Source organism: Neovison vison, chromosome 6 (assembly GCF_020171115.1).
Source record: "Neovison vison isolate M4711 chromosome 6, ASM_NN_V1, whole genome shotgun sequence".
Classification (NCBI taxonomy): Eukaryota; Metazoa; Chordata; class Mammalia; order Carnivora; family Mustelidae; genus Neogale; species Neogale vison.
This window is the reverse complement of record NC_058096.1, coordinates 86,521,210-86,593,298: the sequence shown is the minus strand read 5'-3', so window position 1 is coordinate 86,593,298 and position 72,089 is coordinate 86,521,210. Positions and strand designations below refer to the sequence as shown.

Genomic DNA, 72,089 nt, shown 5'->3' with positions numbered 1-72,089 from the left:
ACCAGCATCCCTGTCCCTTACTGACCAGATGCCAGCAGCATATCTCACAAAAATACCACGGAATACCACTAAAAGTCCCCTGCCAGGCAAATCACCCTCACCGAGATCCATGGAAATCAATGACATGTAGGCAGTCAGAGGGAAAAGGCCACTAGGTAAAATGCATGTAGTTTTTGCAAAAGCAGCCTCTTTCAGTTCTTCGCCAGTGCTGACCCTTAGCCAACCTTGGCCTTCCTTTAGAGATGACAGGGGAGGAAACAGCGGTAGAAGCCATCACGCCAACACCTCGGATGAAAACATTACAACTTGGCCAGCTGCAGCCTGGCCTCCCTCCAGGGAGCTCTGCCATCCAAGAACCACCCCCTCCATTTGCTGCAGAGCTGGCAAGATCTGAGAATATTCCTAACATTTAGAAGAAGTAAAATCCTTTGGACCTATTTTTAGGGTTTAGATAAATGTTAAAGTAGTAGAAATGTTCACTATCCCAGACACATTAAAAGTGTAATTTTAATATCATCTACACAATGCATCTCAGAGAGTCATTCCTTCTTTGCATTTAAGGAAGCAAATGGCAAATATTTTCTAGACTGTTGGAGAAACATAGGAGAAGTTAGCACAGTCTTTCAGGTGAATTTTAGTTTTCCCTCCTGTGAAAACGCCAATAAAATAAATAACCTCTCTCATCATTTCAATGTGGTCATTTTCTTCTCCACTTAACTCCCAAATCGCTCAAATTCTACTTCAAAGTCTTTTCCTTTACCTTCTTTATTTATTCTGTGTTGTTCAATTATATTGAATACATTCAATGGAATATTTATTGGGCTCTACTAAATTATAAAATGTGTGGATGGCAAAAAAAAAAATAAGACAGTGTTTCTAAACTCAGAGTTAACTAGCAACTTAGTCAAGGTAGCACTAACACAAAGAAACAGACTACAAATACAAACAATTCTAAGACTCCCTGCCTCCCAGCACACAGGAGACTCCCAACTAATCTTTGTGGAGGGAGTGAATGAACCACTAATATTTCAGTTTCCAAAAATGTCATCAAAGTTGACAGACGAATTATATTGGTCAGAGAAGGCTTCATGGTGAGAACTGCAGAACTCGGCACTAAAAAGAGACCAAACTCTAGCATGGCTTTTAGCAGTGTAAGGCTGTGTCCCTAGGATGACCGCAGCCCTTCCCACCCCATATAAAAACACCTACCTGAGAGAGCTCACCTGCCAGAAAAGTCGGCTGCTTTTCTAGCCACCACCTGAGGACAAGCCCAACCTCCCTTTCTTAGAACATCTGCTAAGAAGAACGTCAGCTGTGAATCCTCTCCTTCTGTCCCTTTGAGGAGTATATGTATCCCCTACAGCTCTGGAGTGTCCTTCTCAAGGACCTGAGGGCCTTGGAAATGTAACCACCTGAAGTACAGAGCCTCTGCCTCCCGGCGGGTGCGAGAGGCTAGAACCCTCACTTCAGTCACCACCAGCGAGCACACGCGGCTGCCCTCAATGCAGCTATTCTGACCAGCTCTTTGTCCTTCTCCACCTGAGCCCCATTCTCTTCCTCCACACTTCCTCCTGCTAAAACGCCCAGTCACCCCCACCCAAATCAGGATGTCGCTCAGCTCTCTGCCCGACAGTCCTTAGTAACTGAATACAATCTGTTTTCACTGCTTTAACTCTTGTCCCCCTTTGTTTGTCTTTGAAACTGGTGAAGCTGGGACTAGGAGGAGGGGCAGAATTCCCTCACCGTCAGCCTCTTCTGGGGCCTTCTTCCAGCCCACTTCATAGACACTGACTGTGCCCCCACAAGCCCACCTCCCTTCACCACTGTTGCCGCCCACCGCCAGCTCCCATTTACCTGTTCCGTCTTTCCGCAACCAGTGACAGCATCTGGGGAGTGTGGTCCTGGGGCAGATGGACTGTATACCTCTGGAGGGGGGTCTAGTCGCTGAAGTAGCCTCCACAGCCTGTAACGCCACAAAGTCCTCTGAAACCGTGGCCCACACCAGGAGCTCCTCCTGGCACATTAACTGAAACTCCTGCTCCTCCTACGTGTGTGGTGGGGGGACTGTCCCAGGTGGGCAGAAATGAAAACTGCTCCTCACACTGCCTCCTTTCCCTTTTATCCTGCATGTCTAGATAGGCTCAGAAATGTTCAAATTCTACAGAGCTCCTTTACTACAATCTCCTCATGTAATAATAGAAAACCCAGGCACCACTATTTGACTTTTGCATGCATACTCTGGAGCAGGAATTGTGTTGAAATCTTCACAAATTGCACCCTTCTCCCCACTTTGGAAGAGGAAGACAGTGAGACTTGAGAAAATGAAGTCTTAACCTGATTTTCTGCAGCTAACAAAAGGGACAGGGCGAGATTTCAAACCCTCTTTAAAAAAAAAAAATGTTTCACAAATATGAAACTTAAAAGTTAGCCACTCTCTTATCCTCCAGATTTAGTAAAATAGTAAGACCACCACCCCATTTTGTTAGATGCATTTTTAAAAAAGAGATGTGTATGAAACAATCAGCCCTCAGGGTACAGGTGAAGGGGGCTGTGACATATGGTTACAAATTGGTACAAAGTCTTCTGTACTTATCCCAATCACATTTTCCTTAAATTGGGCAAAGTTTCAGTAGCAATTGATTTAAATATGAAAATGATAAGATAACATGTTATCCTGTGAGAAGTTCATGCTTACCAATGTTTTATTTGTCTCAGTTTAATAAAAGACTAGTCAGTAAAGAATTTTGCAAATATTGAAAGTTCCATTAGGGGGCAACACGCGCACATGCACACACACGCACAATCTTGATTCCTCTCTTTAACCTCAAACATTTCCAGAGCCCAAGCTTACTCCAAAAATAATATTCTAGGAACTGATTTTAAGAATTACTGCCAGGAATTCAAAGCTCCGTGACACCTTCTCAATGGCAATGAGAATTAAATATCAAAATTTAGGAGTTTAAGAACTGACGTTAGACCTTGGGTGAGTTCCTTGCCCACTCTGTATCTCCAAGTTCACCTTTGTTAAGCAGGGCTAAAATCGCCTCCATTGCCTCCTGCAGAGGGCAGATGCTAATTTGCAGGGAAACACTATGCTTACATAGGTAAGATTTGATTAAAAACACGGTTAATTCAAATACATGGCTTTGTTACCTGCCAGGATCCCGAAGACAACATATGCCCGGAAGCATAAAGCTGGAGAAAACCTCTTGCCACCCAAATCCCTAAAACCCTGATGTAGAAGGAAATCAAGGCCTCGGGTAAAATTCCTTCCTTGACTGCAGCCTTTCACCAGCAACAATTAGGCACCACATGGAGATGTCACTCAAAACCAGTTGGGGCCTGGGTGGGCAAGCTCCATCAGGGATGGGAAAGTTTCCAGTGGGTCTCAAGAAACTGGTAGTCTGGTGCCATACCTGTGGTCCATGACTGTAGATATATCAGTTAAATATCAGCCTTTTTAAATGTTTCTGCCATAATTAACTTCTGCAAAAATGATTGTACGGGCTTTTATGAAAATAATGTGCCAAGAGGTTGCCTCATGACTTCTTTGATCTTTCCTTTAAAGAAACTTTAGGTATTTTTAAATCATTGCCCTCCCTGATGATACCGATTAAAGTTAATAATTCAACTATGTGTACCTAGTTCTGCTTTGTTCACATTTAGGAACAACTATATATATATACCGCCTTACAGTTTAACTATTTACAGTTCAGGATTTTATGCATGTGTTTATCTCCAGAACTAATCCTGAACATTTAGAAATTCTATCACTCAAGGTTTTTTGTTTATAAGCAGGTAGATTTTTCACCAGTCTCAAAATGAGAATACTAAAAATCAAAGGAATAGAACAACTCTGCAATGCCCATCCAATTCCCTAGTGACCTGATATCAGTCACAAGCAGGGGTCAATAAAGAAGTGGCAGGGAAGACCAGATATTCAGCCTAAACCATAAAATGAATTTTCAGCGGGAGACCCTGGAGGGTAAAAATACATTTAGCGTGTTCCATAGATGTTGTATAGTCTGGGTGGAAAACGATCCTGTTGTAGAAAATTCATCAATTGGGGAGGAAAAACATAATCCCTAGTCATAGTCATAATGGGCCCACCCCTTGAGAGAAAAAAATAGAACATGTCCAACCATGGGCTCCTCCATCTATGGAGTCAATAGTTGCACATTCAAAACTTGTAGGTATCAAATATACCTATTTGTTTGGAAAAGAAATTTTGGAGCCAGAGAATAATCTACCCTTAGTGACTTCTGTGCTACCATACATGAGCATGTCTCAAGAGAAACTTCAATTCTTACGACCTTAAGGGTTCTTCAATTGTGCCGAAAAACCCATAGCTAGAGACAAAAGTACTGTCTCTGGGTTCCACACTCCTCCACAAAGTTCCAGTGCAGACTGGATTCCGAAGCCTGAGCCTCTTGCAAAGTGCAAAAATGTCTGTAAGAAGCAATGGAAGAAGGTGAAGCGGAAGAGGGAAAATAAGGGAAGGCAGTGGGAAAATGTTTTATTTGTATTCAAAGAGAATTCCATGACCGTGGCATTGAGATAGAAAAGAGCTGTGTTTGGACACCAGAAGTAAAGGCATAGAGTATGATAAATATGCTGCTATTTAAGAAGTTAACAGAATGTGTGAAACCAGAGCTGTCCCAGACCCAGGTTCTGTAAGGAGTTAACAGACCTTTCACAAGCTTCTTTGGTATAGAGCTCCAGGAAAATCTCATGTCATCCACAGTCTTCTTGCTTTGCCAACACACACACACACACACCCTGGCCAACTTACTGCAAACACTCAAGCATCTGAACTTCATACATATCAAAATTTTCAGACCAGATTTGACACATAGACAAGGCTTAGCTGTCTGCAATCCCCACTAAGCCTATCCTTGCCCTACAGAAACATACTTGTCCCCAATCTGGGAAAGCTGGTCACCAGCCTGCTTCATACCTCCCAGTTCCCAACCTAGAGACCCGTGTGCTAGTTTCCACAGGGGTTTCTACCCACCGGATCCCTCTCCCTTACATTAATGTGAGTCCTTTTCTGTGTATTTCTTTCTCATCCCACGCCAAGACCGCCCCTTCCCCATACCAGTGAACATCAGGATTGCCCACAATGATCCAACACTTCCAGGAAGTTTAAGAAGATAAACCACGCCTCCAGCACTGGCTCTCCCATCTTACCCACCACTTTCGGTCCTTCAACTCACTCTTTAATGTGCCCTCACCTGTGCCCCCGCATCAGGGACAGCCCTCCGTGTGCCAGGCCCGCACGCTGCACCGCTCCTGTCATAGGACTCCATGGAGAAGCGGAATCTGTGGTCTCTTAGGGGCGCTGCCACAGGGGACTGCTGTGTTAGAAGGTGAAATCAAAGATTTACATAACCCCATCCTCAGACTGATTACCATCAAGGGTCAGAGGTCACCTCACAATTCAGCTGAATGTTCTCAGGCCTGAGGAAATGTTGTAAACCTTTGTAAAATAATTAGGTGGTCAAGAATGTAGGTTTTATGTCAGTAGCTTTGTAGATAAGTCCCAAAAGTTAGGTTAGGTGAGAGCAGAAAGGTTTTCAAAGCCCAAGAAAGAAGTTCCACTGGATTTGATGCGTTATAGGCCCTTGATAAAGGTTTGGGGGCAGGGGTAAACACAGAGGATGCATGAGTTGTAATACTCCCCTGCGGACAGCCTACCAGGATATCTGGAGGGCAAGTGTCTAAAAGCAGAAAACCCAGCTGGAAACCTACTAAAATTCTTCAGCAGGGAAAACATCAGGGCCTGAGCCAGGGAAGGGCAGAGGACATCAAGAAATATGGACGACCTTGAAAAGGAAGAAGCCCCAGGAACCTAGCACAGAACAGTCAAATGCAGTAAAGACAAGACTTCCACTCCTGGTTCCAGGAGTGGAAAGGAGTGGTACCAGGAGCAGAAATCTTCTTTGAGTTAATATAAATCTCTTCCTAAGGCGCTGAGACCCTCTGGAATGAGAAATCACTGTGGCCAGAGATGTGAACCTACTTTCTTCAGTTGTTCATTCAACAAGCCTAGATTTAGTACTTTTGTGCTAGGCATTATAAAGTCAGAAATCATTAAATGAGGTACAAAACCCCAAGGAATTCACCAACCAGTTCTTTGACTTACAGGTAATGATTTTTGTTTCCTCATCTCTCAAATAGAGAATGGCCACTGCATTTTTCCACTCAAGATTTCCCCCATAACCAATTATTAAATCACAGTGATCATCATTTAAATGCACATTCCCTTGGAGGTGCCCCGAGCCACTGCAAAAGTGTGAATAATTTATTATGCTCCCCTTTCCAGTTGCATTATCAAGGAGAACACAGAGCTTAAAGAACAGCAATCCAAATGGAATTGCAAACATCACAGAGGACCAGAGACAATGGTCCTTCACAGATTTTAGTAAAAAGCCTCCTTCTCTGTTATTTCCCTGACGGAATTTTGTGCTCCACTAGGAATATGGGCAGTACCTAGGCTGTACTCGGAGCCAAGGCTAGCAGTTAGTTGCTAACTAACTAGCTAACATTACTTTGGAGCACTGACTTTACTAGAAAATTTGGGGTAATTTTATGGATTTGAAGTAGCTTATATCAGAACACACCAAAACATGATGCAGTTCAATATAAGTTTGGTATAGATTTTTCATTTTTTTACATTTTTTAAAGGTTTTATTTATTTATTTATTTATTTCAGAGAGAGAGAGAGAGAAAGCAGAAGACAGAGAGAGAGTGCTGAGCAAGGCGCAGACCTGGGCCCGGATCCCAGGACCCTAGGATCATGACCTGAGCTGAAGGCAGATGCTTATCCAGCTTAACCACCCTGGCATCCCCAGATTTTTCATTTTAAATAGATTTAAAATAAGTTCAATTCTGGGCCCTTAGTGGCATGTAAAGGAGACCTAGGGGAAGGGAGAAGAAAGTAAATAAATCGACTTTTGGATGCACTTCAGGGTAAAGTTTGGGAACCCTGGCTCATATGCCGTGGGATGAAAAAAAGCAATCCAGGACCACTCAGTGAGACCCAAAACTCAGTACATTACTAAAATATCCTTCCTTTTTTCCCTAGATTTACTTTCAGTGGGAAGTAAATATATATATATATGTATATATATAAATTATTAGTAATATATATTACTAGTATATACTTACTAATAGACTATTACTAATATACTATACTTACTAATGTACTATAATATACTATCACTTATTAGTAAGTATATATATTACTTACATGTTCTTTATAATTCTGAGCCTCCTGGCTGTAAGTTAAAAACTCAGTAACTGAAATGAGAGAGCAAGCTGTGAAGAGAAAGACCTTTGGCGCTGACACTGGCATGTCTGAGGTGAAGCAATTGTGAAGGTGGACACCATTATCTGCAGAACATACCAGCTCCCTCACAAACCAGTGACAGTTCACTGCACGTCTCAACCAAAATGTCAAGTTCAAGGTTTGTACACACACGGCCTGCTTTGGTCTCCCCCACCTCACAAGGCCTTTAAAGAACTCAGGAGCCCAAATTCTTTGCCCATCTAGGCTGTCTGTATAAATCTTGACACAAAGACAGCCATCTCCATGGTAACCATAGATAAATCTAGACAAGAGAGTGGCTTTGTATCACTTAAACAGAAACGAGAGAATCGGGTTCAACCTGTCTGACTTTTGATGCTAACGATGATGGATTCAAAAGAGAAAGTTATTTTAAATCTGTCCTCCATGGCATTTAAATCAAGTGGACATATGATTTTCCCAGAGTTGAGTAGCTCTTGCGACTGATTGTGGGGACTTTCTGCTGCTGGTGGTGCTTGGGTACAACAGGAGGGGTGTGTTCAGCAGGCAACAGCTAAAACCCCACAGCTTAGGAAGGCCTCCTAGTGAGGTCCAGAGCAGAGTAAGCCTCAGTGCCCCATTTAGAAATATTTGCAGGGTAGAGAAGGGAGCAGAGCATTGGCAAAAGTAAGGGTCTAGGCCGACTTGTTTTCCCAGACAACTGTGCTCCCTCCCACCCCTCTGCTAGAAGGCCAAATTTTCAGAGCTGTTTTAACTGCCTGGAAATCACAAGTTAGAGATGCAAGGAGAAAAGCAGGTCAAGCCCAGCCCTTGGCTCCCTGGGGAGCTCAATCTAGGTAGCCCTGGTGCAGGAGGCACCCATAGTTCCAGCCTCGGCCAGGAGGCTCAGGCCCTTCCCTGACTCCACCCTGCCTTCCCTGACAGATCCTGGCAGCCATTCGGACAAGGCTGGTCTTTAGGAGTGCAAAGCTCCTTCTGCTCCAGAAAAAGAGGGACCGTGAGCGGGAATGGCAGGCTGACTGTGGACGTAGCTTAGTTTTTCACTTTAAAATATTGAGATATATGATGCACGGCCTGCTTTCATACTGCTAAACCTGATCCAGTGTCAATAATCAATTTCTGAGAAACACCAAGTCAGCAAAACATGTTCACCAAAGTCCAGTGACTTTGAAATTTTTGCAAGCAGCAAAAATTCAGAATACAGAAACTCTACGGGACAAACAAAAAATAAATTACCGGGGTTGGGGGGCGGGGGGAAGGCAGTACAAACAATAGATTAAAAGAGGCTTGAGAACCTCTTCAACCAACCATGGGTTTCAGCCCTTGCTTGGAATGGAGTGAGCTGACTAGGACAGTCAGTCACTCATGAGACATTCGGGTGATTTTAATACTGATTGGATATTTGGCAGATCTAAGGAATTATTGTTAATTTCTTTAAATACATGGTAGCGATATTAAGGTTACATTTTAAAAATTATCTTTTAGAAATATATACTGAAATATGAATGTATGACATGATATGACGTGTGGGGTTTGCTTCAAATCCTCTGGTGGCAGGGAGAGGAGGGGGTGGGGGGAAGGAGACGAACTAAGAATGGCCGGAATTGACCCCTGTTGTAGCTGGAACGTGAGATATGAGGGCTCCTGATACCACTCTCTCCAGTCTTACATAGACTTCCCTTCTTCCCTCCTTCCTTCCTGCCTTTCCTCCCTCCATACACTAGACCAAAAGAAAAACAGGAGTAAGTTCCTGCAAATAAATGCAATGTGTTCAGATATTTGAGGAACTTAATCTTTTGGGTCAGATGCTTTCCCCATGTTAAATAGAGGTATTACCTATTTCAAAACATTTACTATATCAAGACAGTGTCTGAGAGAAAGCAACTCTGAATCCAGAATGTGCTTTAATTTAAATCTCACCTTACCAGCTGGGCGACCTTGAGCAAATCATTAAACCTTGTAGCACTTCCCTGGCAGTTTTCTCACTTGTCAACCTGTAATAAAACCACTTGGTGTGCTTTATTGTGAAGATCAGCAAGAATGTTTAAATGTGATAGGCTCTTAGCACACAGAATTTACAATTGGTTAGGCACTGTTATTCCAATTATTTTGGCAAAGATTTAAATTCTTTGCCACAGAAGACCTAATTCTTGATTTTCAAACTTTCACGTTTCACCATTTTATTAAAGGTTTTGTTGCATTTATTTTGAGGGTTAACTCTTCCTTTTAGTCTGAGGTAGCGGCTACAGAAAATAGTAAACAGTTTAAAATTCAATGTTAAATGTTGGTTCGATAATGAAATCACCTTTGACTCTTAAATTTTACGTTATTCTTATGCCAACCTGTGACTGAATATTTCCTTCATATACATTTGTCCATAAGAGTAAACTTACATCCGTTGCCATAAGAAAAATCAGTCAGCTCCGGGAGTTTAAAGAATGTAAAGGAGAAATCTTTATCATCAACACCCCACACCCTGCCTGCCCTGCAGGAAAGTGGGAGAAGTGTCTCTGCTCTGTGGAAGCCCCACCCCTCTATTGGCGCTCGGCTTCCCTCTCTTGACCTCCTCAAGAACACCACTCAGCCATTCTCCCAGGCCTCTTCAACACCTTCATTCCCTTGAGTATAAAATACAAATACTATTTCCTACTTGAAAAACCCAGCTCTTCCGTGACCCCATGACTCCGTTCAGCCCCTGCCTCATTCCTCAGCATTCTTTGCACCAAAACTCGAAAGTCTTCCCTTTCTCCTCTCTCACTCACCCCTCTAATCATCTTTCATCCCCACCACACCCGAGAACCAAGTCTTGTCAAGGATCTTCAGCCACACCAATCTCCCAAAAGCCAGTTAATGGTCTCCATCCAACTGACCTCTCAGTGCATTTTGACCTGGCTATCCACACACATCTTCCCAATTTTTTCTCTTCTTTCCCACTGTTTTCTCTTCGCATCTGAGGCTCCTCACTCCTTGTTTTCTTATTTCAACTCCCTTTTCCTTCTTCTGAACCCAGTTGCCAACCATGGAAGCCCAGGGCTAGGTCTTCAGCCCTCTCTTCTTCCAGTCCTTCTGTTCCCACCTGTCCCCACACCCACCATAGATCTCTTCTAGGCCCATGAATTAAAATGCTACCATTCCCTCATGACAACCTTATTTTTAACTCCAGCCTTGCCTTCTCCTCCAAGCTCTAGTCGCATAAATACATTTTTTTAAAATTCAAGTATAATTGACAGTGTTATATTAGTTTCAGGTGTATAATATAATGATTTAACAAGTCTACACGTTTCTCAGTGCTCTTCACAATCAGTACTCTTAATCCCCTTCACCTGTTTCATGCATTCCACACCCCCCCACCACCACCTCCCCTCAGGCAACCACCACTTGTCTGTATTTAAGAGTTTAGGTTTTTTAAGTCAGGAAACTACAGGTTGGCAAGGATGTGGAGAAAGGGGAACCATCCTACAGTGTTGGTGGGAATGCAAGCTGGTGCAGCTACTCTGGAAAACAGTATGGTGGCTCCTCAAAAAATTGAAAATAGAGCTACCCTATGACCCAGCAGTTGCACTACTGGGTATTTATCCCAAAGATACAAATGTAGTGATCCAAACGAGCACCAATGTTTATAGCAGCAATGTCCACAATAGCCAAGCTATGGAAAAAACCTAGATGTCCATCAACAGATGAATTCATGAAGATGTGGGGGGTGTGTGTGTGTGTATATATATATATATATATATATATATATATATCACACAATGGAATAATATGCAGCCATCAAAAAACCTGAAATTTGCCATTTGCAATGACGTGGATGGAACCAGAGGGTATTATGCTAAATGAAATAAGTCAATCAGAGAAAGATAATTATCACATGATTTCACTGACATGAAGAATTTGAGAAACAAGACAGAGGATCATAGGGGAAGGGAGGGAAAAATGAAACAAGACAAAATCAGAGAGGGAAACTCTTAATCTCAGGAAACAATTTGAGGGTTGCTGGAATGGAGGAGCAGGGGAGGGATGGGGTGGCTGGGTGCTGGACACTGGGGAGGGTATGTGCTATGGTGAGAGCTGTGATTGTGTAGACTGATGATTCATAGACCTGTACCCCTGAAACAAATAATACATGCTTAAAAAAAAAAAAGAGTCTAGGTTTTTTTTCCTCTTTTTTCCTTTGTTTGTTCATAAATACAATTATTTAATTAACATCCACATTTGGGTATTCAACTGGCATCTCAAAGCTAACATTTCCAAGAGATTCCACATTTTTCCTCAATAAGCCCCACTTCTTGATTATGTGCATGAAGGGGAAAAGGATCTAAGGACACCAATAGTTTTGCAAAAATCACTTTAAAATATTTGGGTTCTGTAAATCATTCAACAAACAGTATGATACAGATGCTGAGTTAAGTGCGGAAGATCCACAAGAGATGAGACAGGACCACCACTGTCAAAAAACTCAGTATAGTATATAGCCATTACTACTTACAGTTGTCCAAACTTGGCATCTTGTTGCTTTGTGTTTCCTCATTTGAAACATAATAAAAATAATTATGTTTTTCTCATACGATCATTATGTGAATCAAAGTACTATATATAAAACTATTCCAGTGCCTGGCACATAGAACCCACTGAATTACTTTTAATTTTTTTTAAGATTTTATTTATTCATTTGTCAGAGAGAGAGAGAGCACGCACAGAACAGGGGGAGTAGCAGACTGAGGGAGAAGCAGGCTCCCTGCCAAGCAAGATGCCTTATGGGGGACTCAATTCCAGGACCCTGGGATCATGACCTGAGCTGAAGGCAGACGCTTAACCGACTGAGCCACCCAGGCATCCCAATAAGTGGCTAAAATCGTATGTCCTGTTGTCTCCCGAAATTCCAAGTGTCATTTTCTTTATGCCTCAAAGGGAGACAGGAATATAAATAAATATGGAAATTATGCAAGACACTTGAGAGTCATACATAAATTAGTGTAAGTTCTGAAAGAAAATGTTCTCCAACAAAAAGCCCAAACCAAACAATTGCTACATAAACATCCGCTGCAGAGGACATCTTTTTCTCCAGTCTATGCTTCTTGCCTTTATCTTATTCATCTTTGTCTCCTGGTCCTCTCTTCCCTCTCAAGTATCCTTCATTAAAAAAGGCACTCCACGTCAAGAGGCATCCTCATTCTTTCTTCCTCCTACACACAAAGGATCTGCTACCTTAAAAAGCTGAGCCAGCAGAGTGATGGTGTCTAAATGCCAATTATGGAAAGTCATAAAGGAAGCCTATCATTTTGCCAAATACTTGACAGGCACTCTGATTTCCAGACAATAGGATTGTTTTGCCTCCCCGGCCACAAGCGTGGAGTCCTTACAAGTCTGTCCTTCCCCTGGGAAGGCTGAGCGACCCCGGAAAGGAAATTGCCTTGAAGCAGAGCTGTTCTGCAGGGTTTCAGGTACCTGTGGAGCTCAGCTATTTTCAATCGTGGTTCAGAAAAGCTCAGTCATGTCATGAGTTGTTTGAAAATTCCCTTAGAAGCTCTTACTGACCAAGCTAATCTCCACCTGTAGTTTCTTCTAAGACTCATCCCCCTTTTTGCTAATTTTAATGTATCCTACTATGAAGTCATCCACATAGCAATCTTATAGATTGTTTAAGGGTTTTTGGAAGCACACTGAACCTTATGTTACAGAGTACCGACATAAGTACTTTTTTTTTTTTACCAAAATCTTTGCATGCCTGTAAATTATTAGAAAACTGAACTCAAATTTCACATCAAATCCCAAAGTATGTGACCAAGAGTGCTATTCTTCTTTTACAGGTAGAAAAACTGAAACCTGGAGACATTACTAAATCCGTAACATGGCAGGAATGGGGTGATGGAAGCCTGATATGAAATGCTTTCTCCTTTTGTTTTTCCTGTGGGCCTTTTTTAAGCATGAGGTCTCATCAGCATCCTGAACAAGGGGCATCCTCTTGAAGAGGTTTGCATTTTTCCTGACAAGGGAGGACAAGAGTATCTTCAAAGGACACATTTAGCTTCATGCCTTCTCCCAGCCCTCTTAAAGCAAGTGAGTCCCTTTGTGTCCCTCCTCTGATTTATTTTTGTGAGGCCCTCACTGACAAGTAAACTTTCTTGCCTCTGTTCAGAGTCTATAAATAATGAATTACTGTCTCTCAAGATAAAAGGGAGGATTAGCTCTTCCACACAGTGCAAATCCCACAGAAGGTCAACAGCACATTGTAATGCTCCCTTCAGCCCACCCAGAGCGCACAAAGGGCAGGTCTTGTGTCAGGAACTTCTTCATCAGGACCCAAGAGAAAAACCTTAAACTGACTCCTTACAGACGGAAACAGACTCAGGGAGACAGAGTTGCGTGAGCTCTCACAGCAAGTGCCCGGCAGAGCTGGAAGAAAACAGAGGTCTGTTCCATTCTGTGTCCATCCTACTTCCCTTTTGTACCATGGAAGACAAGGCTGCTCAAGCATCTCCAGGACGTCTGAAGATCTGTAATCTAATCCATCTAGACCCCCTGCTCTGGTTCAACCCTTGGGCCAGCTTCAGAAATCCATTTACCGCCCCTGAGAAACTATGGCTTTGCCAACGGCTACCCCAGACTGGGCTGAATTCCTGAATTAGGATGTGTGAGTCTTTCTCCACCAAATATGAGTCAGGGGCAAATCAAGGCTGACTGGTCTTAGAAAATGGAAGGGAAGTAGAGGCCCTGGGACCAGACCAGGTTGTCTGCCTGGAATCATCACTTGCTGGCAGTGAAAGTGAAAAGACATTGCCCTACTTCTCTGAGCCCCAGCTTCCTAACCCAGAAAATGGAGACAGTAGAAACGTCTGCTGATCCAACCGCATTAGGACAGGAATCAAAACAAGTAATGGAAATAGCCCAGGTGTCCCTCACCAAGATATCAGGTAAACAAACTGTGGGTACCCACACAATAGAGTATTACTCATTAACAAAAGGGAACAAATCACTGATACAGGCAACAACACAGATGACTCTCAAAGGCATTACATGAAGGGAAAAGAGACACAAAAGACTGCAAAGATCCAATTTACATGAAGTTTCCTAGCAAGAAAAGCTAAGCATTGATGATAGATATCAGGAGAGAGGTTGCATGGGGTTGGGGTGGGAGGAATTGACTGAGAAGGGTAATGAGGAGACTTCCTGGGGTGATAGAAATGTTCTGTGCCTTGATAGAAGTGCATGCATTTGTTAAGACTGATAGAACACACATTTAAGACCTATGCATTTCAGGGGCGCTTGGGTGGCTCAGTGGGTTAAATCTTCTGCCTTTGGCTCAGGTCATGATCCCAGGGTCGTGAGATTGAGCCCCGCATCAGACTCTCTGCTAAGCGGGGAGCCTGCTTCCTCCGCTTTCTCTCTCTGCCTTCCTCTCTGCCTACTTGTGATCTCTGTCTGTCAAATAAATTAATAAGATATTTATTTTTAAAAAAAGACCTATGCATTTCACCATAAGTACACTGTGCCTCCATAAAAAGGGCGCTAACATTTAAAACCTTTGTAAATAGAAGAGCTGTGTACAAATGTAAAAGGCCACGGTCCTCCTTCCATCACTTCTTGGTCAGACAACCTCATACAAGTGTCTTCAGGAGGCTCCCACCAAAAATCCACTTAACCGAAGTTGCCTTCTTTTAATAGCCAACGTTTATGATTGGATCCGAACATAGGGAGTTCTGAGAAAAGCAAATAGCAGACAAGTAGAGGAACACTAAGTTTAGAGATAATGATTCATATTCTAATAGCAAAGTGGCATATGGGCCATTCCACAGCGTCTGCGCATTTCCTCTAAATCAGACTCCTAGATTTCCATAAGAAAGGGAAGTTGCCTTTTAAGATGTAGCCAAGATAGCAAGCAGCAATAAAAAGAATAATAGCCACTTGTATTGAATATACCAGCCTCTTTCAAAATGTTTCTGCTCACAACAGCCCTGCAAAGCAAACAGCATTATCTCCATTTCACAACTAAGAAAACAGAGGCTCAGGAGTGGCTAAGTTACTTGACCTATGATACGAAACAAGAAGTCAAACTTAGCGTGTCTAACTCCATTGCTTCTTCACTCTACCCTGGTAGATACGGAGGGATCCGGTCTCACCTTCTAATTAGTTATCTTCACAGTTGTAGGTAATTTTATATCATTACAGAACACCATAACAGTGATAGCTAATATTTACTGTACATTTATTATGTGTCGGGAATTCACCATGTATTAATTCACTAAATGCTTAAAATTCAGAAGAGGTAGATATTATTAGTAGCTTGATTTTACAAATGAAAAAACTGGCCATGAGAAATAAAAGAACTTTTCCAAGGTCACATATGTAGCAAGCAGGAGAGCCAGGATTTGTGCCCAGGCTGGCAGGGCAGAAGCCACACGAGCATTTCAGTCCTTGCATTATCTCTTATCAATGTCGGGTAAGGGGTGGCTCACCTCCGAGAAACCCAAAGTGCGAGGCATAACAGAGTAGGTTAAATCTCTCATTTTGGAAAAGAGCAGAAAACTTTTCAAGTTTCCTAGGAACAATCTGCAACCAGAAGTTAGTCCAAGATTGCAGAACAATTGCATATCTCCTCCTATTTCTGTCCAACTCATAAGACTAGTGGGGCGATCAGTACTTCTGCAGCAGACGCAACAACAACAGAATTTAACAAATCTTCACTAACAAGTATCCTAAAAAGCTCATCAAAACTGACCATCTCGTAGAATTTCATTTACCTACCTAATGGATCATCACAACACCTCCAAAGGATGTGTTCAGACTCTCAGAGGAATGGCTCACTGTGCCATAAGGGAGAAGGAAGCGTGTTAGAAAAGGAAGCAAGAAAAGAAACCCAGGTGTTTCTGATACTCTCCTTCTTCTTCCTCCTCCTAGAGAATTACTGAGCTCAGGTTTCTACTCCTTTCACAGGGCTCCCAGATGTTAGTGGGCATCACAACCACCCGGAGCAAGGGCAAGTTCTAACAAGTCCCCAGGTGAGGTGAGTGCTGCTGGCCTGAAGACCACACATGGAGAACCACTGCCCTATAATATTTATTGCTAAGAAGCCTCTGTTTAAATATCTGCAACCACAGGGGGCAAGGAAGTGAAATTAACTACCCACTCAGGGCACCTTAGTGGCTCAGTTGGTTGGGCGGCTGCCTAGGCTCAGATCATGATCCTGGAGTCTCGGGATAGAGTCCCTCATCCATCTCCTTGCTTGGCAGGGAGTCTGCTTCTCCCTCTGACCCTCCCCCTTCTCATGCTCTCTCTCTCTCTCTCTCTCTCAAATAAATAAATAAAATCTTAAAAAACAAACAAACAAAAAAACACTACCCACTCTTGCAAAGCAAGAAGTTACAATTTCACTTACCAGCAATAAGAAGGCACACTTTAATTCTGTTCAGAGACAGCAAAAAAAGCCCAGCTCCAAACTGTCTAGGACAATGTTTGCACCTGGTCAGAAAAACAAAACAAAACAAAACACCCTGCAGACCCAACAGCTGATGTGCAGGTTCTGCATAAACATGGGCGGCCCGAGTCTCAGCTGAGCTCATTTAGCTTAACAAGTCTCTAGCTCCAGTTCACAGTCAGCAGCAGAGATCAATAAAGCTCCATAATGCTTTTCTGTTCATCTCTGGACTTTCTTTGCACAAAATAGTAAAAGATGAGCAAGGGTCAAGAGTGCAATAGACATAACCCACACCTGCCGGCTCATTAGCTCTCCCTACGGTTATATAGAGTCAAGCAGCATTTTTTTAAGAAAGTTTCTGCGTTTTTCTGTGTCATTTTGAAGAGACCCCCTCATGCACACACACCTCAGTTTGTTACAATTCATCACATCCTAGATATGAAAGGGGCCTTAGAAATCTTTTGGCTTCTCTTCCCATCGTTAGGGTACGGAGTAGACCACCCCTCAATTAGACAGAGAACACTCTCGATAATGCAAGTCACACAGTGAGGTTTATTTGACAAGCTTAAGCTTGGGCTCAAGTATACCTGACAAGCAGAGTAGGGACTTGGACCCGGAGGCTGGTTAAGACAGGGGTTTTTATGGGTCATTACAAGAGGCTTGGTGCGAGGGGAGGAGAAGTTTCAGACTTTTCTGCCATAGGCTGATTAGCTGTTGCCGGGCTGGTTACAGGGTTAGGTACTTTCTTGGAAGTGTTTACAGGGTTAGGTTTTCCTGTTACTAAAGCAAGGTGGGGGTCTCTAAAACTAAAGCAGGGTGGGGTCCCTGGAATTATAGTAAAGTAGGGGAAAGTTCAGCCCTTGGGCTGAATAGCTGCCCAAGCTAAGATGGCTGTACTTAGGCTAACCCACTCTTACACCATCAGTCTATGGTGCAAGAAACTTTCCTACAATATTTTTAGGAGATGTAAATATGACAGTCTTCAAAAAGGTGAAGGCAGACCTACCAGAGTAAGTTGCAGAGTAACTTTACCTGGATCCCTGACCTATTCACATGATACGATTGCTTTTTATAAAAATAAATCCTTCAGGGGTGCCTGGGTGGCTCAGTCCGTTAAGTATCTGTCTTTGGCTCAGGTCATGATCCTGTGGTCCTGGCATCAAGTTCTGCATTGGGCTCCCTGCTGGCAGGGAGTTTGCTTCTCCCTCGCCCTCTCCCTCTGCTTCTCCCACTTCCTCTGCCCTTCCCCCTACTCATGCTCTCGCTCTCTCTCTCTCTCAAATAAATAAATAAAATCTTTTAAAAAATCTTTCATAAACTTCACTATTAAGGAAGTAAGACAACTAATAACCACTGAGTATCTGCTCTGTGCAAGGCAATGAGAAACTCCTTTTACAACATCATCTTACTCATCCCATCAATAGGCAGCTAACTTTCAGCCCAAGGAATCTGCATATCCAAATGCACAGCTTCAAGCCAGTCAGGCAACTTTTGTGTCAAATTTAAATGATCCAACAGCTAAGTTGAAAAGTAAATTTCTAACACCTTCCATGTGTTAAATGACTAGCCTTGGCGAAAAGAAACATTAGCTTAGTAATTAAGAGTAGGAAAGCTCTTTCCCAGTCAAGTCAGGAATGCTATTTGGAATCATGGAGAGGACAGGCATTTCAAAGGACATTGGTTATTTCCTCTTGAACAACAACAAAAAGTCAACCAAAAGGGCGGCAAGTGATACCTTTAAAAGGATACAGGGAGGGATACAGGGAGGATAGTGATCCTGTCCTTTGCAAGAGGCACAGAAGGTCAAAAACCTCCCCTAAGTAAAGGAGGGCTCAAAGACAAGGGTATTTTTATTTAATTTAATTAATTTATTTATTTGACAGAGATAGATCACAAGTAGGCAGAGAGGCAGACAGAGAGAGGGAAGCAGGCTGAGCAGAAAGCCCGATGCGGGGCTCAATCCCAGGAACCTGAGCTCATGACCTGAGCCGAAGGCAGCGGCTTAACCCACTGAGCCACCCAGGCACCCCACAAGGGTATTATTTATTAGGATGGTAAAAAAGCCCTGTCTCCAGAGTGCATCTATCACTACACCCTTCCTCCCATCTCTCATTCTCTGTCAATCTCCCTAGCTGAGCCACCCTTCATTCTCTTTTCATTCTAGGGGAGAACTGTCTGTGTGCAACCCCCCACCTTTCCAACACCCCATGGTCATTGTCCTCTCTCCCTCTCCCCGCCTACTAGTGGCCATAGTGTAGAATTGAAGTCTTCAATTTCATAGTCCTTGATTAGAAATTTTTATAGTTCTCCCTTAAGAATGTCTCAGCTTTTTTTTTTTTAAATGAGCTCCAGTCTTATTTAAAACTTCAAGGTTTATAATTACTAAAATTGTCTTGAAATCTGCTAAATCCAGAAAACCATGTTCTACGCCTCCGTGAAAGATAATTTTAAGATGAAATCGGGAAAAGCATGATTTCTGCAGATCTGGAGGAGTACACACCGCAGGAGGGTATGCGTCTAGGAATGCCTGACCTCTTGCAAAGCCAATCACTGAATTAAAAACAAAAAATAAAAGTCTTGATAAAAGAAAAATTCCAGTAGAGAAGACTTGGGGCAAATAAAATGTACCATCTCTGAGACACAGTGACTCAAACTATTACATTGTTTCGATGTAAAGAATGAAAACCTGAAACAAAAAAAAAATTTTTTTAAGAGAAAAACAGTTTGTCTTAATATTTTTCAAAAGTACAGGGAAATTCCTAGTGCTCATTTTGTTTCAAGTATTGATCTACCTCTTAATTGCTTCTTTCTTTGCTATTATTGATTTCAAAATCAGAAGGAAGGCTTTAGCATTTATTCATTTATTTATTCCTCAAATGCCTGGGGGGAGAAAAGGCTTCTGGCAGAAAGGATAGTATCTTCTTGCCCCTGCAGCTTCTAAACTTAAGAAACAGTCTCTGAGCCAAATGCCTCAAAAGGGAGGACACAAATGTTGATATATTGCTGACTGAAATAACTTGTCCAGCTTATGAACATCAAGTACCAGAAATCTGTGCTCCAAGATTCCTTGCAGCTTCCGAGCTACTGCTGGGTTCTACCCTGGGTCCAAACTCACAGTTCCTTAAAATCAGATCTTTGGTTGCTAAGACCAATGAGCCTGAGTCTGGCTCTCTTCTCCTGGGACTTGAAATATCCTTAGTTCTTAGAAGGACTTAAGTTTGAGTTCATAGTTTCCAAAGACCTGTCAAAGAGACTTCTGAGTAAACCCTCCACAAAATTGTGCCCCATCCAAACAGCGACTGCAGTAGAAATAACTTGACCCTTATAACCTGGAATTGATCGTCTATTATTCACACAATAGTTGGAGGAGAATTCCTAGGGACTTGATTTCTCATAACCAATTATCCTATTACTCAAAAATCTATTACTCGGCTTTCCTGAGAAACAACACTAATATGATTCGTTTCTTTTTAAGAAGCCATAAGCCTCCTTGAAACTAAGATGAAAAAATAAACTCTTCTAGTTTTTCTTTAATATTCTCCTCAATTAAACTTGGATATTAGTGTGGAAGTGCAGCTTTATGACAAAAGCTTCGCCTTCCTACGATTTGCTATATCTAAGAAATGTCTAAATAGAAATGTGGAACTGCTTGATTTCCTCAAGAAAACCCCTCTATTATTTAGGTAATAAAATATCGGGGTAACGTGAAATAAAATTCAGGGAATGCAGGTATTTTACCATAAATATTCATGTTACCTCCTACTGGGTTTTTACCAGAGCTGATGGCAAGTTAAAAGTGAAAACAAAATAAAACAAAACAACTTTTTAAAGATTACCTCTTACTTGCTAGCTAGGTCACTTCCTCTCTAAGGCACTTGCTCTCTCATTCTAACCTCAAATTCAGAGTTCAAGCCTATGGCTCAGCAAAAGCATGAATTTTATGGACCTCTAAAATAATTTGAATTTAGTGGCATTAAAAATGTTACACCCACATAGGCCCAGGTTCTAGTTCAAGGTATTCATTAAAATATTTCCCTTTCCTTTATTTCATTGGTTAGATTCTCAAACAAGTGATAAGATAATAACAATGTGGCCAAGAGCAGTTCAACTCCCATCTTCATCTGCAAGTTCTTTTGTGTTTCACTCCCATCTCAGAAGCCCCCTATCCCTCTACCTACATTTTCCTGCAAAGAAGAAATCACAGATTTTAACCTGGCTTCCTTGAGGAATACTTCCTCATTTCTTTTTTAACCATTTACAATGGAAAAATTCTTCATCTTGGGTCCAGGCTCCCATCGTCATTCCTCAAGCTCAGACCTGAAAGGTATCAGTCAATCGTGGTGATTCCTCCTAGGCCACCTTGTCTCATACCCTTGTTGACAGGCATTGCTCTTATTTATTTACTTACTTACTCACTACATATTTATTTTATGTAGGCTCTACCCCCAGCACAGAACCCAACGCTGGGCTCAAACTATGACCATGAGATCAAAACTTGAGCCAAGATCAAGAGTTGGACATCTAACAAACTGAGCCACCCAGGTGCCCCTGACAGGCATTTCTCTTAATGCATCTCCTGTTTCCTCCATCAAAACTCTCAGTAGGCCTCCTTTCCCCTCTCTTTCTTTCTTTTTTAAATTTATTTGAGAGAGACAGAGACAGAAAAACAGAGAGAACATGAGTGGGGAAAGTGGCAGAGGGAGCGGAAAAGTGGGCTCCCCACTGAGCAGGGAGCCCCCCCCATGGGGCTTCATCCCAGGATCCTGAGATCATGACCTCCACCAAGGCAGATGCTTAGCACCCCACTTTCTGATGAGAGTTGTGTGATCAATAATATCTAACCAGGTCTAGCTCTCTCCTCTTGGTTCATTTGGTTGCCTCACCTTGAAAATGTCTTCCTGGTTTTTAAGTGTTCTCTGTGAATGCTAGATAATCTGCTCTCCTTTCAGTTGCAGTAATTTATTTTTTTATTATTAATTTTAATTTTTTGTTCCAAGTTTTTGTTGGAATCCCAGTTAGTTAACACATAGTTTAGTTTCAAGAGTAGAATTTAGTGATTCAATACTTACCTGTAACATTCAGTGCTTATCACAAGTGTCCTCCTTAATATCCATCACCCATTTAGTTGCAGTAACTTAATACCTGTTTTATCTCATCATGCCCTCCTCTATTAGCTGCTCAACTGAATGCTTAATTGGGTGTACAGGTCTAAAGCATGGGTTGACACAACTTTCTAGGAGGGGTCAACTTGTAAAAGAGAGACCGGTATACCTCTGAAACACAAATAGAAAAGAGAGTCTAGAAGGTTTGCTGTATGTTTAACTCCATCTCTGGTAGTCAGACTTTAACTTCTATTAAGTCAAGAGTCTTGTATTTTCACATCAATGAGTCACTGAAATGTGACATGGAGATAACTATAAGCCTTTTCTCACTTTTCTAATTTAGAAGCATAAAAAAGAAATACATCATCTGAGTGAAACCCTGCTTTTAGCCCTAAAGAAGCTAGATGATATGACAATATGCATTTTTAATGTAATTCAATAAAAATCATATAGTGCCACCCTCCTTTTCCCCCCAATCTTCTCCATGTGCTTCTGGGATTAAAAGCTTTCAGAATTAATACCATACTAGTGGGAAATGTTGAATTGTGGTCTCATTTTATGTTTGACATGGACTGAGTATCTTCAGCCATGCCAATTAACTTTCTTGACCTCCATATATTACCTGTTAGTTAACTTTCTTATAGTAAGTCAGACAGGAGGAGTTACCTCTTATTTAGCATTTTTGTTCTCTTTGGGTCTTTAACTTACTAGATGAGGCCCACCCACTTTGGGGGGAAAATCTGCTTTACTCAGTCGACAGATTGTAATATTAATCTCAAGTAGAAACACTCTCAAGGACACATTCAGAATACTGTTGGGACACATTTCTGGGGAACCTTTGGCCCAATCAAGTTGACACATAACGCTTAACCATCCGAGTGGCCAAAATTTTCGAATGATCCAACCATTTTACTTTGGATTTTGACATGTAACCAAATCTTTGCCCAGAACAAACTTATTTTGCCTTTCTTTTCTAAGGCATTCACTGACTTTTTTTTTTTTTTTAAGGCTTTTGATTTAGCAACAGTCTTCTCTGACTTATTTTCTTATCCTTAATTAGTTGGAGTAAGACTCCTCAGCTATAATTAATAGCTGTGTAATGAGAAAAGGAGAACTCCAGCCCCATCATTGCCCATTCCCCACTAAGTGAATTGTCACCCATCTTCAACAAAACATCTTCCTCTCTCTTTTACGTACTATGAAAATTCATAGCTGCTCTAGCATTGTGGCATTTTTCTGTGGAGAATTTGACATTTGTTGTAAAGGTGTTATTTTAATTACAATCAAATGTAAATTTTGGGTCAGGTGGCTTTTAAGGATAAAAAGAACAAACAAACCCAGAGTAAAAATAAGAAATGAGAAAATAAAGCAACAAGAAAAACCAGATGTCAAGAGTAAAAAACAACAGGCAAAGAACCTCATGGAAACACAATGGCAAATGGAAAGTAGCCAGGGTCCTTCTTTGGGCAGTCTGTCTCAGTCTTTAACATTTGATCTAATGACCTAGTGACCTGTATGTTAAATTTATATGATAGCTTAATGGGAGGCATCAGGGGAAATTGGTGAAGCATCTCACTAAAACCACAGAGTAATCACCTAAGAAATTCTTCCCAGCAAGACTAGACTTCTTAAAATCAGGCAGGTCACAACATGCCTGTATAAATGAAAACAGAGTCTCACCACAAATAGCAACCAAAACTGATATTGATCTCCAACATTTTATTTTTTAAATGGCTGTCATATGCTTTTACCTATCATTTTTTAAAAGCAGCATTATGGAGATAAAGTTCACATACCATATAACTTGCTCGTTTATAAAATACAGTTCAGTGATTTTTAGTATGTTCATAGACTTGTGCAACCATCATTATTATCTAATTTCAGAATATTTTTATGGCCCCAAAAAGAAATTCTATATTCATTAGCAGTTACTTTCTATTCTCTCACTTCCACCATTGCCCTAACCTTGGACTCGAATAGAAAAAGGAGCTCTTTTTTTAAAATAAATAGGCTCCACACCCAACAGGGGGGGCTTGAACTCATGATCCTGAGGTCAAGAATCCCACACTCTACCAACTGAGCCAGCCAGGTGCCCCCAAAATCAACTCTTTTTGAGTGTGGGGTCTGTCATCTTTTGGACTGGAATTTACATCATTGGCTCTCCTGGGTCTCCAGCTTGACAACTACAGATCTTGAGACTTGTCAACCTCCTTATAAAGTGAGCTAATTCTTTACAAATTGTTCCCCTCCCTCCTGCTGCACTTCCCCTTTCTCTTTTGCTCTCACTTTCTCTCCATAATTGGATCTATTTCTCTGGAGAACCCTAATACAGCCACTTTAGATGAATCTGTATTTCAGACATTGAGAGTTCTGTCATTATTTTTTTTAAGATTTTATTTATTTATTTGAGAGTGAGAGAACACAAGTAGGGGGCGGGGGCAGTAGCAGAGGGAGAGGGAGAAGCAGGTCCTCACTGAGCAAGGAACCCAATTCAGGGCTTGATCCCAGGACCCTGGGATTATGACCTGAACCAAAGGGAGATGTTTAACCAACTGAGCCACCCAGGCACCCTGAGAGTTCTGTCATTGTTATCCTTAACTGATGAATTGTTATCCTTAACTGATGAATCAATCAATTTCTCATAAAATTGGAAGCCATTATGTTTAAGCTAATTTCAACTTTTAAAACCGGAGTTATTTTATCTTATTTTTTCTCAACTGTTGTTTCAGTAAAAGTCTTTTAAACAGATGAGGATGTGAAGAGTTCTATATCTGAATATGTGATATAGAATTAAAGTATAAATGTTTAATGTTGGTCTGAAATATTAGGCTAAACAATGGGTTTCCCTGAAAAGGTGGTTCATAGAAAACACTGTTGAGTAAGTCATAGTTGGTACAAAATGGGAGGAAGGGGAGAAGATAGGGAGGGAAAAGGGGGGCTGGGGGAAGGAAGAGGAAGTTGTCACCAATTATTTTCCTAAAAGACTAGGTTAAAGCTATATATGATATAAAAGATTTTAATAAGCAAAAGAGATGTATTAGGCATTTTCTAAGGGTCAGATACTTAGCTAACTGCTTTATATGCACTATAATCTCATTGAACTGTCAAAACAATAGTAAAGAACACTTATGAGACATTTCCTCAGTGCCCGGCACACTTCTGAGTGCTTTTTTGTATATTAATTAAGTAACTTAATATGTTAATTATCCTTTGTGGCAGATGAGGAAATTGAGATTTTGGAGAAGTTTAAGTAAGTTGTCCTCATTCACAAGTTAAGTGGTCATGGATTTAAATATGGGAAGTCTGGTTCCTGTATCTGTTCTCTTAACCAGGACAACACAGCCACCTTCTTTGAGAAAAGTGATGTATGAAAAGTCATGGAAAGATTGTTTACAGTGAGCCAACAGAGTATTGGGCAAATGACAGGTTTTGACATCCAGCTCTTAAAGTTGTGTCACTTTAGAAGAATTACAACCTCTCTGACTCTTGGTTTCCTATCTATAAAAATGAGATAAAAGCTCCCACCCTGCCTACTAGTGACAAGACAAAGAGATAATGTATGGAAACCTTGGTAGTAATAGTTGAATAAATTATAGTTATATCAACATTATTATTATCTTTATCCATGTTATTATTATTCTTTTGAAGTTTGACATAGTGCTCAAAGACCCAAGCCATACAACTTTCCTAGCTAGACCTTGTTTTCAACCTTACAGTTCTAGTTCATAAAGAAAACAAAATTTTATGTTGATAGAGGTAAACTGAAATGCAACAACTGATAGTAATGGAGAGTATCAGGTGCCTCTTTATAACAACATAACTGGTAGAGGGGGATGTTTTCTATTTAACAGAAAAACAGAATTACCGCTTATTTGGAGAAAACAATGGTAAATAAAAAATTACTAATGAGGTTCCTTATACTAACCAGAAGGACACTGAGATGGGTTCTTTTAGTTAATTAATATATTCCAGTAATTTATGCAAGTACATGTACCATGGTGTGGTTCTGGAGATGTTAGCTGGCTTAGCCAAAGGTGCAGAGTTGCTGCAAAGCTAGTGGGTGACTCAGTAAAGACTAGCACACATCAGCTTAATATACCTTTAGAATTCTCAGTTTTACAAAGAGTTCTACTCTGGGGACCAAGAGTATTTTATGTCATCATAAAAATAAGTAGTGCTAATCTAATAATGTTTTTTAAAAATAAGGGTTAAGGTGTGGACTCAGTTCGTGAGGAGATTTTGCCTTCTGCTGTGCTGTGGAACAAAGCTTGTTCCTCTCCCATGCAGGTTGAATTGACCAGAGCCATGGTTATGGAGAAGCCTAGTCCCCGCTGGTCAGGCAGGAATTTGTGAGACAGTATTACACGCTGCTGAACCAGGCCCCAGTCATGCCATACAGATTTTATGGGACGAACTCTTCTTGTGTCCATGGGGAATCGGATCCAAGTGGAAAGCCAGTAGATGCAGTCTATGGACAGAAAGCGATCCATAGGAAAGTGATGTCACAAACTTTACCAGTTGCTGCACTAAGATTCGCCATGTTGAACTCATGCCACCTGACTGATGGTGTAGTGGTCCAGGTGATGCGGTTGCTCTCTAAGAACAACCAGACTTTGAGGAGATTCATGCAGATGTTTGTCCTTGCTCCTGAGGGCTCTGTCGCAAATAAGTTCTACGTTCACAATGATATCTTCAGATACCAAAATGAGGTCATTGATGATTTTGTCAATGAGCCTCAGGAGGAATCTGAGGAAAAGGTAGAGGAATCTGAAGAAAGGCAGCAGACACCTGAGGTGGTACCTGATGATTCTGGAACTTTCTATGATCAGACTGTCAACAATGACTTAGAAGAACAGTTAGAGAAACCTGTGGCTGAACCAGAGCCAGATTCTGAACCTGAACCAGAACAGGAACCAGAGCAAGAACCTGTGTCTGAAATCCAAGAAGAAAAGTCTGAGCTAGCACTAGAAAAAATTGTTCCCAAGGATGCTCAGAAGAGTTCTTCCCAGCACCTACAGACATACCTCAGACAGTACAGGAAAACTTGAGGACATTTTCTTGGGGATCTGTAACCAGGAAGAACATTTCACCCAGTGGAGCTGTTCCAATTACTGGGGTATCATCTCATGGTGTTAAACTACCAGCTTCACAGCCTCGTCTGGAGTCTAAGCCTGAATCCCGGATTCCACCACAGAGGCGTCAGAGGGATCAAAGAGTGGGAGAATGATGAATAAAAATTCCTCCCTAGAGGAGATCTATACCAATCCATGAGGCTGGTGAGCAAGGTGATGTTGAACCCCAAAGAATTGTGAGACACCCTGATGGTCACCAACTTTTCATTGGCAATCTGCCAGATGAAGTAGACAAATTGGAGCTTAAAGATTTTTTTCAACTTTATGGGAACATGGTGGAGCTACACATTAACCGTGGCGGGAAATTACCCAGTTTGGGTTTTGTTGTGTTTGATGATTCTGAGCCTATTCGGAAGGTCCTTGGCAACAGGCCCTTCATGTTCAGAGGTGAGGTCCGTCTGAATGTGGAAGAGAAGAAGACCCAAGCTGCCCGGGAAGGGGCAGTGGAGATAACCACCGGTGGCCCTCGAGGTGGGCTGGGTGGTGGAATGAGCAGCCCTCCCTGGTGCAGAAGCCAGGATCTGGAGTGGGAAGGAGAATTGCTGCAAGGCAGTGAATTGCTCTTCATTGATCTTCAAGCAGCGCTACAAATCTAGCTCCTGCAGAATTGTGAATTTCTTTTTTTTTTTTTTTTTTTTTTATTTGACAGAGAGAGGTCACAAGTAGGCAGAGAGGCAGGCAGAGAGAGAGAGGGAAGCAGGCTCCCTGCTGAGCAGAGAGCCCGATGCAGGACTCGATCCCAGGACCCTGAGATCATGACCTGAGCCGAAGGCAGCGGCTTAACCCACTGAGCCACCCAGGTGCCCCAGAATGGTGAATTTCTTACACCAGCATGTGCTATCCTGGAGTTTGACCCCAGTCTGTGAAAAATTGCTTAAGTTTATACAATTGTACTTTTGGTGTAAATGATGTGTGCTCCCTCTCCCGCTCTTCCCTCTCCTGACCTTTTAGTCCTTCACTTCCAGTTTTGGGGAATGATATTTTAGGAAAAGATTTCGATTTTTAAAGAAGAGAAAAAGACTGAATTTCCTTGCTTTACTTTTGCATATACAGACTGAATTCTTTTTTTTTTTTTTTTAAGCCGTTTCCCCAAAGGAATGTGTCTTGCTTATTTCTGACATTTGGTATGTTTCATTCATTGGAATAGTTCTTATTTTCTATGTGTTTCAAAAGCCTGTGAGAAACACGAGATTGGATAAACATTTTGAAGGCAGGAAAAATCCAAATCGTTTTTTCTTTGAGAGTCATGACTACCTTCTGGTGTGTAGAAATGGTCATTGGAAAAATTGGCAGTTTTGATTCTTGCTGGTATGGTTAAAAACTGAGTAAAAGGTATTAGAATTTTTTTCTTTTGATAGGTGATCACAGAACAATTATAAGCGTACTGTTTTTACCATTTAAATTGTGGGATAGGTTTTAAATGTCCAGTATGCAACTAATTTAGATATCTTTTGAAATAGTGTTGTTTCATGTTTAATTTGTATTCGTAAGAAAAAAATACCCAAAAAACAAAAGAGAAACCCCAAAACCCAAATAACACAAACCACAGCAAAACTGTTGTGTCTTCTATTTATCTCTGATTCCAGCCTTGGCAGTTGTTTAAAGAAAAAAAAAATTTTAAGGCTAAAAAATTAAATAAATAAAATTTAAAAAATAAATGAAAACAAGGTTTAAGGGGGTGCCTAAATGGCTCAGTCAGTGAAACATCTGACTTTGGCTCCTGTCATGATCTCAGGGTCCTAGGATTAAACCCCGCCTGGAGCCCTGCCTCAGGCTCCAGTCCCCAGTCAAGCTCCACACTCAGCAGGGCGTCTGTTTATCCCTCTCTCTCTGTCCCTCCTCCCCTTTTCCCTCTCCCTCTGCTCCCCACCCCACGCCTACCCCCACAAACCACCCCCCTCAAGCTGGCTTATTCTCTCTGTCTCAAATAAATAAGTAAATCTTTGAAAAAAATTTTTTTTTAATTTTAAAAATAAGAGTTAGTCTGCACATTATGAAAGTAAACCAGAAAGAAGTCAATAAAACTTATCTCAAATTTCTGGTTTTGCTATTAAATACTCCTCTTACTGGGTTTCTTACATTCTCTCCTCCTGAAAATAAAAATATACATAAGAGAATAAGTGTTGATAAAGAGAGAGATTGCTAATAGAGTTAGTTGGGGCTTTATTCTTTTCTCTTGATTTCATTGGCTTTCCATTGTCTTCTTTGCCTTGTCCAAATAGCTATAGATACACACTGGATAGTGTGTGCAAAGACAGTGTTTGAGGTTGCTTTAGAATAATAGAGGCTCCTGAGAGTCTTTTGTTAAACTAGTCTTACAGCAGCTCTGGGGATTTCTGTATTGTTCTTTGGGGGCTCTTTATTGCTAAGAAGTATCCTTTCAAAGGCAAGAATTGTGCATATTACGCTACATCTCATGTTTGTTAACAGTTAGTTAACATTAGTTCCTTAATGAAATATTACTGCTTTTCCAATTTCTAGAACTACTGACTCTGGTTATTAGTATGATCTTTATCTTAATATTCAAACAGAGACTGTTTAAGGGTTAGGTCCTCTCATGAGAGACTTCAGCCTAAGCATCTGCACATCTGTGAAACTGGAATCAGTGACTTGGAGCAACATCACTCATGCTACTAGAGCACAGCCCCATAAGAACTTCAGAAATGTATTAAAAATGAAGGAAAGAAGGGAAGGGGGGAAGGAAAGACAGAAGGGCAGGTGGGCAATCCTGCTTTTGCCATGCACTTTATAAGAGAGGGGCTGAGTTAATTTTCAATTCAGGAGGGTCTTTCTAAAGTATTCCAAAGGTGCTCAGTCATGATGCTTGGATTTCTGAATGCTAAAGAGTCATGGAGAAGGTGGCTGAGTCACTGAAAGAAAGGGGAGGAACATAGAGCTCCACTAACAAAATAGAAGAAATGTCAAAATACAGAAGAGAAGTTCCTGAATGATGTGTGTTTAGAGAAGGCAGACCAGAGGAAGGAAGGGAAAAGGAGATGCAAAAGGGGAGGGAGATGAAGAACTATAGGAGTACTTTGTAAACGGTGGTTCATTTGATCCTTCAGAAGAACCTAATGAAGTCAGTATTATTCCCACTTCACAGATGAGAAAATTAAGGTATAGAGATACAAGAGAATTTGTCTTAGACTATAGTTTGTTGGTAGAAAAGCTGGGATTTAAACCCAGGTGTATTTTGTCCCAAAGTCCATAACTTTTACTATCGTGCCATTCTGGTTAAGTTTGGAAGCTTGAGAAAACTCACATTTCACACTGTTCATTTTGCTCCCGTAGGAGTAAGACGGTTCTCAGCAGACGCATACCAGATCTGGTAACTGACAGCTGGCTATTCCGAGTGGATTCTCACAACTTTTCTCCTTTCTGGTATGCTGAACTCCAGATACATTCCACACAACCTCGTACTTTACAAAGTGATCCCATTCCCTTCCAGTATTTGTCCCCAAACCTTCCAGGTTACCTAAGGAAATATACTCTTTTATTACTTTTAACTTTTACTACCTCTAAAAGATTTCTACTCTGGCAAGCATGTGTTCTTTAGGCATTCAACAGCTGCTTTATGATAATGACAACAAAAGGCCCTGTTCAAAATGTTCAGTTGATACAATTATCATTACTTCAAATTCTCATACTACTGTATTCTAAACAATTTTGCCTGGCTCTCCAAAACTTATTCCCCTTTCTACAAGCTGTGGTGTGTCTTAACTATTTCATATCTCACCATTTGTAGTTAGCAGAAAGGGAGAATCCTCTTCATGGAGAAAGAACATCATTTGCGACTTGAAAAAAAAAATCCCCCTTTTTTGTGGTTATATACCATCTTTCCTTCCCAATGTTACTTGTGTCTTTGTTCCTTGATTTTTTTTCAGTGAATAAGTTTGTTTGTTTGGTTTTATAGATCAATTCTCCTGGATTTTTACTTTTCTATTTCATTAATTTCTGCTTTAGTCTTTACACTAGTTAATATAATTCTTTTGCAATTTTTTCTAACTTTCTTGGTTTGTATGTTATTTTGCAACAAATACATTTAAGGTTTATGATTTCTGCTTTTCTATATTCTCATATTGTTATGTAGGATTTTTTTTCTTGTTTCTAAAGATTTTGTAATTTCTCATTTGTTCTTCTCTTTAATCTAGATTTAAAGCATTTTTAAATTTCCAGTTGTAGATCAATGAGAAGGAATTTTTCTTTTTAATTGTTTTGATTAATTTTATCCTCATTGTGCTTCAATAGATGATGTGGTCCATCTGATCACTATCTTTTAAAAATGTGATCTTTATTTTATGATCTAGTTAAGTTTCTTCTTTGTTTAGATAGAAAAAAAAACAACTATTTTCCACTGGGAATGAAAAAACCCACGTATCTTTTATCTGTGTGTGGTTATATTACACATAAATCATTCAAGATCTTTTTTAATAGTCTGGATGCTTCTGCCAAATGTACCAGTTTCTCCCCACCTCCAGTTGAAGTAATTGCAAGGTCTCCTACCCGTTTCACAAAACTTGGGCAGGGAGAAGTAAGGCCTGTTTCTGTACTTGCACAAATGTACAATCACCTGGCGATTGTCAAGATCTAGTAAGGAAACTAGATAATGAGGAAGGAGACCTAAAACAGGAGTGCAATGGTACTGGCCCTGCCACACAACGGGCTTGGCGACCCTGGGCGAGTCGCTTTTCAGGTTTTCTATTTCCTCATCTATTTCCACACCTCAATGGTGTGGTCCTACTTGCTCTGCCGAAATTACAAGGTTTGTCAGGAGAAGCAGCGAGATAAGGATGTGAAACAACACAAAGTGATAATGAAATAAAAAATACTAGCAGTGGATGCCAGTATTTAGATACAGTCCCAGGGAAGGAAAACATAAGGATGTAAAATCTGGCCACTACCGGCTTCAGTTCCCGGCGGGTCCCTTCCCTGACACCCAACCACCGCCAGCTTCCTTTGGGGACACAGTCCCTCCTGCGTGCAGAACATCCCTCGCAATAACGGAAGTCTTCCTCTTCGTGGCACCCGCGGCTTGGAACCTGCTGGAAGAGTGTTGGGCAAATGAGCCGAAACCTGCCCGCAGCTCAAATTCGCGCTTCCGCACGACCAGCCCTGGCCGAGCCTGTGCAGTGCCTCCTCCCTCGGCGGTGGGGGTTGACAGGCAGTTGTGGCCCAAACGCTCGTTAATCGGAAGAGGCTCTGGGCCCCCGACGCCCCCGGGGCTGGGGCCGAGGCTCGGTGGCGGAGATGCCGGGCCTCTGCGCTCGCAGCCCGCAGCCGCCGCGTTAAACCTAAGCACCCTGCCCTCGGGAGGGAAGGGATTGCTGGGGTTCTGGATGCGGGCTTCCAGGGAAGATGCTCTTCGCGGTCCCGCGCCTCCTCGGGAAGATCGCTGAGAGCGGAGCGCGAGCGCTGGGCACGCCGGCCCCGGATCGGCGGGAGCCTGCGCCGCGCGTGTCTGCGCCGCCGAGCCGCCTCCCAGCTCGGGTTCCCCGGTTTGCGTTCCTGCCGCAGTCCGGGCCCGAATTAACTCTCTTCACTTGTGAGTGAGCACACACAAGTTCCCCGGGCACGATCCTTCCATCTGCTTCCCCGGGGGGAGCCCAGTTTTTCAACGATTAACCTCCCAGCCAAGGGGCGGAGGGAAGGTGGCAGGATGGAGGGAGCGGGGCGGGGAGAGGCGTTCTTGCGCGTTCAAAGGCAGCAGAATTAGCTGCCGGCGCTCAATGGGTTTACTTTCTTCGATTTTTGACAAACAAATGCAGGTGGATGCCTGCTCGGCCGACTGCCGCCCCGGCCCGGAGCCCTGGGCTCACTTCGCAGCCTGCTGCCGAGTTTCGCACCGCAGTCCTGCTCAGCATCCGCCGAGCTTCGCCCCCTTGCCCGAGTCTGCAGATGGATGGATGCGGGGCGCAGGCTTCTCCTGGTCGGGTTAACGCTGGCTCCGGCTAAAGCCCCGAAGCGCCCACCTCGCGCCTCCCGTTCATCTGCTCGCCCCCACCACCACTACCAAAGGACGTGCCCCTCTGGTAGTGTCGGGGCTCCCAGCCCAAGAGAGGGGGAGGACACCTCCCTCTCCCCTCCTCCCCATCCCCGCCGCGGCTCGGGGTTTTACTGCAGCAGCCGGAGGTGACAGCGACGCCTTAGCCTCCTCCGTTGCTCTCAGAGCCCTGACTTCCCCTGCATCCGGAAAGCGCCCCCTCTTGAGAGGCTGGTCCGTGGAGAAGTGCTAACGAGCTGCAGAAAACCAAATTTAAAAATGTAGAAGTCGCTGGGCTGCATTCCTCCGAGGACGAGCCCGATCGCCCAGGACAGAGAGTGGCAGCGTGTGGGAAGTTGGGACCGTAGAGCAAGGGGGGGAGGGGAGTGGTGCAGCAGGCATTCTCTTCTGGAAGGAATCGCTGGGAGCAGTGCGGTTGGACACAAGTTTGCGTGGGAGTGTTTTCCTTTTGTCAATAATTAATCACCGGAATCGGTCTGGCAGAATTGGAGTTTTAGCAATAGTGCAGAGGGCGGGGCCGAACACCTAACTCCAGGAGGCTCTGAGGCGCCCGGCGCAGTGGGAAGCTCGCAGCAGCTGGGGAGGAGCCAAAGCTTGGGCGCTCACCTAAGCCGCAGGGAGATACACCCAACCCAACCGGGAGGTAAGCATCTTCCAAAATATATGCTTGAACGCTGAAGTAGCTTTAGTAGGATAGAATTCCTATCTCTACCGGGGAGAAATTAATTCTAGCTTTAATGCAATTTATCCGTTTATTATTTAACTGCATTAAAATTTTAAGAATTGAATGGGTTTTTCCATTTGTCTTAGTAACATAGTTGCCTTTCTAACGTAGTTAGAAACTAAGAGGTTTCACTCAACAGAAGCCAAACTTTATTACCGAAACTTTCCCAGCCAAAGAAGAGAAAATTACTTTGTGAATTACTTTCGTATTTATCTTTGTGTAGTTCAGTAACTATTCAGGAAAATATCTTTGGGAGGTGCTCGGTTTCATTCTTAAATATTCTAGTGTTGTGTTCTTATATAATACTTTTTGCCCCTAAAGCTACTTTAGGCGATAATACACACAAGACAACTACCCAAAAAGTGAAGAACTTCCAATTTTAACATTTTCTTGCTATTATTAAGCAGTGTGTATATTCTCAAAGATGCTTACGTGATCATTCAGAAGTAACCAGACTTCTAAACCCCAGGAGAAAGGAATAGTTAACTTTGCCATGGGAGTGGGGTTGTGAGGAATGGAAAGAAGAGGGTTTTAGATATGAGCAGAAGTTCTATGTCTGTGTCAACTAAAGTGACATTCAACTGGTTGGCAATTAATATAGATGAGTTCAGCCCCTGATTCAATAAAGAATTTGAAGAATTGTTAAATGTAAATCTTAACCCTAAAACTACAAATAAATTCATCAGGGAAATTGGGAAAGTTGTTTTTCTAAAAGACATAGTAGTGTGATCATTCTTTTGAATTAATTAAGAAATATATGGTCATTTTTGCCTGTGAACTTTTTAGATCAATACATAAAACTAATGAGGTTTTAGTAACTTAGTATGCATATTTTAATTATTCCTATGCTTTCAAAAACAGGCATCATTTTGATAACTTCCAATGGCTTTGATGGCTTTGTACATAGATTACTAGAGCAATAATAAGCTCTCATACGAAATGCACTGTCACCCTCAATATTCATATATTTCTATTCAGCCACTTAATAACAACAAATTAAGAATAGTTTGTCAAACTAAATGCATGAGCATTCTAGAATTTGACTGGATATAAAGTGAAAAGTTAACCAGGCCTCAACTACAATCAGTTTTCCTAATCCACTGTTTGTAAATTTACAAAATTTACTTTTGTAAAAACTGTCCTTCGTAATTCTCTATTTACTATGTCAGCATAAGCTATTTTACCAAGTATATAAGTATATATATCAAGTATATAAGAAGCAACATTTGCATTACAAATTATCCAAATGGAACTCAACTTCCAGAATGATTGTGTAAGGAGCTCCATGAACCCACTTTCGTAGCAAAACAACCACTGGCAAAAATTATAGATAAACTAGCTAGTCTCTGGAAATTGTTCTGAGGAAATACAACAAATGAAGAAAACCTTATTTAAGACAAACTACTGCAATTCAGTAAGAACAATAAGAGTGTGAGGCATTCCAACCACAACCCACTTCCCTGCCGCCCTCCAGCTAGCAGATGGTGCTCCATCCCAGGTGGCTGCCCTCAAGAACACAGGGCTCCCTCTCAACTTAGATCCCAGTCTAAGGTTATGGTAGAACCCTGGGAAAAGCAGGCTACTGGCATCTTATCACCCACTTTGTGTTGTAGAAGCTTTCTTCTAGGCATGAGCAGGCAAGAGGTCTCAGGCTCTTCTTCCAATACCCCCATTCTTAAGGCATATGAAGAAAAATTCAACATCCAAAAGACAAATAAGCCATACAAAAATGGGCAAGGGAATGAAAGAGACAGTGCTCCAAAGAAGATGTACAAATGGCCAATCAACACATGAAAAAGTACTTACTATTATTAGTCATTAAGGAAATGAAGATCAAAAGCATAAGGTACCATTTCACACCAACCAAAATGGCCATAAAAAAAAAAAAAAGACAGATAATTAACACTTGTTGGAAAGGAGGTAGAGTAATTGGGACCATCATACATTGGCTGTAGGAATATAAATTGGTGAGTTACTGGGGCAGGGGCACCTTGGTAGCTTAGTCAGTTAAGCATCCAACTCGATTTCAGCTCAGGTCACGATCTCAGGAGCCCATCAGTCTCCAAGCTCAGCAAGGAGTCTCCTTGAGACTCTCTCCTTCGACCTCTGCCCCTTTGTCTGCTCACACAAACTCTCTCTTTCTCCCTCTCTCTCTCTCTCAAATAAATAGATACATCTTTGAAAAACAAATTTTAACACAGAGTTAGCACATAACCCAGCCATCCCACGTCTAGCTATATATCCAAGAGAATGAGAATGTACGTCCATGTACACGAATGTAGGAATGGTACACCAAGGTTCAGAGCAGCACTACTCATCATAGCCAAAAAGTGAAAACAATCAAAATGGTCACTTACTGATAAATGGTCACTTACTGATAAAATGTGATACAGAATGGAAAAATGGAATGGTATTTAGCAACAAAAAGGAATGAATACTGATACTTGCTACAGCATGGATGAACCTTGAGCAGATTATGCTAAATGGGAGAGGGCCATATACTATGTGATTCCATGTATACAACAGATCTATAACAGGCAAACCTATAGAGACAGAAAGAGCGGAGTTGGGGAGGAATGGGGAGTGATTGCTAAAGGATACACGGGTCTTATTGGGGTGATGAAAATGGTCTAAAATTGGTGATGTTTATATCACTGTGAGTATACTAAAGACCATTGAACTGTGTACTTTAAATGGCTAAATTATATCTCAATAAAGCTGGTTTTTCAAAATAAATTGGCGAAGATACTCAAAACACAGATGGATTTAGAACTTGGGAGTTCATGAATTCCCATATACCACTAAACCAATGGCTTACATGAGGCTTTTTTTTTTCTAAAATTTTATTTATTGATTTGTCAGAGAGAAAGAGAGAGAGAGAGAGCACAAGCAGGACAAACAGCAGGCAGAGGGAGAAGCAGGCTCTCTGCCGAGCAAGGAGCCTGACACAGGACTTAATCCCAGAACCGTGGGACCATGATCTGACCCAAAGGCATATGCCTAACTGACTGAACCATCCAGGTGTCCCTACATGAAGCTTTTTCCCAAGGACCACACTGAAATATATGAAATAATCAAGAGTGGCTCAGGTGTTACACAGCTCTGTGATGTGCACATGTTTACACACTCACCCAAGTCTTCCTCTGTTTAGAAATAAGTCAAATGTAGCGGCACCTATGTGGCTCAGTCAGTGAAAGATCCCAACTCTTGATTTCGGCTCAGGTCATGATTTCAGGGTCATGATCTCAGGGTCGTGAGATCAAGCCCTGAGTTGGGCTTGTGCTGGGCATGGAGTCTGCTTAACATTCTCTCTCTTCCTCTGACCCCCTCAATACCACCCCTCCTGCCCCCGGCATGAACTCTCTCTCTCTCTCAAAAAAAGAAAAATATATATATATACATATATATAAATAAAAATAGGAAAGTAGTCAAATGTCACTAGTGTAGTCTTACAGAGAATTGGCTTATAAATGTCCAACCTTTTTGGACTAACCAATTTGCTATATTAATTTAAGCCCAATGAGGTGGGTTTTTCCTCCCATTACTAGATAACTCTAGTTCCTTATCAGTTCTTCAGGCCAGTTGTTGAAAGAGGTCACACTGAGGGAGAGAAGGAGGTTACTTAAATCCCAGAGCGAACTTTGCCACACAGATTAGCCCAGTTTCACTCCCCCAGATTGGCCCCCAAAGTAGGAGTCTTGGGGGGACAGGAAGAGCTGGAGCAGCCACTCTGGTTTCAGAATACACTGACATGTCACTGCTGGAGAGCATTTCCTGTGATGTGACATCTCAAATACAAGAGAAGCTCTCAAATAATTTATATATTCTTCTAGTCACCTTTATGTTCTGAGTTCTCATAAACTGCCTGATCTTATACCAAGAACCAGGGAACTGGATGATAGTGCTTTGTCCAAAAATAAGGATATAAAGTTAGTGAGTCTCTGAGTTCCATGGGGCTGGTAAGCAGCAGCTAAACTTGTTGCTAGAAATAGTTAACGAGTACACTGAGCCAAACCATACCCTTAGCCTTAGGGATTCAAGTAAGTCTGCCTGCATCGGGAAAACTCAAGATTTTCTATTCTCATCAGCACAGCCTTATCATTCCATGTATATGTTTAGAAGAGTATGCCATGGTGATGAAGATGGGTTCCATGTGGCTTTTGACCATCAGAGCTTTCGTACAGGTCCTATTGTCATATTTCATCCAATTAGAAGATTTACACAAAAAAATATCAAAGATCCAACCAGTTGTCTATAGATTAAATACATGTAAAAAAACTTGATCACAGTTATTACTTATTAATATTGCTTTGATCAGGATTAATAATTCATTTATCCAACAGATATTTCTTGTGCACCTATCTTGTGCCAGAACAACTCTAGGCCCCGAATGAGTAAAAAAATAAGCTCCTTCCAGGAGCTTCAATTCTAGAGGGGACATCAGCCATTTAAAAAATGATTAAAAAGTAATTATGATTATAGTAAGTGATTTACAGTGTATGATAAGAGATAAGGGCTCTGGAGAAAGAATTAAGCAGAGAAGGGAATGAGGTACAGTTTTAAACTGTGGCATCATGCAAGGAAGTAAAATTGCGTAATTAGATAATGTAAAGATGACGTAGAAACCTGGCTACATGTCTCTGAGTTGGACCATGAAGATTACCAGCTCCAAGTGAACTCTTCCCCTTGGGAGTCTTGGTTTCCCCTTCCCATTAGCATTATTTTGTTACCTTGGCTTTGCTGCTCCTTCATTAAGGAAAATACTAGTCTTAACACAGGCACAAGGAAGACATAGCTTAATACCTGCTCCAGAGAACTATAATCCAAATAAAACACCACCTTATGATAACAAAAATTCTTGTTGAGGGAAATCATTAGCCTGGGGTTTCGGTTTTCTTTTCCCTTTTCTCTTTCTTTGCCCTGGATTCTTGTAGTCTGCCAGAGGACAGTGTGGTAAATAATTAAGAACTGCTTTCCCGAAGTTAACATCTTTTTGAAGAGTTGGGGTTGGGGGGAGGATGAGGGGAAGAAAAATTTCCAGGTCATTTTGGAAAGGTGAAGGGAGAACAGAGCTTTCAGAACTAGAGAACAGAGCATGGACTCCCACAGATCATTTGAAAAACGTGGGGAGAGGGGAAGCAACCAGAGTCTCCACTTTCCTGGACTGTCCCAGAATCTCTACTCAAGGCTCCCGTTTTAAAAGACACCTGAGGACAAAACGTTCGAGGAAAAGACAATGGGTGTGGCAGCTCGCCTGGAATAGAGCTTTTAGAAAATGGCTTAAAAGGGAGCAGGGACTTGATGTTTTAAAGTCAAAAAAAGAGCATTTATTTCAGGCTTAGAGGAGAAGCATTTAAGCATGGTCAGAGTCCAGTTAGAAATAAGTCAAAAGACTCCCTGTTATAATGGGGGTTATTTTGGTATATTAGAATTCTAATTTATTTATTCTACAGATATTAATTGAGCAGTACCCTGGGTGCTGGGGGAATAACAGAGAGGAAGACCTTGTTTCAAAGATCTTTTTTTGGGATGCCTGAGTGGCTCAGTCAGTTAAGTGTCTGCCTTCAGCTCAGGTCATGATCCCAGGCTCCTGGGAGCAAGTCCCACATCTGGCTCCTTGCTCAGCAGGGAACCTGCTTCTCTCTCTGCCTCTGCCTGCCACTCTGCCTACTTGTGCTCTCTCTCTCTGACAAAAAAAATAAAAATCTTTAAAAAAAAAAAAAAAAAACAAAACCCAAAGACCTTTCTTTGTAGAAGTTACATTATATGCCTTTTGCAACAAAATAGCTGAAGCACAGAGTGATGAGGATAAGAACTTTTTGACCTGCCTGTCCTGACACCTCCTTCCAGACTGGGTTAGCACCTCCTTCCATATGCTTTCCTGTCATAGTACTTATCACACTGTGTGGGGATGCTAGCCTAACTGTCCTTTCTCCTCTCTGGAAAGTGCTAGAAGAGAGTGACCTGTCAGTCTTAGTCATCATTTACATCTCTAGAACATTTTCTTTTTTTTTTTTTTTTTTTCATTTTCTTTTTTTTAATTAAGGACTTATTTATTTATTTCAGAGAGAGCAAGAGCAAAGAGCCTGGGGTGGGGTCAGAGGGAAAGGGAGGGAGAGAATCTCAAGCAGATCCCCCCCAACCTGTGTGATGAATATTTGATTGGATGGATGGGTGGGTACATTAATGATTTGCCAAGTTAAGACCAAAGCTCTTTGCATAGATAGGCAGTCCCCCAGAGTTGTTAAGAGTTGTGTACTCTACATTAGTTGTGAGATTTTGGGTCAGCTTTGAAATTTCCCAATGTCAGGGGCACCTGGGTGGCTCAGTCAGTTGAGTGTCCAGTGATTTTGCCTCAGGTCATAATCTCAGGGTCCTGGGATCAAGCCCTGCCTTGGGCTCCACCTCAGCAGGGAGTCTGCTTCTCTTCCTCTCTTTCTGTCCTCCCCTGCCCCCGCTTGAGTTCTCTCTCTCACTCTCTCAAATAATCTTTTAAAAAATAAAATAAAATAAAATAAATTCCCCAATGTCTCAGTTTCCTCATTTGTGAAATGGTTACAGAAATAGTGCCTCCACCATAGTGTTATTAAGTGAACTACATAAGGTAAACTATAATGTAAAGCAGTTAGCAAAGTTCTGGGACATAAGTTGTTCAATAAATACTCTCTGCTATTATTACCAATACAGAATGGCAGTTTCCTGGGGGACAGTTTGCTATTCAAATATTGCATTCCTGCCCTTTCAGCTGCATTGTAAGATCAAAGGATGTCAATTAGGAATTCCAAGCCAAAGTTATCATTTTGAATTCAAGCTCTCTGAAAAGATTAAAAAGAGAATTTGGGAATTAATATAAGTAGGATATTGAACAAGAAAATTAAACAGACTAGAAAAAGAAAGGAGGAAAACAAGCTCAAGATGGTATGTCCAAAGCAAATTTTTTGGAGTGATAATAACCTCTACAGCTCTCACACCCAGACCTCCCGTTTAGACAGCCCAAATACCAGCCCAACCCCATTCTGGAACACACTCATACCTCATAAAATGTCAGGCCCCTTACGCATCAATAGATGTTCACTGATGCAGAAGAAAGAAAAGTGAAAAAAAAGTTATTTGAAGTTGAGTCTTATCTAGCCCTGAAAGTGTTATAACATCCTCTTCATTTTTTTTGAAAATTGAATAATCCTCTTTTTGTGTGAGACCTTTGGTCAGAATTATCATAGCGCCTCTTCACAGGCAACTCCTTATTACCTTCTGAATGAGACCAAACGCCAGCCTGTGACCAACATATGGAATCCCAGCATCCTCACTGCTTCCCTCTGTTCTGGCAAACAGAATACACATGGTCTCTCTCCCAACCATGGTGGAGTCTCATGGCTTTCGTCTTCTCCTAAGAATAGTAAACTGCTGCTCTCTTACTAACTCAACAACTGGGAAGTCAGTTTTAAATAAAAGTAGCTTAGAATCACTCTATTGATGGAAAAACTAGGCCTAAAAGAAGACATAAGTGACCCTAATTCTTCAGTTACCAACTCTTTTCATTCCTCAAGGCTGAAGATATGTTCTCTACTCCACAAGGGAGATCTTGGTCCTTAAATTTTTAATAAGGTGTTTTATTGCCTCAATTTTTCAACAAAGAAAAAAAAATCAATCAGGTTGGCCTAGTTCTGGTTTTGATGGGCAGGAAAATCAGGTTATAATTTAGGACAAAGGAGTTGTTCCACAGGTTTCCTCCATTTAGGAGAAAACAAACATTGGCCGCAAACACAGGAGAGATGATATGGGACCCCTATGACCCTCAGAGTGAATTCTTCCTCCTAGACTCACAGAAGTCACCATTTTACCCACTTACATCATATGTCTCTGAAGGGTTCAATGGAGTCACCTGGAAGGAATTTCACAGAGGAAATAAAATGCATGTAGAAAATAAGAGGAATAATTATTAACTGTAATAAAAGTTACTCTCTCTGAGCCCTTACTAAGACCAGGCACCATTAAGCATCCTTTACCAATGTTATGCTATATCATCTTCACAGCAACACAGAAATAATCATATCTGTGTTACTGACAACCTAACCGATGTTCCCAGAGGTTAAATGATATCCTGGATATCACACAGTAGCAAACTCTGGCTTGCCATTTTCAAAATCCACACTTTTATCACAGACCAAAAATATTTAATGAAGTGAATCATTCTCCAGTGGGATATTGAATTCTATTATACAAATAGGATCTCACATTTGATGAAATCTTAGTAATTTCTTCTTAAAATCTTCCTGATGATTGGTAATAATCCTCAGAAGATGTGGTCCAGTCTCTGCTTCAACAGTTTCCCTAATGGAAATATCACTACTTCAACTAGGTAATCACTTTCCCTTTAGATAGCTCTTATAATAAGTTTTCCCTGAGATTCACCTCTGAAAACAAGAAATTCCAAAACTTCACCTCCAGGACTGCCTGTAACACCATTTAAAACCTTTCAGATCTTTTAAGACCTCCAAGACACACGTCTTTCTCCTCAAATCTTCTCTCAACATTGCCCTTAAAAATCTTCCAGACTTTTCTCTATTTAGCTTCCTTCAGATGAGCTCAACTGCTGGAGTAACTGCTTTTTGCAGCTGGAAGAAGGATCCTAATCAAAGCCAAGGGCTGTAGCCCCCTTTTGTCATCTGTGGCACCGTACTCCTATAAATATATAAGGATACTGGCACTGTGGTTTGAATCTATTCTCCCCAAATCCATGTTGAACCTGAACCTCCGAAGTGATCATAGAAGGAAGTGGGAGGTCATCAGGAGGTGCTTAGATGATGAGGATAGAGCCCCTCATGAATGGGATTAGTGTTCCTATAAAAGGGCTACAGAGAGATCTCTTGCCCCTTCCACCACACAAGGACACAGTAGAAGGTGCCAGCTATGAACCAGGAAGAGGGTCTTCACCGGAATGACTTCTTAGTCTCCAGAACTGCAAGAAATAAATTACTATTGCTTACAAGTTACCGAGTTTGTGGTATTCTTTTATAATAGCCCAAAGGGACTGAAACAATTAGATCACTTATTTATTGCCCAACATTTTACAACACTAATGGCTCATAATGAACTTGAAGTCAAATTAAATTGTTTAGTCTTTTTTACTTGAACTGATCATCAACCACATTTCCCCCCCATCTGATCCTTGGACAGTTAGCTTTTTGAATTGAAGAATGAGGTTTTATACTTCCCCCAAAAGTTTTACCATACTTGGAACTCTGTAATCTGCTAAGTCTTTTATAACTTCACCTCATAATTTGAGCTTGTCTGCAAATCTGATCATGCATAATTTCTATGATTTAATTCAGATGGACAAAAATGCTACCAAGGTCAGGACAAAATGCAGACCTGTGGGCCTCACCACTAGAGACCCACTCCCTGACTTTGTATGCATTACCAGTTATGGAGTACTTTCACAAACATCTCACTTGATTTTTACAACCACCCTGTAAATCAGAAACTATTATCATTGTATGTGAGGACAAAAATTCAGAAAGATGTTTTGACTTGCCTAATGGAACACAGCTAATAAATGACAAAATAGGAAAAAGCCTTAAGGCTTCTAACCATTTCCAGAGCATTTTCAAAACCAGATTTTTAAATACAGTGGATTAACCTAATCTCTTTTTCCTTTTTCTCCCCACCATAGATATCAAAAGAGACTAATAAAAATTAAAAACACTTTCCAAAAAAAAACCAAAACACAACATTTTCTACAAACAAAATCTCACTTAAAACCCACCATATAAAGCAGATTAAAAGCTGGCTGTTCTGATAGAAATGAGGTACAAGATTCTTAGCCTCTGTGTCTGTCCCACTTGGGGCATCCCCTCAACCCCCTGTAGATGGTAATGTGGCGTCTCGTAGTCTCCCAAGCACATTCCAAAGTCACTAACCAGTGGCATGTTTTCAAACTGTAACCTTCTCTGAAAGCAGCTCTTAAAATATGGCTAGCTTGTCATACTTTGCTTTTATAATACATTTTAGATTTTTGTGGGAGATAACCATTCAAGAGGTCTCATAACCTTTACATGGAACAGAACTATTTTAAAGTTTGAAGGCAACTTTGGATTAATCCAAATCTTTATTTCACAGATGAAGAAACAGCAACCCAGAGAAGAGAAGTAACCCACACAGGATCATTCCACAGAGGCACAAAGGCAAGAACCAGGATCTGAACCCTCCTAGGCTGGTAAATTCTTCTGATTATATCATGGAGTCTCACTTTTAGAAATCTGACACTTTTGATGACAAGACGACATTTTTAACAAGATGGAGCTTCCGGTTCTCACTTAAGCAACCAACAAATATTATACCCTTGATATCAGAATGGCATTTAAGATGATACAAAGGAATAAAATGTGGCAATTAGCTTTAGTAATGAGGTCTTGAAACAGCGGTTCTTAGCTTCAGAAATCACAAGTTCCTTTGAAGTGTGTGCAGAAAAATGTTTATGCAAAATTTGCAAATATCTCAAGGGGTTTCTAGATGCACCCCACCACCAAGTGCTTGGCCTCTAGGTTAAGAACCTCTGGCCAAGCCCAGAACAAGTGCCAGGGCCAAGACTGCATAATGCCAGCTCCTTTCTTATTTATGGGACTTCTGGTTAAAGGCTGCTTCTCTTTCAGAGTCCTTCATCTTTTATTTAAATGAAGTGGCATCTTATCCTGGAAGACCTTTGATATAAGAGAGTAGTAAGTTTTAAAGTCCTTAATTAAACAGGACAAATTGAGAAATACAAGAAAATGAAAACATTTTTCTTTCAAAAATATAAGTAGTGAAAGTAAGGATGACCTGTGCTTGTAATAGGACATTCATTTTCTTTCTGTTTCTTTTATTCTTAAGAAAGTAAGAAAAAGGGGCACCTGGGTGGCTCAGTGGGTTAAAGCCTCTGCCTTTGGCTCAGGTCATGATCCCAGGGTCCTGGGATCAAGCCCCGCATCGGGCTCTCTGCTCAGCGGGGAGTCTGCTTCCTCCTCTCTCTCTCTCTGCCTGCCTCTCTGCCTACTTGTGATCTTTGTTTGTCAAATAAATAAATAAAATCTTTTTAAAAAAAAATAAAATAGAATAAAAATAAAAAAAGAAAAGAAAGTAAGAAAAGGAAATAAAATGAAAACAACTTAGATTACCACTAATTGCCTGACCACTTTGATGAGCTCTATGGGGAAATGGGAAACAGAGTAGGGGTGGGGACTAAAAGAAATAGATTTATTTTCTGAATTGATTGTTTCTTAAACCTTCCCTTTGCCACAATGTGTTAAAAGATTTGTAGTTCTGAAATGGCTGGCAAAAAATGTCATTTTTAAATAGATTGGGAAGCTCCAATATTACTTTAAAGTTATGGATGATGAGGTCTGTTTTACTAAGTCAGAAACACTTATTGGACACTTAGCATTTGTGCAGCACTCTCAAGCATGACATGATAGGAAGGCTGCTTGGAGTGAGAAGGTCCTGGGACTGAAACTCATTGTTGATTCTGCTTTGGCTTTGGCAATAAACAAGGTGCAAAAGTTAATGAACTTCAGTTTCTCATCTTTAAAATGAAGTGATATATTTTTTTGCCTCCTTAATGACAGCCACACCAGAACTGAATAAACATACTGAAGAAGAATATCTCTAGGGGTGCCTGGGTGGCTCAGTGAGTTAAAGCCCCTGCCTTCGGCTCAGGTCATGATGCCGGGGTCCTGGGATCGAGCCCCGCATCAGGGTCTCCGCTGAGTGGGAAGCCTGCTTCTCTTCCTCTCTCTCTTTGCCTACTTGTAATCTCTGGCTGTCAAATAAATAAATAAAATCTTAAAAAAAAAAAAAAAGAATATCTCTAAAAGTGGCCTCTAATTGAATAACTGATAAAATTCAGATGCCTCGTCTTCAAGATGAGTTTATTTTCCTTTCATCTATAACTGGTATCCATAACTAAGGCAATGATTAGTAATATTAATAGAGTGTGCAGTGTGTAGTACTGTAGTGTATAGAACAGCATGTAGTAATCATAATAGTTAATATTCACTTAGCTCTTCCTACTCCTTATTGTAAATACCTTATATTTTTTAATCTTCCCAGAAATCTTAGGAATGAAGTTCTGTTATGATTTCTAATTCCTACCTGAGGAAACTGAGTCAGAGTGGTTGAGTAACTTAGCCAGGGTCAAACCCAGATATGATTCAGGGCCAGAGCTCATCACTACTCACCACACACACTGTCTCTCGGCGAGATTCTCACCCAGCTCCACATGTGTTCACTGTGAGACTTTTGCTCTCAGTTTCTTCATCCTTAAAATAGAAGTCCCTTAAGTTAAGCATCTACCCAGTGCATGTCACAGTGTACTTAATAAATGTTATTTCTGTTCCCTGAAAAGCATTTCATATTATAAAATTCCAGTGTTTTTAAAGAAATCTGAATTTGTTACCTAGACCTGGTGTAACACAGTACTACAACATTGGTGACTTAAAACAAGAGAAATGTATTCTCTAGGTAGCTCTGGAGGCTGGAAGTCTGAAATCACGGTGTTAGTTGGGCCACACTCCTTCCAAAGGCTTTAGGGAAGTTTTTCCTCTGCACCTCCCATGCTGGGATTCATAACTTAATTATAGCTACAAGGACCCTTTTCCCTTAAATAAGGTCATATTCACAAGTTCCAAGATGTGGGCATATCTCTTTGGGATTCCCCATTCAACCTAATATGATATATGTATATTTTTAAAGTTTTATTTATTATTTTTTTTTAGTGTTCCAAAATTCATTGTTTATGCACCATACCCAGCGCTCCATGCAACATGTGGCCAGGCTCACCTAATTCCCCACCCCTCTCCCCTCCAAAACCCTCAGTTGGTTTCTCAGAGTCCACAGTCTCTCATGGTTTGTCTCCCCTTCCAATTTCCCCCAACTCACTTCTCCTCTCCATCTCCCAATGTCCTCCGTGTTATTCCTTATGCTCCACAAGTAAGTGAAACCATTATGATAATTGACTCTGCTTGACTTATTTCACTCAGCATAATCTCTTCCAGTCCTGTCCACATTGGTAAGTTGGGTATTCATCCTTTCTGATGGAGGCATGATACTCCATTATATTTATATGGGTCATATCTTCTTTATCCATTCATCTGTTGAAGGGCATCTTAGTCTTTCCACAGTTTGGCAACTGTGGTCATTGCTGCTATGAATGTTGGGGTACAGATGGCCCTTCTTTTCACTACATCTGTATCTTTGGGGTAAATACCCAGTAGTGAAATTGCAGGATCATAGGGTAGCTCTATTTTTGATTTCTTAAGGAATGTCCACACTTTTCTTAATTCAAATACACTTATGTCTTGGGAGATTCCCTGGTATTCTTCACCAGCCAGTCACATTTACTCAGAGAGGGAAAAGGACATTTTATCTCACCTAATTTATCTCACCTAATTTAAATTGGTTATAAAATCTGCCAGCTGAAAAAATTTTTTAATATACCCAATTGCCATTAGCCTTCCCACATTTACTTGAAAATCAACAAAGCTTAGGAAACAAACAGTTGTTACCCATTTAAAAGAATAAGCCTGGAGCTCAGCACTTGTCCACTTTTCACTAGAATGATGCAAGGTAGCCATGTACTTGGGAACAGGTGAAAGAAAATGAAGTCAACAATAATATGTCTACACTGTTCTTGGTAGGAGAATGAGAAATCCATTTGGATAAATGGCCAGTGAGACTTTTTCTTTTAGTAAGTATATCATTTAAGTAACCCAATTTTAAGTACAAGATCATAAGATTTAGAGAATTTAATTGCCTAAAAGCAACAACATGTTTTGACATGACTCTATAAACACCTGTCTTTCCTTTTCCCTCCTCCTCTTCCCCCTTTATTCCTTACACCAGAAACTAGCTGACCTAGAATGCCAACCAGCCCACTAGGGAGGTGCCCCCTGCTCTGGGCCTTGGCAGAGAAAACACCTAAACAAAGTTAAGTCTATTTCCATGACCCTTGGAGTCAGCCTAGATTTCCACTCATTTGCCTAAAAGCAGTAATAACTGAGACACAGAAGCAGCTCAGTTGAGGACAGTGAAAAAGCAACAGACAATATGACTACTGTCACAAAAATCATGCCTATGGGAATTCAGTGTTTCTGGTCACCAAAATAAGAAAAACAGTGAACTCATCACCAGAAGCACTCCAAACAGTGTAATAAGAAGTGAAAAATAAACCAGAAGAATGAGAAAGAGGAGGAAGGATGGAAAATAAACAAAACCAAAAAAGTTTTATGAGCAAATATTCAATGCTATCAAAAAACTAAAATTGCAAAGAAAACTATTATTAGAACATACTACTGGAAGTGTCTTTGTTGACCAGCTGCCTATCAAACAGATTTCCATTGACAGAACTCTGGGAGCAAGTACTCAGCAGGAATGATGGTGACAAAGCAGTATTATTACAGTAACTCACCTTCTTCAGCCTCGAATTCTTTCTTAAAAATAAGTTTTCTGTTTCTGAAATCAAAATATCAATTATATATATATATATATATATATATATATATATATATAGACACATCAAATATAATGACGATAGATAGGATGAGATAAAGGCTTAAATTTTCATGGTCAGACTTCTAGCTCCTAAGAAAACAAAGTCCTTAGAAACAAATAGTAAACACGTAATTCCTTTATCAAGTTGTGGGTTTGATGGCCAAAAGCTGGGGAAGAAAAGACAAAGGCAAACTGTTATGGCATGCACAGAATACAATTACCTAGAAAGGACTTTGTAATGACAGTAGACAAGTTTCGGCCAAACAGTTTAACCACTTTTCCACTCTTACTCCTTTTCAAGTGCTCTAGGCACTGGTGTCTCATAAACCCCATATTTCACATCACTGTCAAAAACAAATAAGCATATAATAGAATTTACAATTCCCACAAGTACTGTATTCTATATACTGAATTTCACTGATGGGAACAACACAGATAAACATGTCATCCCTCTTCTCAGAAGGTTCTTTGTAGTTTGCCAATTCCCAGTTTTCCTCTTGCATCCTAAGAAAATCAAGAAAAAGGGAAACCCACTGGGACTTCAGAATTATTATTTGAAGACATTTGGGGTTATTTGTTTACTCAGCTTTGGATGGTACATCTACGTGATTTTGGTCAGCTAGTCATGCCCCACTACAAATTGAGAATCTCAATGTAAAATATATATATATATATATATATATATATATATTTATATATAAAATATGTGTGTGTGAAAATGAAAATTTATATATATATATGTATATATATATATATAGAGTTCAGACTATTTTATTTTTTAAAAGATTTTATTATTTGAGAGAGAGAGAACAAGAGAACAAGCATGAATAGGGGGAGGGGCGAGGGAGAGGGAAAAGAAGATTCCGTGCTGAGCAGAGAGCCCAATGCAGGACTCGATCCCAGGACCCTGGAATCATGACCTGAGCCGAAGGCAGAGGCTTAACCCATTAAGCCACCTAGGTGTCCCTTTTCATACTGTTAAACTGTATTTTTAAATTTCAGTCCTCCATAATTTTTAGAGTTATTCATTGACATTTAAAATTTTTAATTGCAGTAAGACACACTGCATGTAACATAAAAAATTGCCATCTTAACCATTTTTAAATATGTTAAATATTAACCATGTTTAAATATAGAGCTCAGTAGTGTTAAGTATATTCACATTGCTGTGCAAACCAGTTTTGGGAATGTTTTCATCTTGCAAAACTGAAATTTCATACCCATTGAACAACTCCCACCTTCCCCCTTCCACTAGCTCCTGGTAAGACCACCATTCTACTTTGTTTCTATGAGCTTGACTACTCCTGTAAGTGAAGTCATACAGCATTTGTCTTTTTGTGACTGGCTTATTTCACTTGGCTTAATATCCTGGAGTTATCCATGCTGTAGCCTGGTCAGAACTTCTTTCCTTTTCAGGGATGAATGATATTCCATTATATGTATCTATTACATTATTACTCAGCCATTTATTCATCTACCAGTGGAAATTTTAGTTGCTTCCACATTATGATTATAGTGAATAATGCTGCTTTAACATGTGTGTACATTTAATGATTTTTTAAAAATTATTTATAAAGACTTTAAGGCCACTGTTAGTGCTGCAACTCTGTTTACATTTTACTTCTAAAAACAACTGACAGATCTTGGGAATAGTATCTTCAGAAGGAAAAAATCACCCAGAAGCAATACTCTTTCCTCTTTCCTTCACTACAGGATAACAGGGTTTCTCCTTCTTTAATAAAATAGTAATAACGAGGTTCACCTTAAGAAATGACATTCTAGTTAAGAGCTTGGCTCAGAAGCCCTACTCTCCACTCCAATTTTGGCAGAAATAAACAGGGGTCCTTGTTCTTTTTCTGTATGAGCAAATGAAAGGACACCAGGAACAACACAAGATATATCATCCTGCTGGTTACAAACTTCTCTTCCAATTTATGACATCTACTCGACACTAATGTACTTACTGCTCTTTTTTCGTTTCAAAATATTTATCTTCTTTTTGAGAGCTACACAACATAGAGATTGATCTAATGTGAACTTCGTATTTCTTAAACTATTATGAAATTTTCTGTTGAAGTCAAATTCCAAATTTTCTTTCCCAAGCAGAAGTCTTTAATCCCTAAATCCCTCTGGAACCTATCGGAAGATGCCAAACAACAAGGATTACTTTGAAATTACAGTTATTTAACACATGCCACATTGCCCAGCGGTCTCAGTTGATAATTGGGCTAGAAATACATGTTTTCTCTTGTTCTGCTTTTGTTAGTGTCAATGACAATTGGAGGCAATAAGTTCGGTTCAGATAGCCTCAAGAAAAAACTCTGCTCTTGCATATAATTCAAACCAACACTGCACCAACAACAACGTGGCTAAAATTGTTGGTGAGACTTTTTTCCTTTTAGTACATTATTTCAGTAACTCACTTCTAAGTAAATGATTAGACAATTTAGAGTAGCTTAATTGCCCAAAATGGTAACAGGCTTTGGCTTACATCTGTTTCTTTCCTCCTCTCCGAGGAGCCCAGAATTATTCAAATCCATCACTTCTGGTCTGACTTCTAATATTAACCCTGGTATCAGCATGAGGCATTGGTTGGCAAAGGATGGCTGGAGAGTATTCTAAGATGGAAAAGAAATTCACAGGAAAATCTTAAGCAAGGAAGGAACTTTCTGCTAGGCGCAGAAAACAGAGCAAGATATGTGGAAAGTGGGAAACCAATAAACTGCTATTAAGCCTTATTCTTACATAGATACAATATGAGGTTTTGCCGTTAATTGTAGGAACTTTGTATCTTTGTGAATCAAACTGTGTTCACATAAAGCAGCGGTTTGCAATTAGGTCCCCAAGATAAGAACTATTACATAAGATTGTGCAGGCACAGCTCACACAATTGTATGCGGTCACCCTGCCCAAGACACATTTGAAAACATGCTTAGAGATTGGAATGCCTCTCAAGTAGTGGTTTGTGGTAATCGCTTTATACTTGTGTTGTTTTATTTTTTCAAAAACATTACTAGCCAATTCAATTAGCGAACGTAATAAGGTTTGAGGTTTTTTCCTTATAAAATATACACACCACTCCATTATAGGTAACCGTTATTTCACAAAGACTCCTTGACTCTATAACTTAGGAAAAATCTTGCAAGTAGTTTAAAGGTGTACCAATTCACAAGAAACAACAACAAACACTTCTAGGACCGTGACCATGACTTCTAAAGAACTCACAACTTACCCCTACATTCCCTGCCGCATCACTGAGACACATAAAGGCAATTATGATTATCTTAATTTTACAGAGAGACTGGGGCCCAGAAGATTTTGGAACTTGTTCAGGAACATGAAGCAAAATGAATGAATGAATGAATGACTAAAAAAGAATAAAGCTACAACACAATTCAGGTCTCCAGATGTTCCCATCCTGGGATTTTTCTCTATTAGAACAATTTTCTACCTACCAATCTTAAATTACTACTCACCTAGAGTAAGCACTTGTAAAAGCCATTTTAATGAGCTTTAAAACCACTTCACAAGTACTTTTTTTGTTCTCCACAAAGTCCATGAACTTTTAACAGTATGAGAAGGAAAAAAAAGCATTTGTTACATTGAAAAAAAATTTAGTACCAGCTTCTTTCCTTCCTACAAAAAGACAGATTGTACTGAATTTGCAAAAAAACAATCTGCCTAAAACTCTTTGCCTGAACACAGACAATGAGAATTCATAAGTACCTTTTATGTAGCCCACACTGTGCTATGGAAATATTAAATAAGTACAAGCGCATTCCCTGCCCTCACCCCACTTACAATTCAGTCAGCCAGCCAACCAGCTCACCAGCCAGCATGCAAGGATCCCCCATTCCAGGCACTGGAGATAAAGAGATGACCGGGGCATGTAGTCCTCATAGTCTAGTAAAGAAACAGACTGTACATGGCTAGTTATAATATGGTGTAAGTGCTGAGACATTGCTCCAATTAAAACACATAAACAAAAGCAATATATTTTCCTCAGGAAGGGTAATTTCCTGAGAATATTTCATAGAAGAGAGACTACAGGAGCTAGGTCCTGAAAGTAAACAGGACTTTATCTAGAAGAGAAAGGGCACAAGATCATTTCTAGAAAAAAAAAAAAAAAAAAAAAAAGATGAACAAAAGCATGGAATCTTAACAGTGAATGGAATTTAGCAGGAGAGTTCAGATTTGCTGCTGGAGAGGTAGAAAAATGAAATCGTGAATGACTTTCAAGAAATATTTCATATCATAGTAAATGGAGAGCCATTGAAGGGTTTCAAACAAAGAAATTAATCTGTGATTTTAGAAAGTTAATTCCAAAATCAGGATGGAAGATTGTAAGGTGAAAAGAAGATAGGTTTGTAGGCTATTTCATTAGTCCAAGCAAGATATGGAGAGAATCCATAGTGCTGCCCAATAAAATTTGCTGCCATGATGGAAATGTTCTCTATCCATGCTGTCCAATATGGTAGCCATGAGCTACATGTGGCTACTGAGCACTAAATATTTAAATTGCCCCATGTGACTAGTGGCTGCCATATTGGTCAGTACAGAGGCATCTTGAAGTAGCTGGCACTTGAGTTAAGCCTTAAAGCTGGGTGTTTCCAACTGTAGGTTATATCTGGTGTAGCTCGCAATTGGGATATTTTGTAATGACTGAAGAGAATAACATAGAATGCAGTAGAATTAAATCAAATCAAATAGAGCAGAATAGAAAAGAAAGTAGCATGCACTGTAGAGTAATCCTTTGAGAGATTTGTTTCAGTCATAGAGCTGTGTGCATGTGTGTACTCTGGATCACGATGCAAAATGTACTTTCCCTCTATATTCTGTTCAAAAATGTTTGAGAGTCACTCCTTTATGAAAGGGTATTATTTAACTGTTCAGAGTTATTGACAAGATGTTCCCAGAAGAACAGAGTTCAGTTCATTGAAGTTTAGAATAGGGAGAACTCTGGACCTTTCAAGACTTTCCTAATTATTATTTTGCCTTCAAAATATTAATAGACCATATTGTTTAGAACAGCTTTAGACTTAGAGAAATATTGAGAAGATAGTACAGAGAGTTTCCACATACCCTGCACCCAGTTTCTCCTATTAAGATCTTACATTAGGGGCACCTGGGTGGCTCAGTGGGTTAAAGCCTCTGCCTTTGGTTCCGGTCGTGGTCCCAGGGTCCTGGGATCGAGTCCTGCTCTCTGCTCAGCAGGGAGCCTGCTTCCCCCTCTCTCTCTCTGCCTGCCTCTCTGCCTATTTGTGATCTCTGTCTGTCAAATAAATAAATAATATCTTTAAAAAAAAAAGATAGTACATTAGTATGGCATGTGTTACAATTAATGAGTCAATGTTGATACGCTATTAAGTAAAGCCAATACTTTATTCATATTTCCTTAGCTTTTACTTAATTTCCTTTTTTTCTATTCCAGGATTCCATTCAGGATAACAATTACATCTAGTTGTCACATTTCCATAGGCTCCTTTGAGCTGTGACAGTTTCTCGCACTTTGCTTGCTTCTGAGATTTTTAAGGAGTACTGATTAGGTGTTTTGCAGGATGTACTCTATTGGAATTTTGTCTGATGTTTTTTTCTCATGATTACACTGAGGTTGTGGGTTATTTGGGGGAAGACTACAGAGGTAAAGTGCCATTTTCATGCCATGATATCATGGATACATACCATCAACAGCATTTATCACTATCGATCTTGGCCTTGATCCACTGGCTGGGGTAGTGCTAACCAGTCTTCTCTGCTCTAAATTTACTTTGTTATCCCACCCCCTCTTGTCAAACAGTACCCTTTGGGAGGAAATCACTTTGCTCCTTTTAAAAATGAATTACCTAGGGACCCCTGGGTGGCTCAGTTAGCTAAGTGGCTGCCTTAGGCTCAGGTCATGATTCCAGGGTCCTGGGATTGAGTCCCACAGTGGGCTCCCTGCTCAGCAAGGAGCCTGCTTCTCCCTCTGCTTCCTGCTTCCCCCTCTGCTTCCTGCTTCCCCTGCTTGTGCGCGCGCTCTCTCTTTCTCTCTCTCTGACAAATAAATAAATAAAATCTTTAAGAAAAATAAAAATAAAAATGAATTACTTAATTAAAGGAAGGCTTGAAACTGAGTAAATCATATTGAGTTCTTTCCAAAGAAATCTACTTCTGAGTATAGACACAGTCTCTTTTTAGATACAGCATCTCCCTCTGCAGCAGCCGGGACACTTTTTTCACATCTCAGATTTTCAGTTTCCAAATATGAAGCGCGCACGCGCACACACACACACACACACACACGCTGAGTGATTGATGCAAAGTTCCAAAATAAGTCAGAAAGGAATTAACCAAATCAATTACAGAGCCTTCTGACTTTTTTCCTCAGCCCCAGATTCTGGCATTTTAGAAGTAAATTTAACCCAAAATGTGTTAGGGGTTTGTTTTTTGTTTTTTGGGGTTTGTTTTTTTTGTTTGTTTGTTTTGCTTTGTTTTGTTTTTTGTTTTTTGTTTTTTGTTTTCTTTGTCCCCAAAAGGGAAGATTCATTTTTAGCTAATGTTTAGAAAGGGAAATCTCACACTGAGAAAATCCGGTAATTTGGAGTACCTTATTTAGGTGGAGGAGGGTTGCAAGATCAGGCCCCTGCAATTTCCGCAAGGTCAGTTCCAGCCTGCCCCACCACCTGTTGCTTCCCCCTCAGTGCAGCTGCTAACCTCCTGGCATCATGGACAGAAAACAACACAGAACTTCCTGAGCAAGCCCAGCCTCCTTTCTTTCCTTCCCTCCACATTCCTTTTACAACGCTCTTGTTCCATGACTCATATACATGGGTTCATGGGAACACGTGGGGTTTTCTTGTTGCTCTATGTATTCTTTCTTGTCCATACAGGCCAGAACAAAGCCCTGCCCCTGAGTAATGTGGGTCATAAGTCCCAGGTCCTCTCCGTTCATTCTGAGAGAAGAGGTGAAATTTTATCTCCTTCCTCACTGTACAGAAATCTAGTGAGGGGAGGAAAAGTCATCATCTGTTGATAAAAGGGCAATGACATTCTGAAGTAAAAAATAGTCACTAACTCTCCTATCAATTGTAAGATAACTTCTTAGGGGACTTCCAAGCCCTTATTATTTTCCAGGGCCCCAGTGTCCCTCTCCATCACTAGATTCCCTTCAGGATTTAGTCCCTTCCTGTGTCCCCTGGACTCTAATAATCCTTCTCCCTCCACTTAGTAACACTCCGCTTTGCCAAGTTGGCTAAAGCCATTGGTAAAGCCGATTATCAGAGCTTCTCCAATAATCACAACACACCAATTTATTATTTTGCGCGTTGTGGCGTGGGTAAAAATCATGCTAAGATGTGTATCGCAAACAAGAACTTTAATGTTTGCCAGTTCCCAGTACCATTTGCAATAAAAAGGCATCCATATCCTCATTTGGTCAGAGGAGCATCTGATCTGTGGGAATTCAGGGAAGAGTCTTGAGAAAGGGAAGAGTAGAGTCTGGAGAAACAGAGGGTAGGGCTGAGATCTTCCAGATATCCTACACAGCTGATTGCATTGTCCTTGCTCAACTTTGAGTCCTTTAAGACCACAGAAAACCTTCACTGGAAATTTCCTTTCATTCATCCAGTGTCAATTGCCTAGACACAGGGTGTCCCCCACCTGGTCCAGTCACTTCAATTCAGTTTGACAAACCAACTTCAGTGTTAACCTATTTAATATCAATTTGATGTCAGCCCCATAGACTTGGTCCTTTTCTTTAAAATGAGTGATTTGGTCTAGGGGATCTCTACAGTCCATCCAGTCATGAATTAACATTCTAAATTTTACTTTAGCTACTCAATATTTGTGGTAAATATTATCTCTAATGTATGCCGGTAGAATATACTCAGCTGAATTATAATCCTCAAGGGCAATGACGATAGTTACCATGGAATCTCCAGTTCCTAGTGCAATTACTAGCATGTCAATAATTATTTTCGCAAATAAAAGGGACAGAGGGAGGGAATAAGGGAAGGCTTTCTCCACTTAAACTCTATCTTCCGATCTATGTGATTCCTCCATACACAAGCCCATTGAATTGATGCCTTGCTTGCATTTCTGTTAACCCTTCCAACAATTCTAAACAGTAGGGATTATTGTCTCCATTTTACAGGTGAGGAAATTGAGACCCAGCACAATTAAGTAACTGGGACCGAGTCACCCAGGCAGTGTGTGGAAGAGTCAGGACTTGAACCAACGTCTATCTTTATTCCCAAACCCATACTCTGCATTATGCAAATGCAACAAAAGCACTTTCCAAACAAAGGATCCTTTGAATATATAAGTTGTTTTGTTGTTGTTGTTATTAGAGAAACTCTGATAAATCAAATCCATTAGGCACCTTAGAATGTGGTCCCACACTGGTCCTCAGGTTTTGGGTTTTGTTTTTTTTTTTATTTTTTTTTAGTGTTCTAAAATTCATTGTTTATGCACCACATTCAGTGCTCCATGCAATACCTGCCCTCCTTAATACCCACCACCAGGCTCATCCCACCCCCCACACTCTCCTCCCCTCCAAAACCCTCAGTTTGTTTCTCAGAGTCCACAGTCTCTTATGGTTTGTCTCCCTGTCCGATTTCCCCCAACTCACTTCTCCTCTCCGTCTCCCAGTGTCCTCCATGTTATTCCTTATGCTCCACAAGTAAGTGAGACCATATGATAATTGACTGGAAGAGATTATGCAGAGTGAAATAAGTCAAGCAGAGGGAGTCAGTTATCATATGGTCCTCAGGTTTTTAAAGCAATGGCCCAGGGAAAGCCTTTCCTTAGACGTCACCATCCATTCCTCCAGGTAACACTGCTGCCCTTTGCTTCACCCCCTACTTCCTTCTTGAATTTCACTTGCTTTGTGTTCCACGGGGTCTCCCAGTCCTCCCAGTTCACTCAAGCCATACCCATCACTCAGCCTCAGCTGTCAGTCGTACCCATGCAGGCTCCCGAAGACACATCACTATCTGCTTAAGCAATGCTGCCCCTAAAAGCACAGCCTCCTTAAAGATCTAGGAAGGTCTTAAAAATCGTCAAGTTTAGAGAGAAGTTTTTTGTTGTTGTTGTTGTTGTTTTTAAGAGGCAACAAACTACAGTTTCCCTCATTTCCATATATAGAAATCATCTTTCAGGGCGCCTGGGTGGCTCAGTGGGTTAAAGCCTCTGCCTTCAGCTCAGGTCATGGTCCCAGGGTCCTGGGATCGAGCCCCACATTGGGCTCTCTGCTCAGCGGGGAGCCTGCTTCCTCCTTTCTCTCTGCCTGCCTCTCTGCCTACTTGTGATCTCTGTCTGTCAAATAAATAAATAAAATCTTTGGGACGCCTGGGTGGCTCAGTTGGTTAAGCAGCTGCCTTCGGCTCAGGTCATGATCCCAGCGTCCTGGGATCAAGTCCCACATTGGGCTCCTTGCTCAGCAGGAAGCCTGCTTCTCCCTCTGCCTCTGCCTGCCATTCTGTCTGCCTGTGCTCGCTCTCTTCCCCTCTCTCTCGCTCTGATAAATAAATAAAATCTTTTAAAAAATTTTTTTAAAAAATAAATAAATAAATAAAATCTTTAAAAAAAAAAAAAAGAAATCATCTTTCAAAGCACGCAATTGAAAACAAGGAGATCTGTTATGTGCTTGAGTAAAGTTACCATTTTAAGTCCTTTGTTTCGCTTTGCCTGCATAGGGCATTAGGTCTTCAAGGAAGTGAGCAAATGAATTCCAAATTTCATTGTGAGAAATTAAGATGTTAAGATGTTTGCTCTCATCCAGTTCTAAGTTACCTATGGGTAATTGATTTCATGGCATTTCTGCCATCTTGTTTCCCCAAATTCAACCTAGTCTCCCAGTTTCCTTCTTAGCATCTTTCCATGTCCTTTCCCCTCATTCCTGACCCCTCATCCACCCCGCATCATAAACACCCCAAATCCATGTGTTTGTTACATGGTGTACTGTGCTGCCTAGAAAAACATCTCCTGGCTGCAGTGCTATTTTGGGGATGGATTCCTTCTGAAGCCACTGCTGTTCAGAAAAAAAACACACGGTAGTATTCAAAATGTATTTGTTAATGAGTGAATTCTTCTACCCACATTACTCATCTTAAAGACTCTCTTTTCTAAATCTTGGATATAGTCCCATAGGAAATTTTTAAATGGGCTCAAAAGGAAGTAGAAATATATTACCTAATCAAATCTAGAACCTAAATATAGTGTTATTCTAACAATAGATTGTAACAGATGGTTTACAATAATAACCAACTCTCTCATCTCACCTTTTCCTTTCTTTAATGTTTTATGAAATGTTATCCCATTTTATTCTGTAAAAATGCACATAGATTCTAGAACCTACTATAATTCTATTTCCTTTTTTTTCCTGACTGCATTAGTAATTTTTTTCTGCTAAAGTGTGGCTGACATACAATGTTATATTAGTTTCAGGTGTACAACACAGTGATTCAACACACTCACCAGTGCTCAGCACTATAAGTGTAGTCACCATACAAAGTTACTACAGTTAATCATTGACTGTATTTCTTATGCTGTATTTTCCTCCCCATGACTAATTTATGTATTTACCTTTCCACCCAGGAAACAAATAAACCATCTTTAAAATTGCTTTTCATCAATAAGGGAAAAAAGAACCAAAGTGAGGGGAGAAATCAATGGCTTTTATTGAGTTTTAGGCTTCAAGAGGCTGAAGTGAGATGTAGTGGTACAAACATTTTATTATTGTTGTTGTTATTATTATTATGTTATGTTAATCACCATACAGTACATCATTAGTTTTTGACGTAACGTTCCATGATTCACTGTTTGCATATAACACCCAACGCTCCATGTAATCTGTGCCCTCCTTAATACCCATCACTGGGCTCACCTGTTCTCCCTCCCCCTTCCCCTCTAAAACCCTCAGTTTGATTCCCAGAGTCCATAGTCTCTCATGCTTTTCTGCCTCCGATTCCTCCCACTTCATTTTTCCCTTCCTTCTCCTAATGTCCTCCATGCTATTCCTTATGTTCCACAAATAAGTGAAACCATATGATAATTGACTTTCTCTGCTTGATTTATTTCACTTAGCATAGTCTCCTCCAGTCCTGTCCATGCGGATGCAAAAGTTGGGTATTCATCCTTTCTGACGGCTGAGTAATATTCCACATAAAGATGGACCACATCTTTATCCATTCGTCTGCTGAAGGGCATCTCAGCTCTTTCCACAGTTTGGCTATCATGGACATTGTTGCTACGAACATTGGGGTGCATGTGGCCCTTCTCACTACATCTGTATCTTTGGGGTACTCAGTAGTGCAATTGCTGGGTCATAGGGTAGCTCTACTTCTAATTTTTTGAGGAACCTCCATAGTGTTCTCCAAGGTGGCTGCACCAATTTGCATTCCCACCAACAGTGTAAGAGGGTTCCCCCTTCTTTAGAACCTCTTCAACATTTGTTGTTTCTTACCTTGTCAATTTTTGCCATTCTCACTGGTATAAGGTGATATCTCAATGTGGTTTTGATTTGAATTTCCCTGATGGCTAATAATGATAAACATTTTTTGTGTGTGTCTGTTAGCCATTTGTATGTCTTAAGACTTTGGAGAAGTATCTATACATGTCTTCTGCCCTTTTTTTTATTTGATTATTTGGTTTTTTGGGTGTTGAGTTTGAGAATTTCTTTATAGATCTTGGATATCAGCCCTTTATCTGTAGTGTCATTTGCAAATATGTTTTCCCATTCCATGGGTTGCCTCTTTGTTTTGTTGACTATTTCCTTTGCTGGACAGAAGCTTTTTATCTTGATAAAGACTTCTTGATGAAGTCCTAAAAGTCCATTTTTGCTTTTGTTTCCCTTGCCTTTGGAGATGTGTCTTGAAAGAAGTTGCTATGGCTGATGTTGAAGAGGTTACTGCCTATGTTCTCCTCTAGAATTTTGATGGGTTCCTGCCTCACATTGAGGTCTTTAATCTATTTATAGTTTATCTTTGTGTGTGGTGTAAGAGAATGATCAGGTTTCATTCTTCTGTATATAGCTGTCCAATTTCCCCAGCAACCATTTATTAAAGAGACTGTCTCTTTTCCACTGGCACAAAAACAGACACATAGATCAATGGAACAGACTAGAGAGCCCAGATATGGATCTTCAACTCTACGGTCAACTAACCTTTAACATATCAAGAAGAAATATCCAATGGTACAAGCACTTTTGCATGTCTGAACTGGCTCCTGAGAGAGTGGGAAGTGACACAGGGGCCTGGGGAAACTGGCAAGGAAAGAAAAGCTTTTAAAATCTCAATTCTTTAGATTATTAGTAGTGTACAACCGAAGTCTTAACAGGTATCCACCTCTGGTGTAATGCGTGTTGGTGTGCTTCAGATCTAATGTTTGCCTGTTTGATTGATGGGTTTTTATAGTTGAAAACAATGAACATTGACTCTCAGGGTTTCTGTGGCTTAGGAATCTGGGCATAACTTAGCTGTGTGCCTCTGGCTCAAGTCTCTCATAGGATTGCAGTCAAGGTGGCCATCAGGGCTGCTCAAGCAAGAAATTTAATTTTAGAAGAGAAAGCTACACCCAACATTGGGTGTAGAGACTACTTGAAAAGAAAATTAAAAAGAGAAGAGAAAGCTATGATCAGGCAATTAATTATGTATATTTTTAAAAGCTAAAATGTAGAGAGAAAAAGTCAATGATATTTCTAAATGAGTAGTTTATCTCATTTATAAAAGTGAAAACAGTATTCAGAATATTTTAAGCAGATTTTTGGTAGAAGGTTGATTCTGAATGAGTAACGCCCTTGGGACAGCAGAAGTATAGATTTTTTGAAATGTCTGGTCTTCAAAATCATTTCAACTTGGCTTTAGAATGCAGAGAAAGCCACGTGTCTGCATGAACTTAATGCCTTATTCTCCTAAATCCACCACAGCCACCCCTTCACTCATAGGATAAAGCCAAAGTACTTAGCTCATCCAAATAGGCCCTGCAGTGCTTGGCCTAACTCTGGCCTTTCCCTTCTCTTAAGTTTTCTCCTACTCTCACTCTCCATCCCCATATATCTATGGCTCCATTCCCTGAGCCCCACAAACATCTGTCAAACCTCTTCCCACCTCTAACTTTTGCACAAACATTAGTTGATCCCTCTCTTGGCCATTCTCCCCACCCCCACACTACTCATTTTATCTGTATGACTTACAGTCATCCCTCAGATCTTATCTCAAGCATCTCTTCCTCCAAGACTTGCTGAGACTGGATCAGGTTTCCCACAGCCTCTCATACAATGCTCTTTTCCTTAAAGGCATAATGTAGTTGATAATTACATATTTGTGTATACTACTTGATTGTTACCTGTCTCCTCAACTGGGCCCAGCTTCCCAAGAGGAGGGTCTGAGCCTGTCTGAGCCATCAGTCTCCCACCTTTTCCTACAGCCTGGACATGATACCTGATGAATGTTTTCTCACACTCCAGAATGGTTACCCAGTGCCACCCTGAACCCTATCTAAGTAATGAAGAAGAAGCAAATATGGGTAGCCATGAGTGAGATATTTAACGATTAAGGTTAGTTTGAAATATACAGTTGTCTAGTAGGACAGTCTAAAATCTCAAATAGTGATACCTCCTAATTGTCTCCATTTTGGTCTATCAGTGGAAAATGTTGGTTGCTTAGATAATATTGCTCACTGAAATGACCACTTCTGTCATTCATTCCCTCTGAGACCTAACTCTATTGGCCTTGCTTTTTCTCTGCAACCAGAGCTAGGACTTAAAAAGAATGTTGAAAGTGTCTTCTTAATCAAGGTCCACCTACCAGGACAAGGCATTTCAATCCAATGATGTAGTTCCCACTCTGGCTTCTAGGACAGTTGGGAGACTGACTTTTCTTTTCATAAGAAAGAACAACGACTTCAGTTTGTATTGTCTACTTATTTTGATTATCCTGGCCATTATTATAGATAATCATAACCTGGTAACACAAAGACTTTCCATTTTAAGTTTTTGTGGAAATTACCCTTATCAGAAAGAGTTACTTATCAAAACCAAGCTGTCAAAAGTCAACAATAGCTAACCATATCCTACTTAGGTTGGAACTGTCAGTGAGCTATAATTTTTTTCAAGTTGGTTACTCATCATTCATTTACTCATTCATTCAGTACATATTTACTTATGACCATCTTTGTGGCCAGGGTTTAGGATGATGAACGTTTTCCCCATATCCTGAGGAGTACATAGTCTAATGGAGCAAAACATCTTATCTTTACTCAGAGAATCAAAGAAAAGAGAGATATGTTTAGGTCAGAAGATAGAAATGATCTTCAAAAACTTTAACTGTGATTTGAATAATAAACATAGTCAAAGTGGACTTAGATGATGTGGTACCATGATATTCTTAGGAGTAAGTAGAAGGGGCACAAATATCAGCTTATATTCCCATAGTGTCTGTGAAAGTTTACAGAATCCTCCCAAGAATCTTTTTAAGAAATAACAGATGCCCTTCTTTCTAGGAAGTTTTACATGCATGTGATTGTAAGTGTAATTCTACTGGGGACCAACAAACATTTTTATAAGGTTTTCATAAATTCTCTACCCAAAACCCAAATGATCACCCAACTTTGGGCTTCCCATTTGTTTCAGAGGTCCCCAAGACCTCCCACATACCCAGTGACTCACTAGAAAGACTCACAGAGCTCAATATATATTTACAATTACAGCGGGACTAATAAGGACTGTTACAGTGAAAGGTGGTACAACAGGATCGGCAAAGAAGAAAGATACAGGTAGAATTGGAAAAAATCCATTTGCAGGCTTCTGATGCTCTCTGCCTCCCATAAGTGGACAGACCAAGTGTTCTGCTTTCTCTACTAGCAAAAAGTACAGTGATACCTATGCAATATTTCTGCCCAGAGAAGCTTATTAGAGACTCAGCCTCAAGATTCTTACTCAGGCTGGTTCTGTGGATACCCTCTGCCTAACGATCACCAAAATTTCAGTCTTCCAAAATAAATCATGTATTCCCCAAAATTATGGTGTTTGCACAGTTTAGGCATAGTGAATCATCCTTATCCATTAGGGAGTAGAGAGAACATTCCAAAAGCCAAGTTCCTGGATGCCAGCCGAGGGCCAAAAACTTGCAAGCAGACCCTTACAAATATAGCATCCTCAGGCTTGCTCTATTAACTCTTTTCTGCACACTGTTCATTAAATCTTCTTCCAGAATACATGTTGTAGGAAACAGAATATTCACACTTCTCACTCTTTACATACTTAGCTAAAGAAAACGTGGTTAGCCTTGATTTTTAGGTATTTTCACTAGACTATCCACCGGCAATTATCATTTTTAGATAAATATTACTATTATTAATAATATTGCTCCCATTAATCCTATAGTAATTATTATTCATAGTGGCAATATTATGAGTTCCTATGATTAATATACTGTGAATTATTTCCATATAATATTCATATAGACTATCCATTCAGTGGTCATTGACGTTCTTTGAAAGGTTTTAACCTGCTGAGATCATGAAACTCTAAGGAGAGTTTGCGTTTGGTTCCTCATTTTATTTTTCTTCTGATCTGTTAACAGGACAGACTTTCCGCAGCTTGAAGGAGCCAACCATGGATTTCAAGCGTGTGAAGGACTACTTCTCCTGGCTCTACTATCAATACCAAATCATTAGCTGCTGTGCTGTCCTGGAGCCCTGGGAGCAATCCATGTTCAATACCATCTTACTAACCATTGTTGCTATGGTGGTGTACACCGCCTATGTTTTCATCCCAATCCACATTCGTCTGGCTTGGGAATTTTTTTCCAAAATGTGTGGCTATCACAGTACAATTTCTAATTGATCTTGTTTACGTTCTGTGACTTGGCATCGCCTATGTACATTTTGCTTACAACGTACCGATTTATGTGAATACTATGTCTTCTTTCACTGTCTGCTCTGAAAAGCTCTGTTCTCTATGCACTCTTATATCTTGCCTGAAATGTGGGATAGATGTCTTTTAGGTTCTTTCATACACTCTACATTGTGCATCAACCATATAACACAAACATCTTACCTCACATGCCAATCATATTCTCTCAACTGAAATCTACAACTTTAGATTTTTTTTTAATCAGGAAATTTCATAGAAAATTTTTCTGAAAAGTAGGCTCATAAGAAACCTACCAGAATCATCTAAAATGCTCCCTTGATACTTATTCTGTACTAAAGGGTATATTTTTAAAAAAAATTTGTTCATAAGCTCCTGTCAAAAGTATCCTATCCTTGTTTACAACATATAAAAAGACATGAATAAATTATATGGGCCCCCTAAAGTCTTATTTTCTAATAAGTTGCTGATACCTAAAATTCTTTTACTTCAAGTGCAAAAGAATAGGCTGGAGGCAATTATCTCTTTTCAGACATGGTTCATGAATTATTTCAAATGCCTCTAAAAGTCTGGCTTTATAAGAGTTTAAAATCAACAATGTTGATTTTAGATAACCCAGTAAGTATTATAATACAAAAAATATTAAGTGTAAGGAACAAAATATAATCAAAGTAAATTCAGATATTGTGACTTGTGAGGCTGAAATTTGCCTTGCATGATGCTGGGGAGGGAGGGGGGAAGAGAAAAGAAACTGCTTTCTTTCTGTGATTTCACTCAGTGGAGGTGGTGGGGGGAGTACGTATTGGACTACAGGAAGAAAAGCTAATAAATAGGCTGGAAGTAATATTCTACCAGCAGGAACTCGACAGCTCCAGTTAAATGCTTTGATATAGTGGCTCCTTTGCACAGCAAAAACAAGATTTATTAAATTTCCTTCAAAGTGTTTATCTTAAAAACAAATACAAGTTTTTAATTGTACTGCTGAATCAAATGTGAATGCCAAAGACCAGACCTTACAGTTTGTCTTTCCTTTCAATAAATATTAAAGTTCGTAATTCTGAGGGTAAAAATGTAAATAGTTTTTGGACAATATTTACACCCATGTTTGTGTTATGGAAAAAACATTTCCAAGGATGGCTAGAGAGAAAGATTTTTGGCATGCCTGATTAACGTGCATGTTTGTTAAAAACAAAATGAAGCAAAACCAAAAACACATGTTTTAAAGATAAACCAGATCTGAACCTGGACTTGTTGATTTTTGCAAAATAAAGTTAGGTTTAATTTTGTAAATAAAATATTCACCTCCAGATTTGCTTTTTCCTCATATTGCACTATCTAGGTGCTTTCATCCACATTTGTCCCCAAATTTATCTTTTCTTACTAGTCCATTGGGACAACTGATCTTAAAACAGCAGGATAAAACAAACTTTTATCAAGGGTTTTCTCCATAGTGAACCCATTTTCCATGTTGAAGTAAATATTACGGTCTCCCAGTTACAGGTATGTGGAACTTAGAAAGAGGCATTTCTTGTTCAAGGTCTTTTAGCTCCTAAAGGCAAAGCAAGGAAGCAAATCCAGGGCGGGGCCACTCAGGTCCCAGAAATATGTGCCACATGCAAGCTCATGGGAGGACAACGTGAGCAAATCAAAGATGATGGGATGGGGTCACGGCCAGTTAGAAAGCAGCACCACATCGATTAAAAGAGGCAAGGGCTCGAGGAGACAGCTGAGGTCAGAGGAACAGAAGCCCAGGTCCCAGTTTCTACATTTGCTGCTTATCCAGGTAGTGTGTTCACCCATTTCTATGCTGTCCAGACCTATATGCCTATTTTGAAAGATTGCTTTCACTTTTAAATATTTAACAGAAGAGTCGCAGTTAAGCATGAACTTGGACACATTCCCAGTTCACAATGATTCAACACCCTTATATACATGGACCCCTGCTAAGTACTCTTGGAATCCAATTACAAAGATACTGCCTTGACCTTCTTAAAATCCTCCTTCTAAAAATAAGAGTTAAAATAAATGTGAAGAGACACAGTAAACCTTCATAAAGGATATTTCACAGCACTGTCCTAGGATGTCACTTTGAAGGTAAGCATTTTCTCTGAGGGTTCAACAAATGTAATCAAACATAGTATGGGAGGAAAAAACCTATTTGCACGCAGAAGGGAAGAAAAGCCCACCTGTTATGCCTGCTCTGTCAATTTGCTATTAGGCAGAGATGCTCTTTATGGTGACTATCGTTAGCCTAGATAACAAACACTTTTAATATGCTTTTTCTTTTCTTCTGTCATTTGTATATTTCAATGGTGATCGTGGAACTTAAAAAAAAAAAAAAGTCAAAAGTTTCATGGTTAAAATGGGCTTGCAGGGTGCCTGGGTGGCTCAGTCAGTTAAGCGTCTGCCTTCCACTCAGGTCATGATCCCAGAGTCCTGGGATCGAGCCCCACATCAGGCTCCCTGCTCAGCTAGAAGCCTGCTTCTCCCTCTCCCTTTGCCCACCACTCTACCTGCAAGTGCTCACTCTCTCTCTCTCTCTCCATCAAATAAATAAAATCTTTAATAAAATAAAATGGGCTTGCCTTTGTCACTCACTAAATTTGGAATCATAAAATATTCCTGCCCTGATATTGGTCAAGTCAACAACTGCTTTTACCTATTTGTGCAACAAAAGAATACAAAATACTGAGAAATCAGGCAGTTTTAACACCAAGATAACACTGGTCAGTCTTTGATAATAAGTTGCGTGTACAAAAAAAAAAGAAAGAAGAAAGAAAGAAATCACTAGTTCTCATCTTCTACTTCTTTCCTCTTCCATTATTACCATATTTAGATTCTCTCTCTAGCAGGGCATGTGCCCCTGGAAGGCAGGAAATTTGTTCTTATTTCTCAGTCCTCAGTATCTAGCCCAGTGCATAATACAGAGCTTAGCAGGTACACATTCTAGAGCACATCACATAGTTGCCCATACCCTGTACCCACACAGAAATTAGGAAGCTCAGTATTTATATTGGGCCAATCTCAGAATGAACAGCTTCCGTCTACCAACCAAAAGAGTAGCACTCATTCATTCGTTCAGCAAACATATTAAAAGCCAACCATGTACTGATAAAGGAATGGAGAGATGGACAGATATCTGATGAAAAAATCCTAGTAGAAACTACGTGGCAGGTATTCACATGTCTGTTGTAAAATTCTCTTAACTTTACTGCATGTTTGAAAGTTGTTTGGTTTTTTTTTTTTTTCTCAAGATTTTTGTTTATTTAAAATAGAGAGGGAGCCAGAGAGAGAGAGAAAGAGATCATGAGCATAGGAGAGGAACAGAGGGAAAAGGAGAAGCAGGCTCTCCACTGAGCAGGGAGTCCAATGGATCCCAATGGGATCCCTCCGGATCCCAGGAACCGGAGATCACAACCTGAGCCGAAGGCAAATGCTTAACCAACTGAGTCACCCAGCACCCCTGTTTGAAAGTGTTTATTTAAAAAAAAAAAAAAAAAAAGCTGGAGGAAAAGTCTACTATGTTCTAGTCATTGAGCTTGCCACTGGGAAACAAAGATAAATGAGACAGAAACAAGAACATTCCCAAATTCATGAGTCATACAATCTGGTATACAAGATGACACAAGAAAAGAATAAGCAAACAAAATATTTATGAGTTGTGGTAAGGTCTTATGAAAGGAATAGCAACGTGCTAAAGAGGAAGCAACAGAAAATCAGGGAAGGTAGCGCACTTTGGGGACCCAGTGAGACATAAATCCAAACTTCTCTCACTGTAGGATGGCAGGCAGGGAGATGAGGTGGGAAGGAGGTTATCTCACCCTATAAGAGAAGGACACTAGCTGTTGTGTGAGGGTAGGAGGGAGAGGCAGGGGTCAGAGTGGGGAGACCCCATGCAGGAGAGGGCTGAACTAAGGGGGCAGCAAGAGAAGCAGAGACACAGATGGTCTGATTTGACATATATTGTGGATCTAGAAAGTCAACACATCTTACTTATAGATCAGAGCAAAGGAGTAATTCCATTAAATACTCAAAACCTTTTTCTTTTAAATTCCAAAAGTTTTGGAGTTTTGGTAAAGTTATTTCCGGAGCTGATTAACTATCAGCTCCTTCAGGTTGAAGGAAGCCAGCTTCATATATTTTTTCTATTTTTCCCACTGTATCTCATCAAGAGTCCTTATACTTCTGACTGGAAAAAAGGACTCCATTTTCCACCATGAAACAGAATTTATTCTCTAGGTACTTTGCATTATCAAAACGGACTAATCAAATATCAGTAGCATGGTTGTTCCTAGAGATTAAATTATCCCAAGACCAATTCTAGAGCTTGAAAACACTCTGAAAGCAAACTTCAGGGCTTGAGTTCTCTTTGATTCATTACTGAATTATTCTGCTGACAACAGTGAAAGTAAGAGTATTGAGAAGATTTAATAGTGTTATCAGAGCACGGCTGACCAATTTTTAATTTCAGTTATTCTTTTTAGAAATTATGAGGAAACAGGAGGCAGAAGGAGTTCCAAAATAAAATTACAGTTGCCTTTACTATAATGGCAAAGCCTATTTCTGTAGCTTTTTTGTGAACAATGATGACGTATTCCATTAACAAAATTCACACTTCTAATCATTTCCAGATGGAATTCAAAACTCAAATTGCTGCTTTTTATTATTGTATTTTTTGTTCCTAACAGAGGGAGCACTTAACCCAGATGTCTGATTGTGGGGGAGGGAAGACTGCAAAATGGAGGAAAGAGTGCCCCAGGTCCCAGCCTCCCCAGCCTCTGCCTGGCGAGCACGCGCGCACACACACACACACACACATACACACACACGGCAGTGGGTAAATTCCCTGGATGAGCAATAAAGGAGAGCCCACGTCACCCAGCTTGGACTCCCACTCGGCAATGAGACTGGAGAAAGGGACAAGGAGGAAGAAGAGTCAGAGATCGGAGGAGGGGAGGGAAGAAGGAAAATGGAAGGAGGCTTATCCCTTGTTTTCTGAGTTCACAGTGGGAAAGTCACATCTCCAAATAAAGTGTAATGCCTCTCTTCCACCTTCATCCCTCAAAGAATTTCCCTAATCTCATATATTTTTTTCCTAACATGAACCATATCCAAATGTTTTACATCTTGTTCATATTAATATTTCAGTTTCTTTTGTTAAAATAGTGCACCTTTGCCCATAGTTAAAAAAAAAAAAAATCTTATGAATAATCAGGCAACTGATCCTCTCTCCGTCCTCCAGAGGGTCTAGTCTTCCTTCCCCTTTGGCCTGGCTTCTAAGTTTCACTCCGTCTCACCCCATCCCAACCCCACTATGTCACTATTTTTCAAAGTTCGATAACCTCCTTAGAAAATTAGGGAATGGACTTGAGTCTTTCCAGAGAGTCTTCAAATTAAAAAGTCTACAGTCTCTGAAATTCTAGTGACTTTCAGCCTCTCAGCTTCCTGAAGCTTTCCCGGGTTACTGATAGGAACCTGACCTTTCTCTGAAATTCCATGGCCTCTGTAACCCTCGCACTAACCATCATTGTTAGGGGAGAAAGGTAGGACAGTCTATAAATAAAAACGAACAAGCAAACTAACACACAAAATCCCAAAGAGCCATCAGTCAGTCCTTTACGTCTGATTCATTTGAGAAAATCTAGCTGGTTGAAGGGGTGGTAGGGTTTACAGGAGAGACATCCCTGGGGGATTCAGCGAGTAGGTTGCTTCAGTAGCCACGCCTACTCTGCAGCCCCTCCCCCACCCCACCCCCGTGCCTTTTCGGGGCTCAATCCCTGCCTACTCTTACTTGCAGCCCCAGGAAGGGTTCACTGTCATTCTCAGCAACCTCGGTTTTCATCACTGGATGAACACAAAGGACTGGGGATAGGAGGACAGGCTCTAAGTAGAATCTACAAAGAGGGAAGCGGTTGGGTTCTTTTCCTCCTCTAACTAGTATCCATGTAACCTCAAGTAGCTTATCTTTTACACCTTGTTATGCAAAGGCATTACCATCCTCCCAGCCCGGAATTGTATTTCCCTTAGCCAGGAGTAACCGGCTCCAAAGCAGAGGAAAAAAGGAAAAGTCTATTACCCAGATAGGCATGTTCTGTGTCTCTCCAACATCGGTTCCCCCGGAGTCCTGCGCCAGTTGCTTCCAGAGAGCACAGACCGTGTGTTTTGTGTATGTATGTGTTTTTTGTGTTTTTGGCTCCATGTAATTTTGTAGAAGATCATTCAATGACCTGATTGATGAATAAATTAAGTCCTTTTGACAATTCCGGGTCGGGAAGCATAGAGTCCTACTTCCACACATTACCTGTTCCTAGAGTTTGTATTGAGTGATTCATCTCTAAGAGAGCTTATAAACTCCGAACGAGTAGGTGAAGGTTTTGAGAAATTACTGACCCTCCCTTAGATGCTCCTACCTGTAACTCCTCTTCCGCCCCTACATTTTTCCTTCACCGCAATCCCGGCATGCTCACTGCAGAAAGAAGGGGGAATTTTAAAGGCTAATGATCGATTTGCTCCTCAAGACCACACCGTTGGTTCTCATCTGCGGTTATACATTAGAATCATGTGGGGGCTTTAAAAACCACAGGGCCTGGGCCCACCCAAAATATTAAACCAAAATCCCTGAAGGGGATCCCAGCCTGGTAGTTTCAAAAGCTCCCCAGGTGATTCTAATATTCAGTCTAGACTAAGAACCACTGTACCTGGGCTTCACTAAGTGCTAATTAAGTCACTAAAATCCAGGTTAAAGCTGGACACTCCTGTGAACTCTCACCCGCTTGCTAGTTTCCCCAAACAGGTCTATGACAGGGTCAAGCCTCCATGCTTCTCTAGACACAGTCTTAATCGTAACAAATATCACTTCCCTACAGGTTTTCTGTCAAAGTACTTAAACACTCCCTTAAGAGCTTAAAGTGCTAAAGAGTTAAGAACATCACACTCCCTGCCGGATTCCTCTCCACCTAATGATGTCTTCAATCATTTCAGCATGCATCATTTAAGAGCAGTAAAATATCACAATTTATGCTTCTAGGCTTAAAGCTCTAAGTACACTCAATCTGCCGCTGATGAGCTCGTTGGAGCTTTTTCATTTGCAACCTGAGTCCAAGATCATGTCACCATAATTCGGTTAAGCCAGATAGATAGTGTCATCAGCCCTGCGGCAGTGCACATAAGGTTTCCCCGTTTCACCCTAAGGTTGGAAGGCACCCAGGCGTCCTGCGGATGTGGGATTGCACCTTGCTTCCTTTTGTTTTAATTACTTGCGACTACCTGTCCTTGACATGAGAGATACATAGTACAAGAGCTTGTTAGAAATCTAAAACAAACGGAGACCAGCCTTAAAAATTCCCTGAGCGGACAAAACCAGTTTAGTCATAGAAGCAAAGCTTAATTTAGCTTATGTTGCAGGATTAACTGGACTAGGTCATTTCTTGCTTATGCTTCTGGAAATCATAAGCAGAACAGTTTCCCAAAGTTGGTATGAGTTAACCACTAACCAGTTCCCCATCATTTAAGAAAATTATATTATAAACCAATCACTGTGAAGAATACAGAGTCACTGCCTTTCTACTATATAAATTGTTTTATAACAATACACCCTTTAGGGATGGCTGGGTGGCTCAGTCAGTTAAGCGTCCACCTTGGGCTCAGGTCATGATCCCAGAGTCCTGGGATCAAGCCCCGCATCGGGCTTCCTGCTCAGTGGGAAGCCTGCTTCTCCCTCTGCCACTCCCCCTGCTTGTGTTCCCTCTCTCACTGTCTCTCTCTTTCTGTCAAATAAATAAATAAAATCTTTTAAAAAAGAAAAAATGCACCCTGAGCCTCATTCCATGTTTTGGTTCAAGTGCTCCCAGTTTGAGAACCATTTTTTCAATGTATGCGTAATAAACTTTTACTAATTACTGCTTAGATGATCCTTGTTTCACTTCTGTTATTCATGAACTTTCGACAATACAGGCACACACATACTTTTAAACCATCCAAAGCTATACCAACGTAGTTGGTGACAGAAGTCACTTCAATTAGAAATCAAATTAACC

The 72,089-nt window shown here is 40.6% G+C and overlaps 1 protein-coding gene and 2 pseudogenes across 1 annotated transcript; all 3 read left to right on the top strand.

Annotated features, from left to right (window-relative positions):
• The first annotated feature begins 26,128 nt into the window (after positions 1-26,128).
• Positions 26,129-27,586, top strand: LOC122910464 (annotated as a pseudogene).
• Positions 27,587-31,591: 4,005 nt separating this feature from the next.
• Positions 31,592-32,988, top strand: LOC122910093 (annotated as a pseudogene).
• LOC122908663 (serine palmitoyltransferase small subunit B) lies at positions 32,857-65,123 on the top strand. The gene is made up of 3 exons (XM_044251720.1): positions 32,857-33,599; positions 43,800-43,896; positions 63,764-65,123. Exon 3 carries the CDS (start codon positions 63,796-63,798, stop codon positions 64,024-64,026), a length of 231 nt encoding a protein of 76 aa, XP_044107655.1. The 5' UTR covers positions 32,857-33,599; positions 43,800-43,896; positions 63,764-63,795; the 3' UTR covers positions 64,027-65,123.
• The last annotated feature ends 6,966 nt before the right edge of the window (positions 65,124-72,089 follow it).

Bases quoted from the DNA above. Each gene is read 5' to 3' on its own strand.
- LOC122908663 (XM_044251720.1), top strand. From the start codon at position 63,796: ATGGATTTCAAGCGTGTGAAGGACTACTTCTCCTGGCTCTACTATCAA.